Source organism: Rhipicephalus microplus, chromosome 4 (genome assembly GCF_043290135.1).
Source record: "Rhipicephalus microplus isolate Deutch F79 chromosome 4, USDA_Rmic, whole genome shotgun sequence".
NCBI lineage: Eukaryota > Metazoa > Arthropoda > Arachnida > Ixodida > Ixodidae > Rhipicephalus > Rhipicephalus microplus.
The window spans coordinates 160,821,148-160,893,236 of NC_134703.1; the positions used below are offsets into that span (position 1 = coordinate 160,821,148).

Consider the following 72,089-nt stretch of genomic DNA (forward strand, 5'->3'; position numbering starts at 1 on the left):
TCTACCTGACTAGGCCTGGAGCAACAAGCCAGAGAGCATATTCTTGGCTGGATAGATGGATGGATGTGGCCGTACCCTTTAGATCGGGCGGCGGCTAACGTCACCTAGCCGTAATGCTTAGTGAGCTAACCACTAGATTTTTTTTTCCCCTTTAAATAGTAAAGTTGGACGGGTACTTTGAAGTTAAGGGTTTAATTTTCAATCGTGCCTTGACTTTAGCCACCAATCAGATAACCTCCTTCTAGTTAAGTCTACCCGCTTAAAGTCTATTTTGCCCTCCCTGTCCCTAAACACCAGTGCTTTGAAAAACTCTGCGCCATCATCTTAAACTATAAGGTGAAGCCCTTTACAGAGCATTGTCAAGTGTTCGGCAGTTTTTTCTTTCTCTTCGCACGCACTGCATATTGTTTCTACCTCTTCATATTTGGCCCGATATGTCTTGTTTCGCAATACTCCCGTCCTGGCCTCAAACAGTAGAGAACTACCCTGAGTATTATCATAGATTCTTTCTTTGGCAATTTCCTGCTTAAAAGTTCGATAGATCTCTAGTGCACACTTCTTAATCATGCCAATTCTCCACATGTCAGTCTCCGTTTCCTGCAGTTCCTTTTTAACCGATAGTTCTTTCTGGTTTGGCCACCTGCTGTTTTCTAAGTATTTACCAGTCAATTTCCTGGTTCGCTTCCTCCATTTTGTATTGACATTCTTCATGTACAAGTAGCTGAAAACCTTCATAGCCCAACGCTCCTCCCCCATTTCTCTCAATCGCTTCTCAAATTTTATCTTGCTGCTAGCTTCCCTGCCATCAAATGATGTCCATCCCATATCACCTTGTACTCCCTGGTTTGGTGAATTCCCGTGAGCTCCTAAAGCAAGCCTACATATTTCACGTTGCCTAATTTCTAATCTTGCTTGAACTTCTGACCTCATGCACAAGACCGCGTTGCCGAACGTCAGCCCAGGAACCATGACCCCTTTCCATATTCCTCTCACAACATTATACCTATTGTAATTCCACAGTGCCCTATTTTTCATCACTGCTGCATTCCTGTTATCTTTAGTCATCACGCATATTTCGTGTTCCCTCAGGTACTCGGTCCCATTGCTTATCCATACGCCCAGTTATTTGTATTTATCTGTTATCTCTAGCGTGACTTCCTGTATTCTAAGCTCACTACCTTTGTTATCATTAAAAATCATGACTACTGATTTTTCCTAACTGAATCTAAAATCTAACCTATCTCCCTCATTACCGCAGATGTCCATCAACCTCTGCAAATCTTCCTTGTTGTCGGCCATTAGCACTATATTGCTACCTGTAGGCTGCCACAAACCATAGTGCGAATGCGCGTGTGCGCCCGACGAAGAAGCCAGACTGGCCAGTGCTGCAACCGCTCTTGCAAATATATTTTTCGAATATATTCGCAATACTTTGTCTCGTTACTCACGTAACAATATCATCTGCGTACATTAATGCTGGTAGTGCCTGATCAATGAGTTTTCCTCGTTTGACTAAAGAGAGGTTGAAGCCAAGTCCCCTTGCCTCTAATTTGGCCTCTAATCCTTGTAGGTACATCATGAATAAGAAGGGTGACAGCGGGCACGCCTGCCTAAGTCCACGTTTCACCACTGTGGGCTTGGATACCTGTTTTTCCCACTTTTTAAGTACCTTGTTAGTTTTATAGATTTCCTTTAAATGATTAGTGACTTCATCTTTTACACCCAGTGTGTCTAGTATTCCCCACAAGTCCTCTTGAACCACGCTATTGTACGCTCCCTTGAATTTCTGCAGGCCGGTAGGAAGCTTCACAGCGCAGCGCCTGATCTTGTGAAACGGGGCAGCCATGCAGGCAGGGCATTCAATTCCCTCCCTATTTTTTGTATACTACTGTCCTTGTGTACATCGTAGAACACATAACAGTAATGATAGCAAACAGATCATTGATTCGGGTAGGCTTGGTGTTTTTATTTAAAGTGGAACAACGAGGAAGCTGCTGAAGCTCGTGCCTGTATACAGCTGCTTTATATGGAGATGAAACTTTAACGAAAAAAAAAATGTAATGATAAACAGTAGGCTCATCACAAACAACATTTCTCTGAGGGTGCATGGAATATATGTCCCATGCAAGGCTATGCATTGCAGTCCTTACTGCATTAATTATGTACACGTACTGCAGGGCATGCAAGTGTATGCAGACACACGCTGACGAAATGACATTTTTTGCTACATACAAACGTGCACCGCACCAAATAAGACGCACGTGTTTGTATAGTCAGGGAACACTCGTGAATATTGATGAAATCACACAGCTCGCTTACAGTATAAAACAAACACAATTGCGAACAATAAAATGCGACGCTGTTTGAAGAGGCGGACCCAGGTTACGAGGAAAGTATCAGTATGGCATACACACCACGTGTCAAGCTTTTGCAACATCTAAAGAGACTAAATATGGAAAGTTGCCTTTGTAAGTGAACATGACAGTACCAAATGGAGAAGCCACACGAGAGAACAATTCATCGTGGGCTAAAGAATGTGTTTTAAATAATATACACAGCTTTGCAAGATAATATCGACGAGTTTTACTCGTCTAGGTGTGGGAGGTGTAGGCCTGATAAAATGCGATGTTGCTTCAGAGCCTTTCTTTCGCAATATTGCAATTTTATTCAACTCTTTCAAACGCGGCACCGTAAATTTCTACTGGGTGCTCGAACACGGCAAGCAGGTCGCGGGGCAAAATCTTTGTAATATTTTATTAGCGAAACAGCGATACTAGCAATGCTTGAGCTGCACTTGCTGTTTTCTAAATTGTAACCTCCTCAATCTCATCACTGTGATCAGGAAACAGAGAGGAAAAGTACAGCAGTAGTACGTAGAGAAATATTCAATTTCAAGCCCTTTAGCAATATCATCTAAACAAATTGCCAGTTCACTGTTGAATTCTCGATGGAAACAAACAGCTGATCAGGGACGCAAGCTTGGCTTGGCACTGGCTTGGCCGTTCATACAGAGCCAAAAGCCGCTGCAGGAAACTGGATTGCAGATCGTATTGAGACAAAATATTTTATACATTTTTGTTTTCTTTGTTTCATTTCTCTAATTGCTCTTGTGATGGCGTGGACCGCGCTTCGTGGTCTCATGTACCGGCGCACTGTTTTTAAGTTTAGTATGGCGCACGATAATACATGATTGCGTGCTTTAATTTAAAAAGGTTCGCGAGTATGGCAGCAACACTGCAATGTCGGGAAGAGGCACGGGGAAGAGGATAGTAGTAGAACCAGTAGCAGCTGCATGCCCGGGTGGAGCGACTGATGCCCAGATGGAGGAATGTCAACCCGATGCCTTTTGTGTTGGCCGTTCAGGCAGTTCCGCCGACTTTATAGAAAGAGACGACCCCGTCGCTTGTCCTCTTCTCTTTTCCTTCGGACATCAGCGACAACATTGACGGACGACGTGTTCGACTTCACCGTGCACGTGAGTATAGGTTGGTTTTTCATTCGAGTGAATTCTTGTTCAGATTTGCAACTTGTCGACTTCATCCTGATCACCTGTCACCGGCAATAAGTCACATACGTGTGATATTTAGGTGAAATAAATGATAATGCACATTTTCTGCTCCATTTGCGTTACTTAGCTACACCAGGACATGAGGTAAAGCCTTTGTCGCCTAGCCACTAGCAGGCAAGATCGATCACTCGCATCGTTCAGTTCACGAATCAACGCGCTTGCCTTAAAATTAGTAAGCTGCTCGCAAAGAAATCTTACCGAGGCAATTTTGTTTTCTGTGAACAATGCACCGTAGATTTGTCTTGAATAACAAAAAAAAAACTTGAAAAATAAATGTCGCGACCTTTTAGAAAACGCCGTGTCTAAGAGCTAGACGTGGCATTTTGTAAAAGGCTCATTAAATTCAGTATGTTTTCGTAGTTTCTGCTTGAAATTATTATTGTCTGTGAATTTCATGGCCCAATCTTTTGCTTTGGCTGAAAATCTCGGCGGCAAAAACTTTGTTCAGTGTTCCTTTAAGGGCAGGTGTAGATGCCATCATTTCAGTCGCAAATCTTTTTGCTAGTCGGTCGGCTGGATAACAATAAGGGTACTAACTAGAGTTCCAGATTTCATCAGCCATACATCGTCATGGCTTCATCAGATGCTGCATTATATACATTCTATCCTCGTTTTTAAATAGGTGTACCGTATGGTCCACTGTTACAGGAAACAAGCGAGCTCATGGACAGTGAGCCATGTGGTGCTACCTGGCAGCGAGGCTTGTGAATGGGACGCATGCGCATAGAATCGGGGTGCGCCCAGTTTTGTCTGCCATTTCTCCGCCTGTACGCATGACAGCATTGGAAAGCGCATCCGTATTTTAGCTGCGCAATTTATCTAGCCCAGTGCCTCCTGCTTCAGGGATTTCCTGTGAGCACAAAAAATGCATGATTTTAATCGTTGCTGCAGTGTTTTGCAAGTTGTCACCGTAAAGCACATCATATTTTTCGCATAATGCTCGCTGCAACTAGCAAGTTTCGATGACTCAAAATGCTGTTCAGGTCTGATGTAGCAAACATTTTAAGCTCGTCCTCGTGACCATGAAATATTGGTTTATTAAATAATGGAAGGCAGAGTTGGTATCAGTTGATTTACAGTGTGAAAATGAAAAGTGCGAAGGACCGTGCCTCGCAAGTAAGCCCCAAGAGCATGAGCAGAGAAGTAGCAGATGAGGATGCTCATGCGCTGCATTTCCAAATCTCACCAGCACTAATGCTTGACGGACTGCTGGCCACGCACTAGCGTGTTCTTTCTGAAACAGGACTTTGGCCCTGTAAGCAAGTTCTTGAAGGGCATAAGTAAAACGTAGAATGGGCCCCCTAAATGCACCCATCCTTGAATCATTGGGCTTATGAATTAGTGCCCTTTTCAAAATACAACTATTCTGAGCTATAAATTGTGACAGAACAGTGCACGAAGTTTATAAATGGGAAAAAAGTCTTTAAATGTCCCCTTTATACATAGTGTTCTGTGATGTCACTTCTGCCGTTGTCACCCTCTCCCGCCATGCCCGGGTAACTCCCTGGGTACCTACGGCAGTTCACGTGCTGCAGTGCGGTTGGATGGGGGCTCGTCATCTGTTGCTGTGAACGATGTGGAAGCATTGTGGTTTTTTGTTGTCTTACTTTAACGAGCTCATTGGATTAGGAAGGCCTCGCTCGTTCACTCGATACAAGACCAGATAATCAAGATGTGCGACACATATACCAGCCACGGCCTACACCGGCTGCCCGCCACAACCTATGAGGGCCTATTATCTTGCTTTCACTACAAATTGCCTGGCCCAAAAACAAGTGAAAGCTCAAAATCTCTCGAGCCGCAATTTTAAGAGTGGATGTGCGAAGCGCAGCTGCTCCCATCGAAAACTAGTCGTGCAGAGCTAGGCAAGTTTACAAGAGATATAATATTATGAATATATTGTCACGGCCTACGCCACCAAAGTAGCAATGCCCCCCCCCCCCAAGTGTTTTAAACAGTGCTGATGTTGAGCTTGAGCCTCTTTGATTGCAATTTGTGGAAATAGTTGAGGAAAATATTATACAAGGCAGATAGCGACTTTGCGTGGTGTGTGCCGCGGTAATGCCAGTCATCACTTTATTTTTCGCGTATGCTTTAACACACTTTTCACTTTGTATTTTGCTTTTGTTGTACGCTAATGTACAGTGGAGTCACTGAACATGATAGAGACCGTGTATAGAATTAATTGACTTATTAAAAAAAATCCTGACGCCCAACTTGAACCGATCGGCTATACTTCAAAGTGAACTAATATTGTTTCCCATTCTTTATAGTTTGTTTCAATGCAATACCAAATCTCCGCGATCTCCATCACGATTTTAACCGCCTTCCTCGCCATCATGATTTTAACTGCGGACAAGTTTGTATGTACAGTATCTTGGTAAGCTATATCTGTTTGCAGGTAAATACTTGGCTATGGCACTTACCCGTAATGAAGTTGCACCTGAAGATGCAAATATTGCAAAGTTTCTTCAAGTAGCTTTTGTTAATTTGCACCAGCCAAATACGCTGGTACTTTTAGGAAAATTGGAATGTGCGTTCTCAATTTCAGGTTATAACTTTCAGCGAAGAAACACCCTAAGCTCTGCTCCCTCTGCGTGGACTACTAAATCAACTTGCCTTACTAGCAGCTCATAATTTCTCAAACTTGCATCGTGAGGCAAAACTAAACGAATGCAAGCACGAGGAGACAACATGGCAGTTGTAGGCGATAGATTCGGTTGGTGCCCGGGCATGTTGGTGGCGCATTTCGGAAGTGACGAAAAGGTGCTGCGAGATGCACGTGCACACTTTGTATAGTTGCTGTATTGGACAGCAAACTTTTTTTCTTATCTGAGCAGTTTTACCAAAGGAAGCTTCATCATATGGCGTGATAAATGAAGCGAATCCACAGATTTAACCACATCATAGCCTCGCTGTGCTTTTGTACTTTTTTTAGCTCGCAAAATTTATTTGTACATATAAGTGACAACTTGCCAGTAATAAGGCAGCACTTGTTTCTTTACCATATGATCATCTCCGGTGTGCTGCTGCCTTAATATTTCAAATTCTAAGCATTTACACCATTGTATGCTAACTTTTCCTTCAAAGTGAGACAAGCCACACGTGTATCGTAGATCAAGAAGCATGCCAGTTTTACGTACTTGCAAGGTAAACATCAGAAATGCACAGTTGATCAAAAATACTAGTTTAATGGTGCATCTATATAGCAAAGCACCTGTGGCACCTCGGGAACAAGTTAATGCCACATATGTTACAAGAGATAATTAAAAAAGACAGGGGACGTTCCGTGAACAAATAGAAACAAAAATAAAATGGCACGTGGCAGCGAGCCAAAGCGGCAAGGGGGGGGGGGGGGAGCCCGTGGGACTTCAGCGGATGAACGTAAGGTGTGTGTTTAATATGTGGAAGAAAAAAAATTCAAAATTTTGGCGACTGAAATGAGGGTGACTTAGTGAGTGCGCTCATGACGAGAGTAAACACGGTTATTTTTTTTTTTCAAATCTCTTTTGAGAACCTCAAAAAATCTGTATGTGGTGCAGCCTAACAGAAGGTCCGTAAAGGCAAATTATGAATTCTTCGTTGTACAAAGGCCTATTTTTTTTTTTCATGCGCACCATCCCTGCCGCGGTGGTCTAGTGGCTAAGGTACTCGGCTGCTGACCCGCAAGGCACGAGTTCGAATCCCGGCTGCGGCGGCTGCATTTCCGATGGAAGCGGGAATGTTGTAGGCCCGTGTGCTCAGATTTAGGTGCACGTTAAAGAACCCCAGGTGTTCTAAATTTCCGGAGCCCTCCACTACGGCGTCTATCATAATCATATAGTGGTTTTGGGACGTTAAACCCAACATATCAATCAATCAATCATGCGCACCATAAATAGTGCTAAAAATTTAATTGCATATGTTGTTTTCATCCTCGCTGTATTCCGTGCTGTTTATGATGTAAAAAAAAAGTAGCACCCTGAAGTGGTGCTGCTTTTGGGCAACAGTTGAAAATGGCGGGGTGCATGAATGCGGAATACTGCCGCTTACACTCAAATCACTCTTGTGGTCACCTCCCACTGTTTGCAGCATGTGTTGTGTATACACAGCTGCATATTTCCTAGCTAGAAAAATTTGATTTTAGGTGTTTCACGCCATTTTCCATGTAACTATTCCACAATTGCACGCACTGATCAGCAGGCTTTCAATTGCGCTGAAGGACACAGGTGCCATAAAATTCATAGTCTATTCTTTCAAGAAACCGTATGTAAAGGCTGAAGCTTCATGCGTACATACACACACACATACCATATTGTTTTTTGTACTTTATGAAAGCTGCGAAGGTCTCATGTGCCTCCAAGCGTAACCTGTCTTATTTATTCTCCATCACTGCAAAAGTTTTGTGAGTTTCAAATAAAAGTACTTTGCGCATGGCCACTTTTGGGTAATTTTTTTGTGTAGGTGTTACTTGAGCAGCCTACAGTGCTTACTTTATAAGCCTGTATGTATATGTTGCATTATAAGGATGCAGAATGTGTGTAGCTGTACAATATAGATGAAGTGTAAAAATTAAGTGTGTCTATGGTAGTGTTCTTGCAACCAATCTTACCCCCGTATTCTAGAACGTCCCTCCACTCAACGCTTCACCTTCACTTGAGATGGCTGATGGGAGCGCCGTCTCTAAGCAGAGAAAATTGCTGCATGTCAGCAATAATCTGCTGTGATTCTCGAGTAGCGCAGCGTCGCTTTCAAACGAGCAGCGGCACAGTGCTCAACTCTGTCAAGTGAAGGGTGAAAGTCGAGTCAGGGAGCGTTTATGAATATGGGGGTTAGTTTTGTTGTCTTGTTAACCTGCCATTAACACTGGATTGATGCTACTTTGCTCTAGCTGTACAGTGCTCTCCAAGGCTCAAGGAGGCACCTCACGTGGAAGGCTCGGAGCAAACCATGCGTGAGTTTCCTTTCATTGTTACACTATGCACGTATTAAGTGATAGACTTTAATGTATGCTATTTGTATTGTGCAAGTTTTTGGGGACATACAACTTCCAACACTTATATGTTCTGACGAAAATCATGCAAGAATGAGAGAAGCTTGTGCAAAAATTATGCAAGAGTGTAAGAAGCTTTTGCAGAAGTCTGTGAAATGAAGTTTTGAAATTTTGTGGCAATGGGTCATTGTACAGTGGTCAACAGTCTTGCTCAGCATGCTTGACTGCAGGGCTCCCGGCTGCACAGGCGCATCTACGGAGTGCCTGATGCATGATGGGCCAAATGTCAGCCTGCACACTGGTGCCTCTTATCCCCGTTTGTCTGTTACATCAGTGTCTCTTGTAAAGGGGATCAACTGTGCTACCTTTTTTTTTTCGAATGTAATGAGTTCTTTTTCCAGATTATTGTTGTTTTAAGGTAGAGCCTCACATTTCTATCAAATACTGAAGATTCTATTTTTCCTTCTAGATGCAATGAAGTCACTCCTTGTCTTACAATAGAGTGAACACTGTTATGAGAAAAGCTACTTTATGGAGTTAACTCACTCCATATTGACTTAACACACAGAATTGGTGAAAACTACACTCCATTCCAGCTGCATTAGGAATAATATTCATTTGCATACTTCTGTTTCTTTTGTTTGTTTGTTGGCTGGAGGTTTGGAGTATAGGGTGGCCAGAGGGCACTGTGTAGTCTTTCTTCATCTTCCCAATTTTGTGAACATCAATTGATAGCCGTATGGGAAGCAGCCAGCATGCTGAAACAGCGGTGCAAGCATGCAAGATGTTCACCATTGCATGCAGTCAGTTGCTGTGAGCAACCTACTGCATACAATTAACTGCGAGTGGTGAACTAACGCTGCACTATGTGTGCCTCCTGGAAAGCTGCAATGGTAAAGTGCCACAATCGTATAGTAACATCGATAACATCGCAATTTGTTTGTTGAATAATTTTGCAACAGAATCAATGGAGTTTTGTATAAATTTGTGTATCTGGCTGGTTCATCAAAGCTACAGAGTCAAATGCGGTATATACTCGCGTATTATGTGTACTTTTTTTGTCAATCCGTTCATGTGCGAAGCTAGTAGGAATCGCTGGCCTAAAAGCTCAACTGGGAATATATGTTGCAGGCGCTGTCACAGCTGTCTCAAAGCGGATTGTCATTTGTTTGCTTAGCCTGTTCAAATGCCCCCATTTTCTTGAAGTTCTTCCGAACAGTGCTCACAAAAACCAGTTCCCACGACAGGGTTATACCAGAGAACATAAGTACTCTCCAATAATTGTCGGGAACCCAACGTAAAGTAAGATGCAGACAAGGAAGCGCGATGCCAACACAGTGTTGTGTGTGTCGCCCTTCATGTCTGTGTGTGTCCATTCCTTGTCCCAGTCTTCTATTGCGTTGTGTTCCCTCCGATATCTAAACAACACACCCAAGCTTCTATGCTAAGTCTTATTCAACGCACTGTTCTGCTGGCTCCCATACTGAATATTGCATGTCGAAGAACTCCACGCTGATGTGCTTAGCGGTAGCACGATTTCAGTTTTCTTCGGTAAGCTTTATAACAGCAATTTGCCTCGTATATAATTATTGTAGCCTATCACAAGGAACGGTAAAAACGCAATGGCCAGATGGCGAAACCGAAAAAAAAATGAGTGCAAAAACCTGCCTCATCTAGTTGATGTGACAGGTCCTTGCACGCGTTCAACATCTGTGCTGTGTCTCGGGAATACATTCTTGCCGTGGGAGAGGTGGGAAGATAGGAGGCAAACCTTTAGGCATTTCGGACTACACATAAACAGGTTTCAGTTTTCAAGTTCGATATTCTAGGGAAAGCATGAAAGTTCATGGAAGAAGGGACCTTGCACTCAGTCCATTTTGTGTAAGACTGCACTCGCCTGCTCGACAAGAGATGTGCCTGTCCAGAGCATCATGAAGTCAAATGTGTCTGTGTGAGTGCTGGCAAGGTGGCTCGGGCTGGTTGGGGAGGGCAAAGTATGCGAGCAAAAAGTTTCTTGTAGTAAAGCAGGCTGGCTAATTATACTGGTGAGCAAATTATGTGAGGATGCAAATTGTGCGAGTAAATATGGTATGTACTCTTGTATGTTCCAGCTCTATTGCTACGGATCCTGCGGATCCAACTTGGCATCCGGCAGCAACAAAGACAGGTTCTGCAGGAGGTGCGACAGCTGAAGCACAAGGTACGGCTCTTGTCCGTGCCTCAGCACGCCCAGCCAGCACAGCGCCCCTCTGGCCTTCCCCGGCTGCCTGCTGGTACAATTGGAGAAGTGGAGGCAGCAGAGGCAGCTGTGCAGAGTAAAGCTGTGGCTGCGGCTTTGGTGTATATTTCTTGATTTTTAATATGCCTATGTAACATGCAGAAATTTAGTACTGCTTCAAGATACTGTGTTTCGGGAAACAAACTAGTCAGGTTATCTCATGAGCCACTGTACTACAGTCGAATATAAATAATTCGTACTCAAAGAGGCCAGAAAATTAAAAGAAGTTCAGAATAATGAAAGTTACCGTAATTACTTGAATCTAACACGCACCTTTTTTCCGGTTAAGAGAGTTAATAAATCGCATGTGCGTTAGAATCGAGTACAAAAAAAATGAATATGGTCATTCTATTGCCATCGCCACTTACAAAATGGCCGCCCCCTACGTGCGTCGGCATGGCGCGTCGGTCATTTCTGCCTATGTGTTTCCCATGCGCGGCACTTCATACGTGTGCTGAGGAGTTCGTCATCTTGTAGTACATTAGCATCGACGGCATGGTAGGGCCGACTCTAAAAACTCGACGAGTGCACCACAATGCTGCTCTAAAAGAAAAGTCGTCGCGTGTGCCGGAACGGACAGAAATCGGGCCGCATCGCGGTCATTCGGAGTTCCCGAAACGTGCATGCGGGACTGGAGGAAACAAAAGCAGAATATTGTCGACAGCAAAGATTCATGCAAAGGCTTCAGTGGACCACAGCAGGGTCGGTTTCCACAAATTGAAGAGCTGCTCGGCGAGTATGTGATTAAGCAGTGAGCGGCACAGCGGCCCGTGACGACAGAACTGCTCCAAGTGCAGGCTATGCAGTTAGCCTTAGAAAAAGGGCTAATGCAGAGCCATTTTAAAGCGAGCAGGTGCTGGCTAACGAACTTTATGAAGAGAAAAAGCTTTTCCCTCCGAAGGTGAACGGGCATATGCCGGAAGTTGCCGGAGGAGTACGAAGAAAAGCTTCAGTCTTCAGAGGTTCCTCCTAAACTTGCGGCATAACAACGGCTACCTGCTTAGGCAAATCGGGAATGCCGATCACACGCCTCTTTACTTCGACATGCCTGGCACCACAACCGTCTAGGAGAAGGGGGCGAAGCAAGTTTGTGTACTGACATCGGGCTACGGTAAAACTAGTGACAGCAATGCTCTGTTGCACGTCAGATAGGCATAAGCTTCCCCCGTACTTCATATTTAAACGAAAGACGCTCTCAAAAAGAGTCGTTTTCGCGAGTGGTGTGATCAAGCGGGCCAACGAGAAAAAAGGGTGCGCGTTGCAACCGATGTCTTAGTTTTTTTTTTTTTTTTTGTCGTGGAAACCGGGCGCGCGTTACAATCGAGGGCGCGGTAGAATAGAGTAAGCACGGTAAACGAGCGGAGGGCTCACCATGCAGTGATGCATGTGCATGGAGAAGTTTTATTCCCAAATTACAGGACATCCGTCAATAATTAAAGTAGTCAATACATGTCTGTATACGTTGGCCTTGCAGCGAGTCAACAAGTTTTGCGTGCAGTTTGCAAAGCATTTGTACTTCGGCTTCAGTATTCTCCTGGCAAAAGAAGTTGCGCGCGACAATGTCCAGTGCTGACACTCTTCGAAGACAACTGTGTTTCCACTGTTATCATGTGTGCTGCAGCCGGAGCGTGGCCAGCACATGATGAGAATGGAGGAGCGTGTCCACCTGGGGAAAAGCAGATCGGCATTCGAGAGAGAAACACTCCGCGGCAGCTTTTTTTTTTTTCTCTCTTCATGCGGGGTGTTGAAAGGAGAAGAGTCTCTACATAGCAGGAACGAAAAACAGGGAAGCGTGACATCGGCGCGTTGCAGATCGGCATGAGAGAGCCAACTCTCTGGGACAGCTTTTTTTTCCCCTCTTTCTCTTCATGCGCAGTGTTAAGAGGAGAAGGGTCTCTACGTGGCAGGGATGGAAAAAGCCGAAGCGGGGCACAGGAATGTCGCAGATTGGCATTTGGCAAACATTCCACTGCAGTCTTTTCTTTCCTTTTCTTCATTTTCTTCTTCAAGCACAGCGATGAGGTGTCTGAAGTGCCACCGCAGGATTGGGCGGGGTGCTGAGAGCATTTTCGGAGCACGGTATAGCTTTGATAGGACCACAGCGTCAGTTCGAATGAAGTGTGTTGGAATTAATGAGATTCGACTGTATTTATAAACTATAGTCTGTGAAGTCCGAATGAACTGTCCTAAGCTAGCAGACGATGTAGGCGGCATCGTGTGTTTGATGGGCAGTGACTAGCAATAGCCTGCTTAAAACAGACATTCCGTAATTTTGTTCATTTATCACCCTATTTCGTGTCCGCTGCGGCTCTCTCTACTTTGAGCTACATTTCACTCTGCCTTGTGTTAGCCGATTTCTTAATTTTTTAAAAATCTAACATGCACCCAATTTCGCAGTGTGAAGAAAAATGCACCTTTGTTTATTGTGATGAGATTTCTATAGCGACATGCCTCTTTGTTGGCTATCACAGAAAAATATAAACAGCAAATGGTGCGACCATCTAGTGCGACCTTCATTTTTCTATCAGTTTCATCTATGACCAAGATTTGGTCGCTCTAAGGTTGCCTCTTAGTACGCCTTGATCATGTTCATTTATCTTGTTGTGCTCAGCTTACATTGCATTGATTAAAAACATGTCCAAGCTTCTTTTTGAATTCCACATATTTTATCGTTTTTCACCTGTAGAAGCTACTCCTGGTCAACATTCAGGCAAAGACATTGTAACCTCGAAGAAACGTGTATTGGAATTTGAGCACTGTACAAAGTAATTATACTATTTCATAGCTAGAATCAATATTTATTACGGGTTATAACAGTGTTGTATTTGATTTCATAACAGCGAAACTGCATTCAGAGAAGGACTCTGAAAGGTTCTCACACTGAGTGTGAGAGGGCTGATGTGGAAACCATTTTAGGTCAAGTGAGTTGCAGTTAGCGTAAAAAAACAATGAAATGTTGCGATGCCCAAAAATTCAAGTTGTTGTTTTCAGTGTCCTCTTCTTGCAGATTTTTATCATGAAAACATTTCAATGTGCTGTTGCGTTCACCCCATCTATGCTTCTTGCATTTTTTTACAGTGCAAGCACCTCCTGCAGATTGGGGGACGTGGCCTCCGAGAAATTGGTGTGAATGCCATGAAGGCTGTATTGGCACATGACGTGCAAGTGCTGTACAGCCTTCATGGCAGAAAAGGGAAAAGGGCCTTTGTGAACCTGAGGCTCTGTAGATTAGTGACAGGTTAGACTTGTTCATTGTTTTATGTGTGTGTACCCTTGTGTATTCTCTGTACTACAGTGCTTCATGTGTACTATGGTATTTCTGTTCTTGTATGCAGATGTCATCTGCCAAAAAGCAGGGTGCGACCAGGCCGAGGCCCTCAACTTTATTAGGAGGTGGCTGCCAGGGTCTGGTGATCGCTGCGGGGGCAGGAAGCGGCGCTTCAGAGAAGCATTTGTTGTGAAGCAGCCCGATGATCCCCACTCTCGGAGTGCAGATTATCGGCTGCTCGCGGCAGCTGGCTTCCTGCCCAGCCACAGCAGCCAGGGCCTTGACAGCACCACTGTCACTGTGCCCCCAACGCAACCTGACCTGCAGTAGAGCGGGCCTTTTTTAGTTGTGTATATATATTTTTCAATGTATACATTTTTTGTTGTACCAAATAAAAAAAAAAACAAAGAATAAATAGTCTGCAGACTGTCGGTGGTGCACTGTTCGGCTAGCTTATGCTAATTCGGAAGCACCATCACCATGTTTTAGTTACAAAAAAATGCTCTAAACTATGAATATTCTCGATTACCATGTGGGGGACATATGTGGGGATTGCAAGTGGGGGACATAGGCTTTCAACATTTACTTCCTAACGACTTTTTTCGATCTGCTGTACCAAATACCAGTACCAAATAAAGCACTCGCTATTGCAAAAGATAAATTGGTAAAAAAATAAACTACGCTTCTAGTGTTAGCAAAGGGAATGAAGTATAAAAGATGAAATAGATCGAGTAACTACTTTCAGTTCTCAGCATTCAATTTTCTGTTGCCCCAAGTATACAGGGCTGCAAAGCTACAAGAGCGGGTCATCGAGGCATATTGTTTAAATCTTCCGGTAAGAAAAATTCCCTACTAATAATGGTTACATAATGGCAAGCCAATCAGTAGCCAATATTCGTCGTGCAGGAAACATCGGTGTAATAACGGCATTTGATTGGCTGCAATGTGGCCCTGGATTGGTCCAATGTCGGTCGTACATCCGTAGCCAATATTCGTCGTGCAGCAAACATCGGCGTAAAAACGGCATGTGATTGGCTGAAATATGGCCCAATGTTGGCCGAACATTGGCAGCTTTGTCGGCAATACGATGGGCCTTCGTCGGCCCAATGTTGGTTGCATACTGGCTAAAACATCGGCAAAACGTCGGCCCATCATTGGCTTGAACGTCGGCCCGACATTGGAAGAAGTTGCACTTCCGACGTCGGCCCGACGTCGGTGCCGATGTTAGCCGATGTTGGTCCAAGATTGGTCCAACGGCGGCGTGCTGCCTGGGGAGCCTTTCTTTCGAGTTGGTCTCGACCTGTTGGGCCCTTTTCCACTCTCCACAGCCAGAAATAAATGGATTGCTGTTGCCACGGACTACGCCATTGCCCGCGCCGACCACGCGCGCCAAGTCGCTCGTAACCGTCTACAGGCTTCACAGGCGCGCCAACAACAGCTCTACAATTCTCACCATAGGGACGTGCACTTTTCTCCGGGTTCTCCCGTGTTCCTCTGGTCACCTACTCGGCGTGTGGGTTTGTCTGAAAAACTGTTGTCGCCCTACACTGGATCATTCCGTATCGTTCGCCAAGTGACAGACGTCACGTACGAGATTGTTCCAACTGATCCAACAAAGTCATCGTCAGCTCCGAGCGACATTGTTCACGTGGCTCGGCTCAAGCCCTATTACCCCCCTTCGACATCATCTGCGTAAATTTATCACCGGGACGATGCTTCTACCACCGGGGGTTATGATACAAAACAGCAGCTAAACACGGCTGCATGAAAGAGGAGGACGAAGTCAGTTTTCGTTGGATGCAGGTCTGGCGCCATCTTACTCGTCGAGTTCTGTGCGCTCTAAATAGATCATTAAACAAGTTACTCGTAACATTATCTTCTGTCCAGCGACAATCCATCATTGTGTGAGAGATGTGGAGATCCACTTACGGTGCTCTGAGTTCCCGTACAGTGCAAGGAGTTGGATGCTCTAGGAAGACATTAGCTGATCCCACATACAGTAGGAATCGATGACATGCGAAGCACTAATGAGAAAGGTTGACTTGTCACTTTAAAATCAGCACTACGCAACAAGGTGGAGGTAAATGATGCCGTGCAAGACTTCCGTGTCATGATTATCATGTTTGGATGTGTCATCTATCTTAGTTATCTATTCACGTCACGTGATACTAGATTTAACAAATGTGAAGCTAGTGAAACGGTTGCGAGACGCTATGAACGTTGTATGTTGCCATGTTCTTACATAGTGCGCGTATCAGGATTATCTTGTTTCACCAGTCATATATTTTGTCATACATTGACGTCAGGTAACATCAAATTTGGTATAGGCGAAGCTAGCAAAACGGCTGTCAGTTCATCACGAGCGTTGCATGTAGCCATGCTGTTACATGACACGCATTTCATGATTATCATGTTTGACCAGTCACATACCTTCGTTATCCATTCACGTACCAAAACACCAAGTTTGGTATATGTAACGCTAGCGAAACGACCGTGAGCGCATCTTGAGCGTGGCATGTCGTCATGTTGTTGCATAACACGCATGTTATGATTTTCGTGCTAGGGTTTGTCGCTTGTGTTCGCCATGGAACCATGTCATACCATACGAGCTTTGCAACATGCCATGTGAATGAAACTACCACAAGAGCTGCAGGAGCATTAAATTTGAATCATGACATTTATGACATACATTTCATGAGTTTTATGTTATGACTAGTCAGATATGTTCTTCATTCAGTCATGTTAAGTCATAATGGGTTTGGTATCGATACCATTATCGGAGCGGCGAGGAAAGCTAAAAGTCGTAGACGGAAAGATAGATAGATAGATAGATAGATAGATAGATAGATAGATAGATAGATAGATAGATACCCTCAAAGTCACCGAAGTTCGATAAGAAATGCTTCGCATTTAAAAGCCTCGTATGATGACGTTTATTCGAGCAGAGAAGTCGCAACGAGGTCGCGAAGGAAAGTGGGCGTACGGCAAGTCTGGCAAAGGTGGCACAAACTCTCGCGCAAGCAGAGCACGGGCTTTTTGTGGTCTTGTGAAGGCGCATACTCGTTGGTGCGTATGCTCCACTACAATACCCCCGGGGTGGAGGGTAGTCATCCTGGCGACTCAGGGAGTAGGCACACTGAGGGGGTCGTAGTAGGGCTTGAGACGGTCGACATGTACGGTCTCGCGTCCTCGACGGCGCAAATCTGGTGATTGTGTTAATGGCTCGATGATGTAATTCACCGGGGAGGTCGCGTCAATGACACGGTACGGACCATGGTACCAGGCCAGAAGTTTAGAAGACAGGCCAAGAACGTGCGGGGGCACCCAAAGCCACACAAGGGAGCGAGCACGAAACGCAGGAGCTATGTGGTGAGCGTCGTCATGTCGAGTCTTTTGTAGACCTTGAGCCTCACTTGTCAGAGACCGAGCCAACTGACCGCAGTCTTCTGCGTATCTGGCGACTTCCGAAAGCGGGGAGCTCTCAGATGCATCAGGGCGGTACGGGAGTATAGTGTCGAGTAGGTAGGAAGTTTCGTGGCCGTAAAAATAGAAAGAACGGGGAAAAACCGGTAGTCGCTTGCGTCGCGGCGTCATAAGCGAAAGTAACAAAGGGCAATACAGCGTCCCAGTTAGTGGGGTCGGAGGAAGTGTACATCCTCACCATGTCGCCAAGTGTGCGATTGAACCGCTCAGTAAGACCATTTGTCTGTGAATGGTATGCGGTAGATTTCCGGTGGATAATGTTGCATTACGCGAGGATAGCTTGAATCACCTCCGACAGGAATACTCGACCCCTATCACTGAGTAATTCCCGCGGAGCACCATGGCGTAGAATGAAGCTGCGGAGAATGAAGAGTGCCACTTCGTGGGCGGTCGCTGCCGGTAGAGCTGCAGTCTCAGCGTAGCGTGTCAGATGATCAACTCCGACAATAATCCACCTGTTTCCAGAGCTACTATATGAGAGGGGGCCATAGAGGTCTATACCGACGCAGTCGAATGGGTGAGCCGGGCATGGGAGCGGCTGTAACATGCCAGTAAGGTGCCTCGGAGGTGTCTTGTTCTGTTGGCAAGTGGTGCAATACTGAACGTATTTCTGCACAAAGCGATACATTCCTCGCCAGTAATATCGTTGGCGCAGCCTTTCGTAGGTTTTTAGGACACCTGCGTGAGCACTTTGGGGATCTGCATGGAAATTCATGCAGATGTCAGAGCGCATATGAGTTGGGACGGCAAGGAGCCACTTCCGACCACCAGGCATGTAGTTACAGCGGTACAGAATGTTGTCTCGTAAGGAAAAGTAGGCTGCTTGCCGGCGTAGCGCTCTCGTGGAACGGACAGCAGACGGATCGGTAAGGTAGTCGACTAACAAGGCAAGGTATGGGTCTTTACGCTGCTCCGAAAGCATGTCAGTGGTGTCGAGTGGTGACAAGGTGGTAAAAGGGGATGACAGAGAAGCCACATCTGGTGTGAATGGCGATCGGGAAAGTGCGTCGGCGTCCGCATGCTTGCGACCGGAACGATATACGTCACGGATGTCGTATTCCTGAAATCGAAGTGCCCAACGCCCCAGACGTCCGGACGGATATTTCAAGGTGGACAGCCAACATAGAGCGTGGTGGTCTGTGACCCCGTCGAAAGGACGGCCGTAAAGGTACGGGCGAAACTTCGTAAGCGCCAAGATTATGGCCAAACACTCCTTCTCTGTCACGGAGTAATTCAATTCAGCCTTCTTAAGAGCGCGACTTGCATAAGCGACTACGTATTCGGCTTGGGTGCCTTTCCGTTGTGCCGAAACTGCGCCAAGACGAACGCCACTTGCATCAGTGTGAATTTCTGTGGCAGCAGTGGGGTCGTAGTGGCGAAGAATAGGTGGCGAGGTCAGCAGGCGGCGCAGCTGGTGAAATGCGTCGTCACATGCAGGTGACCATGCAGATATACCTTTGCTGTTGGAAAGCGGACTAGTCAGAGGTGCGATGATGGACGCGAAGTTGCGCACGAAACGGCGAAAGTAAGAGCAAAGACCAACGAAAGTTCTTAGGGCTTTCAGTGATGTGGGCATTGGGAAGTCAGCGACAGCTCGAAGCTTATCGGGATCCGGAAGAACAACATCTCTTGTGATGACGTGTCTCAAAATGGTTAGTTTTCGGGCTGCGAAGCGGCACTTCTTGGTATTAAGTTGTAGGCCTGCAGAAGCTAGACACGTCAGAATCTCGTGGAGACGACGAAGATGTGTCGGGAAATAAGCTGAAAAGACTACGATGTCACCTAGGTAACACAAGCAAGTTTTCTACTTGTGGGTCCGCAACATGGTATCTATCATGCGCTCAAACGTCGCAGGCGCGTTGCAGAGCCCAAATGGCATGACTTTGAACTCGTATAGGCCGTCCGGCGTTACAAAGGCTGTTTTAGGGCGATCACATTCAGCCAATAGCACCTGCCAATACCGGAACGCAGATCCAAAGATGTGAAGTACTCGGCGCCTTGTAAACAGTCAAGAGCATCGTCTATTCGTGGTAGCGGGTAGACATCTTTCTTTGTAATCTTGTTTAGGCGGTGATAGTCCTTGCAAAATCGAATGGTGCCATCTTTTTTCTTTACCAGAACCATGGGTGACGACCAAGCGCTTTGAGAAGGCTGTATGACTCCACGTTTAAGCATGTCATCTACTTGCTCCGTTATGACGCGGCGCTCTTCGGCAGAAACGCGGTAAGGACGCTGTCGCAGAGGCGAATGTGAGCCGGTGTCAATAGTATGAGTGACAGTCGTGGTGCGGCCCAAAGGAGGTTTCTTAAAGTCGAAAGAAGAGCGAAACTTGTCAAGGAGAGCAGTAAGTTGGCTGCGATGCGAGGGTGGAAGGTCTGCGTCAATAGCATTGTCGAAGGCTGGCGAGCTTGATGGCTCAGACGCCTGAGTGATTGCGGCAATGTGACATGGGGATTCGTCGGGAAGAATAATATCATCGATAAGGTCGGCAGGTTGTACATATCCTAAGGTTTCACCACGGAGTAAGGCAATGGGGTAGTTGCAGTGGTTGGTAACCAGCATTACGGTTAAACCAGACGCAATTGTAGGAAAGGCAAATGGGAGCACAATGCCCTTGCGTTCAGCAAAAACAGGGGATGGCGTAAACACCACCGTGGCGTCAGGTTGCGCCACACATGAAAGGCTAATAGGGACTGAAGCTTCCGGAGGCAAGGTGATGTCGTCGTCAGCGATGAGTTTGCAGAGCAGTGGTGAATGGTCGGGTGATGGAAATTCACAATTTGGCACTAGGGACACTTCCGCAAGGCAACAATCGATGATAGCTTCATGACCTGATAAGAAATCCCAACCCAGGATGAGGTCATGAGAGCAAGATGGTAGTACAAAAAATTGGACGATGTACAAAACGTCTTGGATGACGACGCGCGCCGTACACACAGCCCAGGGATGAAGGCGTTGCGCGCTAGCCGTGGACAGCACGATGCCACAGAGAGATGTGGTCACTTTCTTCAGTTTGCGACAAAATTTTGCGTTCATCACAGAAACGGCCTCTCAGTATCAATTAACGCTTGTGTGACGACTTCCTCAACATTGACATCAACAACATTTCGCGGCGAAAATGGAAGCCTTGATAATTGCACAGAAGTTGCAGTTCTTGCCTCTGGAACTGCACTGATTAGATTCCCTCCTCAGGAGGTGGTCTACGACGCATAGGAGACGGCGATCGGCGACGAGGAGATAAGAAACGAGAAGTTGATGAGCGACGATCCGAGTCAGAGTGCTTCTGTTCGTATGCAGACGTGTTGGCCTGCTGCGACGCATATGTAGGAGTTCCAAAGGAGGCGTACGCAGGTGTGAGACGGCGGCGGCAATAGCGTGCAATGTGGCCAGCGATGCCACACGCGAAGCAGATAGGATGGTTGTCATGGATGCGCCACTCATTAGATGGACGGAAAGGCGAGGTGAGGGCCTGTAAACCGGATGCGCTGCCGAAGGAGGTGGAGCCGATAAGGATACTGGATGCGGTGGGGGCCGCGCAACCACAGCTGCGTAGCTGAGAGGTGAAGATGGTACAGGTGGTGCGTAGCTGACAGCTGAGAGATTGGATGCTACTGAAGTGCATGCGTAAGGGGCCTGCACTGTAGGTAGGACATCGCAAATTTCAGTGCGTATGGCCTGCTGCAGTGTCGAAGACAGACTTGCGGTGGGCGCGTCACAATGCGGCAGCAGGGAGAGCTGTGGGGCGACTTCCTCCCAGATGAAGTCTTTGATCTGGTTGGAAGACTTTCTTGGCGAACGTTGGCATTTGCGAGTGCGACAGTCGAGATCGAATCCGGTGGTGAGACACTCTGTCGGGCGATGGAACGCTGACGGCGTAATTCATCGAAGCTCTGGCAGAGGCTTACGGGGATTGCCACCGAGGTCGGGCTTTTTGCTAGCAACATCTGGAATGCGCCATCCTCAATGCCCTTGAGAATCTGCCGAATTTTCTCTTCTTCGGGCATAGATGGGTTAACACGCCTGCAGAGGTCGAGCACATCCTAAATGTAGCTCGTAAACGTTTCGCCAGGCTGCTGGGCTCTGTGGCGCACACGCTGGTCAGCGCGGAGCTTGCGGACCTCTAGTCGGCCGAACGCTTCAGTCACGAGGGTCTTAAAGGAGGACCAGTCGGCGATGGCGGTTTCGCAGTTGGTAAACCAAAGCATAACTACCTCTGCCAAGTAAAAGATAACGTAGGCGAGCTTAGAGTCGTCGTCCCACTTGTTGCTGGCGCTTACGCGTTCGTACAAGGAGAGCCAGTCTTCGACGTCTTGCTCACCACTTCCGCTGAGGATTGGTGGGTCCCGCTGGCGAGTAGTGCCGGGGCAGGTAGACGGGAAAGCCGATAGTGCTGGCTGGGCTGCGACGGGCTGGTTGGCGACTGCCTCAGTCATGTTTCGCGGTAGTCTTTCAGGCAACTTGCGAGAGCGGAGCTCCAGGTCAGCTTGGGGATCTCAGCAGCCTCCACCAAATGTGATGACGTTTATTCGAGCAGAGAAGTCGCAACAAGGTCGCGACGAAAAGTGGGCGTACGGCAAGTCTGGCAAAGGTGGCACAAACTCTCGCGCAAGCAGATCACGGGCTTTTCGTTGTCTTCCGAAGACGCATACGCGTTGGTGCGTATGCTCCACTACACTCGTATTAAAAACAATGGAATGCATGACATGCATGGCAGGACTTACATGTCTCACTCACGGTGCGCTCGCAGTTTCTTCATCAGCTTGACATGTACGAAAATTGGTCTAGCGTGATGTACCTGCATGAAAACAAAAACATGAAAATCATGGCATGCACGTCTTGTACAACATGACTAACAGACCGTGGTCATGCTGCTAAATCTGTCTAGTGTTTCCACTCGACGTGCGGTCGAGCGTTGCGGGCGGTGGTGAGGGTGAAGTGAGAAAGTAGTGTTTTGCGAGCGGGCGGATGAGCCGGCAGCTGCTGCAGGTGAGGAAGAGAGTGACGTCAACGCGCATATGCGACCTCACCTACTTAGCTCCACTCCAGCACTCCAGCAACTCTTCAATAACTACTGAAAAATTCTTTGTGGTGTGTGGGCAAAGGCAAAATAACTGGGAAAAAAAGGAGCGCTAAAGTCATACACTGAAAACGGGTTTGAGCCTTTTAGTGAATTTTGGGCTCGTAGAAAAAAAGAAAAAAGCCATCAACTTACAATCTTTCTAGCGACCAGCTCAATTTAAAATTTATAATTGACAAATACCATGGTCGTATTTCCTTTAGATTTGCGTAATCAGACTTCGCTAGCTGCGTATTGCTGATAATGGCTCTTTTCGTGAAATAAACAACCAATTTGTGATGAAGAAGGCTTGTTCGTGGTTTATCTAGCTGCGCAGAGGTGGGGACACTGTATTGAAATATCTTTTCTAAAATAAGGCAATGAAAAAGCTTGTTTTTTGCCTCCTCCCTTTCCCCAAACGCAACATTTGAAGCAAATGTGGCACCGCAACGCAACAGGTCAATCTGGTGCCGACATTGAGATTTTTACAATCTGCGATGCAGTATGTGTTTCATATCTAAGTTGTGCCGTCGGTTCTTGCGATAGGCGCGCATGGTTTGCGAAAGAAAATGTGACACGACAGCAGCGTTCGAAATAACTGTTTTGCCGCTATTTATTATGAAGACATAAAGAACAACACATATAATACACAAACAATACACTTGAACGCTATTACGCACAACACAGCAAGAGAACTCGCAACCACATGCACTAAAAGCAAACACCATTACACCACACACCAATTACTAGCCCGATTGGTTTGCCGACAAGCCCCACCGCGATGGTCTAATGGCAAAGGTACTCGGCTACTGACCCGCAATTTGCGAGATTGAATCCTGGCTGCAGCGGCTGCATTTTTAATGGAAGCGAAAATGCTGTAGGCCCGTGTGCTCAGAATTGGGTGCATGTTAAAGAACCCTAGGTGCTGGAAATTCCTCGAGCCCTCCACTAGGGTGTCTCTCATAAACATATGGTGATTTTTGGATGTTAAACCCCATATACCAATCAATGGTTTTCCCGTGGCATAAGCGTAAATCATCTGCTAACCCGTCGACAACACTTCGAACGTGTTCTCGTATATCATTAGTCTGTGTTCACTCTTCTGTAAGGCCAGTACATATATTGCGATCATCATGCAGGCCAATGTAAACACCTTGGGCTCCGAATGATTCGATTCATCGTGTTGTGTCGCGTGAAAAATGGTCAACGTGGGCACTCTTGAGTGCTTCTCCTCGTGTCTTTAATGTATTGCTCGCCCAAATTTCTGAATAACAGTGCTTCAAATCTATTTTCAAATGGCCGTAGTCGATCCAGGGGCGTATGATGGGGAGGAATTTTCTTTGTTTTTGCCTCGACCTGCCAGCGTGTCATAGCAGTGACATGTTTTGAGCTGTTTGAACAACTCTTGTCTTTCCGTTCTAGGTGTCGAGAACGAAGACGAGGACGATACACTGAGAGAAATATCTTATACATTCTAAGACTCGGACACCGATGACTGTCAGGGGCCTCTAAGAGCGAGTGTGCCTGTGCTTACCGTTCTCGTCTAGCGTCGGTGCGCTAACCACCACCGCTCCCGCAGCGCACAAAAATAATGGTTGCACATGCAGATCTCCGTGAGCGTGCGCAAGAATTGTGTTCAGCGGGATGGGCAGGGCAGGGGGCGGAGAGCTGACGTTTTGTCGCAGCACCAACCTTATTAGGTGAATGCACGGGGACCTCCCTTCTACTTAAACGATTAGGCAGAAATGTCAGTGTAAGCATATGTATATTTCCTTTATTAGGCACATAACCCACACCCAATACAAATCGCTAGGAACATTGAAAGTACAGCCCAAGCAATATACTTATTTCGCAGCACTAAACTGACATGAACATTGTGTAGAAAATCTCATCAAAACGCGCACGGACATGTGCACTTCGCAATTTCATGTGTAAGCACAACCCAAGGATTTAGAACGTACCAGAAAGTTAGCGTTAGCGTACAAATTAATGAAACTAAATTAGTCTAATCAGGCTAGCACAACCTTTAAAAAATATGCAACCATGCAGGTAGGCATGGTATGGTTTTTTTCAATGAATTTGTGTAAACTATGGCATCAAAACTTGTGTGGAATGAACAAAAGTTCAGTTTTCTGCGTGAAAGTTCCAAAGAGACTGGTTGAGTTTGCTTTAGATCCACTTAACACAGTTTCTGAAAGTGTTCAGCCATGCCAACAAACAACAATGCATTCATATATGGCTTCACTTGGTTACTCACACATATCTGAAAATAGCGTAAATTTGTAGAGCTATATAGGCTTAGGAACTTTTCGGCATTATCACACAACTGCATTACACCAATACTTCCATTGTACATAATTTTTGCAGATAAAATATACAATACTTCTATGCTAGCCAATGCCATCTGCAGCCAAAAAAGTTCTTAATCTTGAATTCCAAATTTCGTGGCCTATACTTAATTAACAAGTTAAAAATAAATCGCAGTATCTTTGCTGCAAAGTGAAATTTATTTAGGGAATCAGGGGCATATATTTTAAAACTTCGTATAGATAGTGACTGGCTGGTGGCTGGGCACATTGAATAATAGAGATTTGTATGCTATGAGGATCAACGTAATTTGACCACAAATATATACAGTCTGTGGAATAGTCAGGACTTGAGTACTTAGTTAAAAAAGTCCGCAACCAAATGCACATTGAAATATAAATGAAGGGCACAGGGCTCCGCAGTACCAGAATCTGCTGTTTACCACATGTATGGTTACTATAGCCAAGTTCATACTCAAAATGTGACTGCATGATATTTTGTCTAGTTTTTTGTACTATGAGTGCGTATCTTTCTGTGGTTGGCATCGCACTTTCCTTCCTAGCAGTGCACCGTACTCTGTGTTTCATTCCCATTTCACTTGAATATGGGCCTCTTTTTCGTACTTTATTTAACTCTTATTACACATCAACTCACTCAACTGTTGATTTTACGGTTAAATATATTGAATATAAACGCTTCCACTTAGCATTATTTTTGACAATGCGAAATTTTTGAATTGACATGCTCTTGAACAGGTTAAATGCTGTACCATGAATAACACTGTGCGAGTATAATATAACACAGTGTGAGTATTTGCCTAATTGATCTAAGATGGACGAAATGTTCGAGTTAATGTACAGAGAGGTACAGGGGAGTGTCTGCAATAAACTCTCTTGTACAGAAACTGGTGGGTGAGCAACACCTGCTGTTTTGCCATAAATGTTTTTCTGAAAATGATACAAAAATTGCATTCAGGTTATCCTATCCACGCAATTGAATATCTTACAACAGACTCATATTAGACCCTGCCCACTTTATAACAAAACATGATACAAGGGCAAAGCTGAGATGCTGTTAAATAGTTCTTTGTAAACTTTTTACCTAAATTAGACATGGTGAGAAATACACGACGGTGAAGAAATGCGAAACAACTTCAGAAGTGAGCTCTTGTCCTGTGTGCCACCAATACGACAGTTTTGGTCTAGTTGAAGTTAGCCTTGAATTGTAAAGGGGTGCAATCGATACAAACACTCAATGTGTAAATAAACAAACCTTCGATAAAAAAAGAAGCTTGAGGCCTGTGTTTTTAAATTCATGTGCACATGATGGAGCTTCAGGTGCTGAAAATTTCTGGAGGCCTGCACTAGAGTGTCTGTGATAACAATGTTATGGTTTTTGGATGTTAAGCAGCAACAACAATTTCCCCTTTGTATATAAACACGTGGATCACTATCTTATTGATCAAACCCAACTGCTCCGTTAAGGACTCTGAATGAGTCCTAAACAAAATTGCAAAAATAAACAGCCCATTGGTAGTGATGACAAAATGAGAGCTGGAAATATTACCAGCATCTTTCCTAGCCAGGAATTGTGTAAACAGTCAGAATACTGTGCAAAGATCAAAAGAACTATGACCACATCATGGAAAACAAATGTCTAGAAGGAAGGAACAACGCGACTCAATAACAATGCTCAGCAGAGTCACCAGAATGACAGCAATGCGATAAATTAGCCTTGTATAAGTGACGTCTCTTAATGCTATAATAATTTGCATGTAACCATTGATTTAAGCGCTGATATTTGAGTAATCATGTGACAATACCATAAATTACATGCGCTTCATCAAAACACAGTGTCACTAAACACATGTCTGTCGCATTATATGGATAATATTATGTCTCTTTAACATAATTTATCTTTCTAGCTAAAGCTTTCGCTATATTTGTGCTTTTGTGTGAGAACACACTAATTCTTTCTGCACAGCAGATTACATGCCCGCCAGCACTGAAGGCATTGCAGAGAGACGTGTGACAGCTTGGGCTAGTTCGTATGGCATGACGACAGTTATAGCGCGAGAGCAAAACGACAACACAGAGACTTTAGTGTCTTTCTTGTCTCTGTGTTGTCGTTTTGTTCTCGCGCTATAACTATCGTCATTGCAGAGAGCTCCGGATATAACTAAAAGGAAAACTTGTGAGGGGAGGTGAAATCTGTTGGTCTCGATCGTGATGAATGACGTGAGATTGCGAGTTTCCCTCCTTACTCCCACCTTTTATCCGCGTTCTTTCTCAAGGAAGTAAAAATTGAAGAAGGAGAATAAATTTACACCTATTTTTTTATTCGCTAAGGGTGTATGTGTCCGCATAAAGGTAGTATTACGCCCTCAGAAGGCCCAATTCAGCTAGCTTGTGTTTACAGTGTATGGTGTCGTATATGCATACGATATTTTTATAGCTTCCTGGAAGACAATTTTTAAAATCACTGCTGACGTTCTTCAAGGGAGGTGTGTGTGTGTGCGCGTGTGTGTGCGTGTGTGTGTGTGTGTGTGTGTGCGTGCGTGCGTGTGTGTGCGTATGTGTGTGCGTGCGTGAGTGTGTGTGTGCGTGTGTGTGTGCGCACGTGTGTGCGTGTGTGTTTGCGTGTGCGTGTGTGTGTGTGTGTGTGTGTGTGCGTGCGCGTGTGTGTGCGTGTTGTGTGTGTGTGCGCACTCGTGGGGTATACGTGTTTGTGTGGAGGTTGGTTGTCTGCGTGTTTTAATTAGCACGCAGACACTGTACCCATTATTTTATTCAGTCTAAGCACGTCTACTGCAATCATCTACATAACAACGAGCATTACGCTCGCCGCTCGATGCATTGTTGCTGTGTTTCGTGCCTTGTGTTTCGGGCGAAACTGGGAATTGTTTTTTATCCCCTTTACGTCTTATCGTATTTCATTCTGCACGACGCAGCAAAACATGAGCGTGTCGAGTTAGTATTCTTGTCGTATGTTCCTTTCTTTCTCTACGTTTTTTCGCTATCTCAAGAGCAAGCTAGTCAGTCAGGTTGACGTGTTGATATGATATTGTTACTGAAGACATTTGTCAGTAGTAGCGTCAACGAAAAAAAGTTGGGAATGTCGCAGTACAATACACTTCTATCACTTCCAGTTGTTGGGCATGCGTGTGTGTGTACTGGTACTTAAAATACTTTCGCAACGTAAGTCTCGCGATTTCGAGAAGTGATATTGATATTTTTTTTCAAGCAGACTTGACGCATCTTTGTTTTGGAGCGCGTCAGAGAGATGCACTCGAAAAAGGCATTTGCCCCGTGGCAACCGTAACAAGCTTACGCTCACTTTGGCAGTTTTCCAATTTACTTTTCAACGAAGCGCTTATAGGGATGGCTCAAAAAGGTGCGCTAAAACCGAAGTCAGAAATTTTGGTTTTGTTATGCCCGCATTTGAACGAGCGAAGTTTTCAGAAGGGCACTTCACAATACCGGCGTTCCTGTACTCGAAGTACTCAGAATTGTCAAATATTTTGTCCCTGAAGCCTTTATTGAAATATATATATGCTTTGGTGAAAAGAACTGCAGAATAACATACGCCATGGAGGTTTACTACATTTACCTACAAACACACCCTAATGACAGGACGTGGTTGCAGAGTATAATGAAGTCAACCAAATAAATCTCCTAAAATGAGTAAAAGAAAAACGGAAGTCATGCACCAACGATGGAAAATGACGTGACTAAGGATAAAAGCTTCTGTAGGCGAGCTCTTAGGGAGACTAGGCTTGATGCAAACTCCAGTGTCATCAAGACATCTTCTTTTCTATTTTGTAGTGCAATACAGAGAGGAAGAGGAGAAGATAGGAATCTGTGTGAAGGACCATTGCAAAAGAAAACAAAAAAGAAAGAGTAAGTGAGAAGTATGGGAGTGATATGTCGTGTGGTGACCATGCAGCGGTTTCAAAGCTCAGCCACCAAAGTTGGAAAACGGACGCCTGGCTTTCCGTGTGATACGCTCAGGTTAATACCCCGCACCTCCTCCTCACTTCTCTTTTCTCCACCACTCTCTTACATCGCTTTCCTTTTGAATTCTCCCCGTCTTTTCTCGTCTGTGCTTGTCCCTGCCTGCCAATCGTGCTGCTTGAATGAGGTTCTGAAATAATTTCTCATATCACGCGGGGCCTCGCTGCAATCAAATCACGTGTTGTTCTTTCATGTACACGCACCGGGTTTCGTTTGGGAGGTTCCGGCCTCAGTGTGGAAGCGTCAGTCAGAGGGACGACGTTTTGCCAAACAGTGGTAAAGAGAGAGTGCAGGGAGAAAAAGAAACGTGCCACGAGGTAGAAGCCCTAAGTGCAACAGTTAGAACTGGACACAAAAGGATAAAGGGTATAGCTGCAAGGAATAGAAAAGACGAATAGTTGTTCCCGTTTTGTTTTTTTTTTCACAGATAAGATGGAACGAAGAGAGATGCAACGGGAAGCAGTTTGAACTGGGGTGTTTTCGTTTCTTACGACCTCCTCGCGGTTGGCCTCCTTAGTGTTACGACTTTGTATTTGTCGCCTTTCTCTTTTTCGAGGCGGAAGTAAGCAGGTTCAAATCTTGTAGGAGACAAAGATAAAACAAACATAAAAAGACCTCGCAAGAGAGCCGATAGAGTGGCATAAAATTTTGGAACAGGACATGAGCCACATGTGTATATCAGAGGCGAAACAACGAGAAGGAACAGGTGGTTAAAGCAAAGGTGTGGAACAAAATAGAGAAGAATAAAGTGAGAAAAAATTGGCTGATCCCACGTAGAGTGGGAATCGATGATATGCGAAGCACGAATGATGAAGGTTGATATGTCACTTTATAAGCAGCACAATGTTACGAGGCGGACGTAAATTATTCCGTATACATCACTTCCATTTCATGATTATCATGTTTGGACGTGTCTTTTACTTTTGTCATATATTCACGTTACATTACACCAATTTTTCTTTACGTAGAGCTTGTTAAACGACCGCAAACACGCTGTTAGCGTAGACCGTAATGATGTTTTGCATGAAACGCATATCAATATAAACATGTTTGGTCATGTTATTTACCTTCGCAGTCTACTTACGTCACGTGATGATTCAATATTGCAGTAGCTAGTCAAACGGCCGCGGGCATGCTTTTACCGTAAATGTAGTGATGTTCTACATGACGCGCATATCATGATTAAAATGTTTAGACATGTATTTTGCCGTCCTCGTCTTTTAAGGCCACGTGATGCCTAATTTGATATGTTCAGAGGTAGTGAAACAGCCACGAGAACGTTATGAGCCTAGCATGTACTGATGTTTTATACGACATGCATATCACGAAAAACATGTTTGGACTTGGCATTTACCTTCGACGTCTATTCACGTCAAATGATACCAAGTTTGGTACATATGAAGCCAGCGAAACGGCCGCGAGCACACCATGAGCGTAGATTGTAGTCATGTTTGACATGACACAGATATCAAGATTTGCATGTTTAGACGTGTCACTCACCTTCGTCGTCCATTCATGTCACGTAATACCGAATTCGGTATAGGTGAAGCTAGCGAAATGGCCGCGAGCACATTATGAGCATGGTATGTTGTCATGTCCTCACATGACACGCATATAATAATTATCATGTTTGGACGTGTCATTTACCTTCGTCGTCCATTCGTATCCAATAGACTGACAGCATAGAGAAACATACTTACGTAAAGAGCGGACACTCCCGTAGGACCCTGGGGCCCCGCTACTGCACTGCTTTCAGCGACATAAGTGCTTGTTCATACCCGATAATGTCTTCAGCATAAATATAATACCATTTTTTTTCTTTCAGACGCTGGCATTAGAGCCCGTACCCTCGTGCGCCGAGAGAGAGTGTCTTTACCACAATACTACTCAGCCATGCTTCCGCGAAGGGATTGCATGTTCAGAACTTCTAAACCACATGTATGTGCCTCAATGTTCAAAACAAATGCAGAAAGACAACACTTTACTGTCATACTTCCGCGTTTTATGTTGTTATGCATTGAATATCCTCCGGGGGACATGATGAAGAGAGGATTTAAAAAATTGCACAAGGTAATAAAATTTCTTCTTTGTAAAATACTGATGCCAAAGTTGGGCAATAATTGTCCGCCCAGAAAAGGTATTACTTTTCTTAGAAAGGGAGTAAAAGCGAGGAGGGGTGCGCCATCTATCGGGTGGTGAGACCCTTTCTTGCCGGGCCGCGAAAAGGCTCTAGTGACCACTCTTACCCCCTTATTCACAAACGCTCCTCGACTCGACTTTCACCCTTTACTTGACAGAGTTGAGCACTGCGCCACTACTCGGCAGAAAGTGACGCTTGGCTACTCAAGAGTCGCGGCAGATTATCGCTGATATGCAGTGACTTTCTCTGCCTAGATATGACGCTCCCATTGGCCTTCTGGAGTGACGATGAAACGCTGAGTGGAGGGACGTTCTAGAATACGGGGGTTGGTATAGTATATTTTTATGCTGACACCCCCAAGTGTGTTTGTGTTTTGTTTTGACCAGTTTTTTACCACGTGGCAAACGTGGTGCGATGGGGTGTAGTGTTAGAGTACCTGCCTCGTAATACGTAGGTGGCTAGTATGAACCACGCTATTTCGCTTTTAGAGACCGGGCATTTCGAACCGCACCAGCGGATATCTCAAACGGCCGGGCCCGTCCTCAGCGCCCACCAATTTCGCTCAAGGTTCAGCGTTCTAACTTGTGCAATTGTCAAATAAAAAGCAACTATCGCACGTATCTGAGGCACCTTAACAACAAGTATATAGTCTGTATGTGCGTCTTTTACTAGAAAAGGCATACATATGTTATTATGAAGACCGTACCGTTTATCACACGGTGCTGACCCTGCAACTCTTCCACAAAAAAGGAAGTGTTTCAAATGCTTTGCTAAGACGACCCCGTTGTGGCACCTACCCGTCGCGTTGTGTTCTACACCTTAGCACCCCTGAGGCGGGCACGCACGCCCGTCTCAGAGCTGCGTGTTTCGTTTTCCAAGATAACTGCCAGATAGCGCTCATGTTTCACGTGTGACATGACTTGGTGCGCTCGTTCACCTCCGCTGCGCGTTCGAGGCACTCAAACGCAGCGCCTCCAGACTACCTTTCACTGTTTTCTTGCACAGAACATCAAACAAACGTCTTGTTCAATCTCTCCAGGCACAAGACTATCGTCTTTCGACGACAATTGCAGATTGACATGCAGATACGGGGCCATTTTTTTAAATGCGAAGCATTTTTTAGCGAACTTCGGCGACTAAGAACGTATACCTATCTATCTAGCCGCCTACGATATTAAGCTCTCCTAGCTGTTTTGATAATGGTATCAATACGAAACTTAGTATGGCATAACATGACTTTATGAAGAACGTATTTGTGTAGTCATAAAGTGAAAATGATGAATTGTAGGTCATGAATATCACGATTTACGTTTCATGGTCCTGTAGTGCTTGCAGTAGTTTCGTTCACATGGCATGCACACTAAACCAATTTTGACCCTTAAGGGTGTAGATGAGCTTGTCGCCAGACGAACACCCTTTGCTCCCTATTGGGTGTTCAAAAAAGGGTGCTGAGAAAGGGTGCAGAGCTCAGCACCCTTAAGGAAAGGGTGCAGAGCAAAAATTTTGAAGGGTGTAATGAGTGCACCCTTTAAAAAAGGTGCTGTGATGTCATAACACCCTTTCAAATGGGTGCTGGAAGGGTGCTCCACATCGACGTACCAGTGGGCCAAATCTAGGGTTGACGCTGGAGATGGCTAAAAACGCAGATTGCTGTATACTCTGTAGACCATGCTGAGTGACAGCCCACATACAGTTTATTAGTACTTGAACACATGTACGAAGTCGTCCATTCCACCCTGAACACGTGCACCATGCACGCGGCCGGCCCTCCACAGAGTGCCTTCCGCAGGCGCTTATGAAACTAGCACTGAAACACAGTGACAGCTCTAGGTGGGGCTTTTGCATCATCGTCTTTTAAAACACAGTGTCTCTGCAGTGAAGCTACTGGTAAGTTGGCTCCAGTGTTTTGCTTTCTCTATGTGTAGGCAAATAGAGAATCCGGCACTGTTATCGAGAAGTGCTGCAATTGTGCCTTACCCTGTCCAGGTGCTGTTCATGTTTTCGTTTTTGGCTGCTCTGGATAGAACAAGCTGCACTTCTAAAGAACAGTGTCAAATTTTAGATAAGCTGGTACTGTTGCAAGAGCAAAGTTAGCTTCACCACAAAGGAAGTGTGATTAGGCAAAACCAAGTTCTCCAGCAGTCAACAAAGTGGACGCCCACTTACAGCTGTCTGTACGTTTGTGTACTAGTTACCAAAGTGCCCTCGAGAAGCGCTCGGCAGAGTGCCGGATGCATGGTGCAATGTTAAAGGTGGAAGTAGACAATATGTAAATATATACCTTAAAGCAAGCTATATTGAATAAATATGTGTGTTTTAATAATCATGAAATTGATCCCAGAGTGCGTATATGGCCTGTGCTACGCATTTTTGGTCCAGAATGAATGTAATCTATTCAAGGCCCCTTGCTGCACACATGCATGCACAATTTATGGTTGCTTGGTCATCATACAAACATGCATGCCTGCAAATTAAAAATTCACAAGTTTCGAATACTGGTGATTATTTCAAATGCCATATACTCACTTTGAAAGACACACAAATAATATGCACTAAATACAGAACCTTACCACGTTACCAAATTATGTGTAGCAGACGTGAGCTTTTATGCATGTGAGAATGCAAGATATTAGGCCCCAACAAAAATTTATGACAAATAAATTAACATGATGCCAATAGTCACTATTTTATTGTACATAGCATACAACCGAAAAAGATTTACAATAGTAAACATGAGCTATGACCTTCTGCATCGATTGTAATGGTGAGATCTTTGTGAGTGAGGATCAATCTTCTGTTTTTTCAAATCTTTTTTCTTACGAGTAGACATCTTTTTTGTGACAAGACTTCTTTTTTAACTTTTAGCATTCTGACTTCCCTCCTTGCATAGTATGTAACAAATAAATTATTTAGAACAACAAAATATAAGTTACAGGCACCAGCAGTCCAAAGGCGCTTATTGAGGGTGTTGCCGGTGCCCACAAAATTGAAAAAGAAAATAGATAGGAGAGTAAGTGTGTGGTAAAACATGTGGGCTTATATAACATGCTTTGGTCATCATGCTAAAAGCCTTGACTACAAACTTGCTCAAGGCCTATTTACAGCTCTCCTTTTATATATGTGTGTGTGTTTCTAAACTTGTGTGTTACAAAATCACAAATATTGGCAAAGTAATGCAAGTGGTGTTGGATTAATATAATGTGATCATTCAAACACTTGCACAATCCATCTTCAGCTGCCCAGGCGACTTTGGTTCCTTTTACAAAAGTGTGGTCAGGGTGCTCCTTCTCTACAGCACATCCGCACCCGGAAGCCTAAAATAAAGACAGAAGTAATCACTAAGAGTTTCACAAGACAGACTGTCCAAGATACAATATGTGTTGTCATGCTGGAGTGTTCTTAGTTCGATGTGAGTAGAAGTCAGCATCAAAATTCGCTTTGTTTTCAACGGAAAACATGCTTGTTGGAGGTTCCCCAGGCAAAAAACTGTGTAAACAACTTGACAGTACCTATGGGCCTACAGAGGGTAGCACGTACAACAGATTTCACATAAAAAACAAACAGCATAGTAGAAAGGAAATTTATACACAAGAAACATCTGAGCAATGATTCAGCATGATGCACACGTGAAACATGAGTTAGGTTTGAGTAAAAAAGCTATTCATCAAGTGATTGCGCACATCCGATTTGCACAAATCGAAGAAGGCACTGAAGTTAATTAGGGTTTTTAAAGAATTGTAAAGTGCCAATAAGCAATATTCTAGTCTAGCTCTACAATAGTGTGTCATGTATGTAGTACTAGTATTTGCCTGTTAGGTATGCTGTAGTCATGAACATATTCAGTTTTCCTAATACCTAAAACTTATTATGTTGCAGTCCAGCTGTTCATGTTCAATAAATAATTGTTTATGATAGCATTTAGGTTACAAAATTGATGCTAAAAATTTGGCAGACCCCACATACTTTGGTAATCGATGTTATGCGAAACATGCATAACATGTATTTTAATTTTTTTATTGAGCGATCTTATGAAGTGGAGCTCAATATAAGTACAAAGTCTCGCACACACATACGTTAAACAGCGGCATATGTTTCATTCGTTATGGGGAGATGTCACACCTTTGACAACATTAGCAGTTATTTGCTGTTTCGTAACGATGCCAACAGAAACATGGGTATTAGCCACACTAGAAGTGGTAGGCTGGTATGAAGCACTGGTGTTTGCGCTGGCACTCGCCCCGATGGTAGCCCTCAACACTGCTACACAAATACTTCACAGGATGGTGCCCGACTACAATTGACTTTGACTCGACCTCACGGCTGCATCATAGGAGTGCACATGTAATAGTTATAAAATTTGATAGCCAGTACTGCAACGGCAGTTGATGTTACACAAACATTTGAGACTATTTGGAAAGTATAACCGAGGCCGGGCATGGCTCTGTGGTAGAATACTTAATTACCAAGCAGAATACTAGGTTTGGATTCCTGCTAGGACACTTGACTTTATTCTTTGCATTCATTTGGTCAATGCTGCCTATGTCAGCTTTTTAACATGATAGCGTTGAAGAGCTCGTGTCGCAGAAAACCCGCCGCCGGCGTCTGCCCCGTTGGTTGTGAGCGAAAAATCCACTGTGCATCTGTGACCGAAAAATCAAGTTACCTAGTTTCCAGAAACTCAAAATTCCTACTTATGACCTAATGTAGGCGCGCTAATTGCTGCAAAACAAAACCCCCAAGTTGACTACTAGACACTCAACACAGGGCTTAACACATGGAAGTCTATTGACATCGGCCAAAAATTAACGTTAGATGTACAGCGCTATTACATTTCCCCATTTCATGAACTACACAATCCTATGATTATTGTACCCTGGTATTTTTGGTGGGCTATATCGCACAAAAAATACAAGGATTATGTCAAAAGAATGGCATCAAATTTTACCGGCATGTCATCGAAATAGAGACACAGGCTACTAGTCTTATTTATAATGCTAAGAGCATTTAAGGTAAAGGCATTGAAGATAGCTGGTGGCCTTTTTCACTATCTAGGTATCAATTTTTCACTATCTAGGTATCAAAATTCTGCCATGTCAGTCATAGTTTACTGACATTGCAAGCTCAAGAAAAGTGTGGCTCTGAAGGCATCAACACAGCATTTTGCCAGATCTTTTAAAAAGGCAGTCTTTAAAATTGCTAATGTTTCCAATTTTTTTTGCTATAAATTTCGTGCTTTGCATTCAAATGCACCTCCATCCAACTTGTTTTTTTGCATTCGTGCTCTCACTAACTGCTTACCTTGTCTTGTCAAGTGTTCGTTGACATAAATAGGACTACTTGATCTAAAAGGAAAGGCCACTGTAGACAGACGTAAGTTTTTTGCCTTATCCAGAACATTTCATTTGTAACATCGTTCATAATGCACTATTATTTTTTTTCAAACTAGGCTTGTTTGTTCCTACTCTGTCTGCAGTGTCAATATCATCACGAGTAATGGTTTTTTCATCATCGCCCAAAAATTTCGGACAGCATCAAAAGAAAACCCTCATCTGGGACGCCTTTGATGTCGGATAGTTCAACCTTGAATACAGGGTAAATTTTTCAATTTTCATCTGAAGTTGCTTATTTTCACCTGGAAGTTTTTTGTGCCTGTTTCAAGGTGCGACAGGCTTTTCATGCAAAGCCTTTATTTCTAAAGAGAGCGCGTTGACACTGTCACCACCTTCATTCCCCACTTCTTGAAGGACCAAAGTTCAGTATGAATTTTGTGCTTGAAATTCTCTGTTTACCATGACAAACAATTCACAGGAAACATTGGTACTCTTGCTTGGCAGGAGTGCATGCAGTAATACTAACACAACTAAAGCAGGAAATAAGTGTCTCACCTGTGCAAAAATTATTTTGGCAAGCACTGTGAAGACCACACACGCTGCTGCCAAACTGAGGAGAATATGAAGAGCACTTCATATAAGTAGGCAGCGTCCAGTAGCTTGGTGAGGCACAGCGCATAAGCAGGTTGAACAGAGCTGATGCTTGAAACAATGGTTCAGAGTTCGCTGGTGCTTGGGCTTCTTGACCTTGTCAGGAAATTTCCTTGAGCAGCCTCACTCAAATGAAATGACAGACCGTGCCGAAGAATTTCTGCACCAGTGCAAAAAAATTATTTTAGTGAGGTTTGTCTAGACTGCATGCGCTGCTTGCCGAATTGCAGTGAATGGCTAGAAACGCATGGCCAACATATATTTAGTGGCACGCAACTGAGAAATACAAAAAGGGCATGCTGCAGTATAAATACAACGAAAAACATGCTGCTGCAGAGCTTTTCATGTCGATGTCATACATGTGAATTTTCATTCACCTTTATAGCTCACTCATGCACGAAGATGAAGTTAGAACTTTTAGATGAAGACCCCTTTAAGCTGTATTGACTGCACGTAATTAAGAGATAAGCATGCGTGAGTAATGCTGTTGCCTGCAATCGATAAATTCTTCTCTTGAAGCTGGCCAAATATATGCACGAGTGCATCCATAGAGGCACATTTGCATTTCTGTAGTTATGATACCCATGTGATGTGTTTCTTAAGTAAATGCCATGCAATATGCACCATATGAATATTTTATTCCGTAAAATTGCTATACCACTACATATACATGTACATATGCGCATATGCATCCACTGCAGATAAAGCATAAAATTAAAGCAATACTGACACATGAATTTTTTACTAAGGTAGTGGAGGGCTCCAGAAATTTCAACCACCTGGGGTTCTTTAACGTGCACACAAATCCGAGAACACAGGCCTACAGCATTTTCACCTTTATCGAAAAAGCAGCCAGCAAGGCCGGAATATCATCCTGCGACGTTCGGGTTAGAAACCGAGTACCTTAGCGACCAGACCACTCCGACAGGACTTCAATCTCCCTGTTCCCCCGTGTAGGATAATAGACCGTCTTTGCTGGTCTGGCTAACCTCCCTGCCTTTCCTCCTCTACCATTTATTCTCATGAGTTCAACGAATAAAGCTTCCTTCAAACGGCTAACATTCGGACGTTTATAATTTGCCTGAAATTGAGCTCACTAAATGAATATTGTGTGCTGCTTCATAGTGATCATTGATCTAAATTGTTCTGGTTGGCTAAAAAGGCACTACTCCTCACTTCTAATCAAACAGCACAAGCTGTCTAATGACCATAGGGGAGGAAAAGTGGAAACGCTAAGACAAAACATCAATCTTGAACCCCATGCCATCACAATGAAGCAGGCAATCTTCTGCAATATTGACCGGCAACCAGGATCTCAGACACTGTAGATAGCTACATAACGTAATGGTTTCCCAACATGACGTAAAGGCAGCAGAATCACATATTGCCTAACCTGCTTCATTATGATAACAATGAGACAATAACGTTATTGGCCTCTGTATGCTAATAACAATTTACCTTGCATATCATGTGACATTAACATTCAATATGACGTCATGAATCTTGCATCCTACTATGTGGTCTAAGTACCAACAAGGCGGTTTTAGTGACGTTGGTGCAAGGCAGTAAACAACAATCACTTGGTGAACATTATTTTTGATATTATTCAATTGGTCTGACGCGTACATCTTCAAAAAACGGCAGTTTAGATTTGTTCATTCTTAGATAAATACAATGTCTAAGTTTGCATGTCAGCAGCAACATATGCACGCATACTGTGGTGTATAATCTTATTGTGTTTTGAGCAATAAATTAGGCATTCATACACTGCACATATCACAGGTCACTTGTAAATCTGCAGCGAGGTCATAAAGAATTTATGATATCAGATAAAGCATTACACTTGTATTCGAAAGTGTCATCGGAAGTTTTGGTATAACTTAGTTTTAGAATGTTTGTAGACATATAGGTATTCGGCAAAGTTTTAACTCTAAAGCGGGCTGCAGGGCCCACAATCCTTTTACAAACCAGAAGAATGCAATGATATGTGAGCAAGGGGGAACAAGCAGTACCACCAAAATTGCACTCGAACGAGTGAACTACTGCTCAACCTAGCGCTTGCACAGCTAAGGTACGTATATTCGGCCACTCATAGAGAAAATGTATTGACCCAGGCGTATTTGCACGCTTTGAGAACCGCACCTACAGCACGCTGTGTCAAGTTTACGCACACTTAATTAACCTGAATATCATGGTAATTTAATGTTATACGTGCCCGGTGGATGCAAACACATTTGGTCACAAGGGAAAACACATCTACCTTATAGTAGTCACACACATTTAATGATCATGTTGAAAAGAGGACGAGTAACATATAAAACTTTCTTCATATACTTCTTTGGCACAGAAAACGAACAAGGCCGCGTAAATACCAACGCGGACACCACGTTATTCTTCTCCATTCTTCTAAATTAAATACGGAAAGATCTAATTCAACGCGATTAACCGGAATACTCCAACGCACGCGACACACAGACGACGCTTACGGCTTCCATGCGCCGTCCCCGAACGGCGTCCGACGGCATTGCAAAAATAAGCGTGAAGAGCATCGCCCGCCGACTTACAGCATCACAGCGCACATTGCTTTAACCTCCTTCCTCACAGAAAAAATTCATCCGCGCGTAACGTCCCTGAGCTTAGACTTGAGCCTAATGTAATCAGACACGCCAGCAGGCTCGCTACGTTAATAAAAACTCACTTATCGTCTACCAGCTAGAAAAACCTTAGTTCACAACGTTATTATACTATAGCGCTTTCGGTTTTAACCGCGGGAGGAGCATAACAGCCTGGATCGGGCACGCCGCGGCCTGGCCGGAGAAGCAAAAAACAAAGCGTCGACAGCAGAAACATCCACCTACCTTTTTAGTTTGGCGAGCGCTCGACGGTACAAAGCAGCCGGTCCTCTCTTGAGTATAGTGCATCTTCGTAACAAGCAGCACCGACAGAACACGAAAGACAGCGCAAGCACACTTTGAACAACTTAAAAAATCGACTTTAAACGCTCGGCACACGGCCGTTGCGGCCTCCAGGAAGATACCGCCATTTTTGTCCTGCTGACGCCACCGATCCGCATTTGCGCACATAACTTTTTATATGATGAGTGAATAGATTATTTCTGCTTAAATTTTAAGTAAAAAATAGTGAAGGTAGAAGATACGCTAGTGCGTATTGCATAGAATATTTTTTTACCTTTGAAAATGACAAAATCACATTACGCGTAATTGCGCGAAATTTGAAATGTGAAACAGCGCGCGAAATTTGAAACGTTTACTTGCTTGTGTATTTCTTATACCGATACCTTGTTAACATCTGTACATTGGTTGAGTGCTTAAGCTGGCTGTTAAAAACAGTGTCAAAGCGGTTGTATATTAGTACAAAGTACAGGCAGCAAGCAAAATTTGTCACATCAAAATAAGCGTATTAGTTGGCAAACAATATTTTAGCTGTCTTTAGTGAATTTTCTTTAGGAAAATGTTTTAGTCAAGGCTCATTTTAACTTGCTTTGAAGAATATTTCTATGAACAAAATCAAGAAAACGTTTCTTTAATGTTATATTATTAGAACGTCAAAGTCCATAGCCCGCCATAAAAATTGGTAACATGTGTCAACTGATACATTGTAAGGTTGACAAATATTTGTACAACACAAAAACTGTTTTATCTACCACGGTCTTGTTGGTTTGTATTTCTTTGCATCAACAAATGTATGATTTATATATACTGTCATGGACGAAGCTTTGTTTTCAGTGTTAGGCGCAAACGAGGCTATGTGTAAGTCACAATCCTGTTGTAGCTCTACAAGCTGCGTACTCCGCCATTGGCTAAGGAGCTTGTAGCGCATGGCTTGGTCAACGCCGGCCGTGAGGCGACGAGAAAGAGGCAGCAAGAATGCAAGAACCAGTGCAGAACTTACGTTCAGCCGGGCACTACCGCTATTCAGATATCAGTTACTGCGGTGGGGCTATTAATGAGACCATGGTGTCTAACCACTAGACATCTAAAAGCTGTTGGTTATGCTCTATGACCACGTTACTCACAAAGCTTTGTCGGCGACTGTGCACCCTAATGGGTGCTCATCAGCACCCATTAGTTGTTGCACCCTTTTTGCACCCTAGTTTCCACCCTTTTGATGTGTTCACCCTTTAGGTTCCACTTGTAGGGTGCTGAGACGCGAATAGGGTGCTCAAAGGGTGTGCTTAGGGTGTCGACACCCTTTTTGCACCCTTAAGGGTCAGAATCGGTTTACTGTGTGTTGCGAAACAGGTATGGTATGACATGATTGCATGCCGAACACAAGTGACCGACCTTAACATGAATGTCATGACATGCGTACCATGTAACAATATGACTACATGCCAAGCTCATGATGCGCTGGCGGCCGTTTCGCTATCTTCAGTTATACCGAATTTGGTTTTACGGAACGTGAATGAATGACGAAGGTGTGATACTGGCACAAACATGCTAAACATAATATGCGCATCATGTAACAACATGACTACATGCTACGCTCATAATTCGCTTGCGGCCGTTTCACTAGCTTCACATCTACAAAACTCAGTATTACGTCACGCGAACGGATGATATAGGTAAACGACACATCCAAACATGATAATCACGACATGTATGTCATGTAATTGCATGACTACATACCACACTGATAATGCGCTCGCGGCCGTTTTGCTAGCTTCGCATATGCCAAATTTTGTATTACGTGACGCCGATGGATCACGGAGGTAAGAGACTGGTGCAAACATGATAATCATGAGATATGTGTCATGTGAGAGCATGACTACGTGCCACAGTCAAGGTTCTAATACGTTCCGACGTGACGCGGTGCACATGCTCGCCGGCGTTCATTTCGTCGCGTCATGCCGGCGTTGCCACGCCAGGCGCCGGTCCTGCCATATGCTCGCCACCGCACGCCACGCTGCGTTGCTCTGACGCATGCGCATTTCTGCGCGTATGCGTTCTCTCCGTCACGAAAAGGGGGAAAGGAGGAGACGCAGTGTTGTCTGGGTAACTCATCGGCGCGAAATGCAGCATGTCACATTTCACGCCGGTTGCCGTCGGGACGCGCTAACGGATGCGGGTCGCACCGGTCGCACCGGGCGTCAGACTATAGCGTGCTCGCGTTTTCCTAACGTAGCGTCGCTGTGCCCAGCGTGCGCGCGCGTCAACGCTCCATCGGAGTATATTGGGCCCTTCATGAAGTGCTCGCGGCCATTTTTCTAGCTCCACATATACCAATTTTGGTGTCACTTGACGTCGATAAATGATTAAATTTATTACTGGTGCGAATATGATAATCCGGACACGCGTGTCGTGTAAGAACATGACGACATACCACGCTCGTAGCGTGCTCCTGGCCGTTTCGCTAGCTCCACGTGTACTAAATTTGCTATCACGTGACGTGAATAGATGACGAAGATAAACGACACATCCAAACATGATATTCATGACACCAAAGTCATCTACTGCATCATTTAGCTTCATCTCTTAATTTTGTGCCGATTTTAAAGTGACATGTCAACACTTCTCCTTCGTACTTCGCATATCATCGATTTCCACTGTACGTTGTATCTGCATTTTTTTTGTAAGTCATCTGTTTTTTTTATTACTCTGTCCTTATCCCCATATTCACAAACGCTCCTCGACTCAAACCTTCACTGAAAACACTCCTCAAGTGGTGTTTTCCAATGCACAAACCCCCTTCACTTGAAACGCTTCTTTCACTTGAAAAAATCTTGAGCGTTTGCTCAATATTGTCAATGAAGTGATCGAGCTACCTTGAATCGTTCCTCGAGTGAAGTTTCTGCGCCAACATCGCGTCCATTGCGGACCCCGTCTCGCTTTGACAGCATCTCTCCATGGCTGCTACCGCCACGTTTTTTCGACGATGACGGTACGCGTTTACTACATAGTTTATTTTATTTATTGTACCCTCAGGGCCAGAGGCATTGAAGAAGTTGTCTTCGAACGGTTCGGCAATAGCTACTGTGGCACCGGGACAGCCGGGCGTGGTGTCAAGAGGAGTGCTCACGAGTGCCGTGATGTGCTGTGTTGAGGGCATGTGCTAGTGAATTACCGGCCTTCGAGTGTGCGTATACTCGTCGTGCGACTGCTCCATGATTTACTGCGGACGCCAATGCTTAAGTGTTTCGATGAAGCTCGCACACCACATCAGTTCAAGCGTAGCACGAAAACATGAAAAACAAGCTGAGAGGAAACGTAATAGCAATTGTTCGATGCGCTGCATTCACCGTACTCCTGAGCGGCTTCCTCTCCCGTGAATCTTTGCCACCCTAGCTGAAATCTACGGTGAAGCATACTTTCGTTGGGTGAACTTTTGTATCTATGAGAAGATAAGTTGTCATCTTTTCTTTTTTTTGTTCATTTTCTCTCCTGTTTAGGTCAGATCAATATTAGAAACGGTTTAGGAAGAACAAAACACAAGGCCATTGGGCCCAATGAGTGGGCTGTTGTTGCTACTACGCGTGAAACATGGCTTGGATACACAGTTTCTATGCAACTCACAATACGAATTAACAGCCACACCCAGCTTGAGGGAATAAAGCAGTGGTTCGTGCTCCGCGAAATGTGCATGTGCGCAAGAATGCATCGAGAATCGTATAAAAACGCAAACATATGAAATATAACTACAGCAGATACTTTTTAAGGTTGTTTTTGTTAAGTTTGACCCTCTTCTCAAGATATATTGCTGGCTACGTCATTGATTCGTGCAATTAGATAATCGAATTACATGAGCATATGCCTATTATGCTGTTCAAGTGCCCGAGCCAAACGTGTCAAATTAGGCAAAGCTCAATAACTCCACCATGTCTGTTCTTTAACGAAAGAAATATTAATCAGTGTGTGCACTGCAAGAAGTAAAGAAAAATGCGACTTTGGTGTTCTAGCAATTACGTTTTTCTGATATCATTTCTTGCCTGTTTCGTGCAGAGGCCAGTCTGATGACAGAGGAACACATGTAAAGGTCTCCTAAAACGTGCCGTATTCGCAATTCATTGCAGATTTTGCACGACTGTATGCAAAAGGACAAATCTGCAGGGAACGCGTGCAGCTCCACTGCATAAGAAACGCAATGATGCCTACTACCTCGATCTTATTTATGATGTCCTACGATCTCAAGCTTTCTTTCGACAGTGTGTCAGCTGCTTGTGCTTGATTGAAGCCCGCATTGTAGTTGCAATCTTGTGTTTGCCACGCGGCTCTTGCAATAAAGCAATAAAGGTTCATTTTGCCATTCACAATTTCTACTTTGTTATTTTTTTGATACACATTTATCGTCATCTTTGCCTTTTCAGGATGAGACACAATCACAAAAACCGCTTTTTCGATTCAACAGGAAAGCAGTTCTACAAAAATGAAGCTTGTTTATATACACCAGCACGACTCCCCTTCCACGAAACTGAGATAGTGGTGCCAACATGCAGACATGCTAATGTATCTACAATAGCGGATATTTTATTTACAGGAGTATGACCAGATATATCCGCAATATCTGCAATACTCTTGAGCAGTTTTTACCACTTTTGTTTCACTGGTCTTCGTTAAAATCAGCAGAGTAAAATAATTTGCTTCTTGACGACACTTTCTCCAAAGTTCAGAGAACCCACACGATCGTTTTTAAGCCAGAACAAAAAGTCAGAAGCGGCCTTAATTATACGACCTCCAAAAGAATAAAACATCTCCTATAAAGTATGTACCGTCTAGACTTTAGAATGAAGCGCAAAAACTACGATTATTTTCAAGAGGTATTCCCTGCAGTCATATTCTACAAATGAGAGCCAAAACACAAGTGCAAAGGTCATTCGTTCATTAACAAATGTGCTTCTGAGCTTTCAGATAAAGGAGATATGACAAAACGTTTAAGACGAGGTCACTATGTGAACTTGGAGACGGAAGCTACAGAGATTTAAAGGTTACGTCTATTCGAATCTGTCATATTAGAGCATCCACAAATGCAGGGTGAAAGGAAAGAAAAAAATAATTGCTTACTCAGTAATCCTCGGAAGTTTGAAATTTTAAAATTGAAACACACACACATAAATACGCACTCTTAACTGACAATATATGCTGGTAATTGAAGGAAATAGCAACATTACAATGCTGTTTTCGCCATTAGTTGAAGAAAAGAACACGATCGCTTTTCTTAACTTGCGTAGCAGTCCAATTCAAACACTCAGCCAGGAGTAGCCTATGCCTACTTTTAAACGCTATCCCGGTATAACCTTGAATAGCAGTTATAAGCATTGTCGCCCAAGTTTTCTATTACATGCAGAGAAACAACCAAGATAGTAGAACGTTTGAAATCGCAGTAAATGAGAGAAAATAAAATAGCACAGCCCCGGAAATTAAGATCTGTGCACGTACTTCCGCAGCGAAAATGAATTTACGTACAAGTAATCGTTGTACACAATGCGGTGGTGAATTCTAAAAGCACAACAATTTAATGTGATATAAAGTAAAAATTACTCACTTCACCACGTTACCCTTTTGGTGGCTACACTAGTGATCAGAAGGCTCTAGGAAATCGAAAGTGAAAAAAAACAAACAAACCATCTCTTAAGCTTTCTGTCACCACTCGCGTAGTTCGTTAGTAACCCCAGCGAAAGTAAAATCTCAAACAACACACACGCAGACACTACCGTAAATATAAACTGCAATTGATAGACGCATACGAGACGAAATAAGTTAAGCTAGTAGAAACGTTCAGCAGCAGACAAAACGCCATCAGCTGTTCATTCAGCAGCCTGGATGCGACTGTTGCCAGACTTGAAGCAGGATTTTCGCTAACTCTACTGGCTCGTGCAAGCTTACGGAAAGCACTTTACCAACCTAAATGCATGTATTTTGCTGAAATGTCAGTTTATAAAAAATAACTCAGAAAAACGTTCATTTTTTACACAGAGATAGGCATTTTCTAATCACAATTACGAATACTCTCGTTTTCAGGCGCTTTTCTCGGCTTATGCACTTCACTCAAATGGAGGAAGCATTTCCAAGGCCTCACTTGGCGAAGAAAGCGTGGAGGAGCGTTCATGAAATGCGGCGGCTTCTTGAGGGAATCAGCACGCTCCGCCTTCACTTCGTCAAGTCTAGGGGAGCTCTTGAGTGAAGGAGCATTTATGAATATGGGCCTTACCGCCGTATTCATAAAGGCTCCTCGACTCGTCACCCTTCACTTGACAGTGTTGAGCACTGCGCCACAGCTCGGCGGAAGAATGGCACTGCGCTACTCAAGAAGAGCAGCAGATTATCGCTGATATGCAGTGACTTGTCGTGCCTAGAGACGGCGCTCCCATCGGCTATATCAAGTGAAGCTGAAGCGTTGAGCGAAGGGACATTCTAGAATACTTGGGTTAGTCTAGTAGCAATCCATTTGTTCCGTAAACTAGTTTTTGGGGACGGGTTAGATGTTGCCGCTGTTTCTTGCTTCGAAGGCGTTGCTGTTGGTGCTTCAGGAACGAAACGTTCGGATCAAACAACCATTCTTTTATTGTCACTTCATGTGATCCAATTAACTTGACGCAGTAAACTTACCTCTGGAGTGTCTACACTCAGAGGCGTATGATACGAGACAATTTTATTGCTTTGCGGTGTTAATAGGAACATGCAAGCGCTAGATTGTACAGCATCAGCAAAAATGGTGTGCCAGACCCCATTCACGCCTCATCGGCACGAGAAATGCATTGATTGGGAACTCAACCCGCATAGCAGAGCGTTCGCTGTCTCTTTTACTCAGCGTTCAAGGAAATAGTAAGTTTCTCGGACAACTCTGCCCTACTCCCTCATGGAGTTGAAAAATTTTGGGGAGAGTAACACTGTTCCTCAGCTTTTTCAGTACTCCCTGAAATTTTGTGAGTGCTACCATACCAATTTTGCAAAATGCCATATAAACGAAACCACCATAAGAACAGCAAAAGCATGAAATATACATCATGACAACCATTACATACATGTCAAGATGACCATGTTATGACTACTCAGTTATGATCGACATGCAGTCATGTTATGCACACCAATTGTGGTCTAGATAGCATTATCGAAACAGTCAGGATAACTAAAAGTCCTAGGCAGCTAGATAGATAGATAGATAGATAGATAGATAGATAGATAGATAGATAGATAGATAGATAGATAGATAGATAGATAGATAGATAGATAGATGCGGTCAATGTCGTCAAAGTTCGTTAGGTAATGCTTTGCATTTAAAACAACATAGTATGAGCAGATTGGACACTCTCGAAGCAACGGTACCACTCACATGAATACATAATGAAAGTACAGTGAACGACGCGCATGCACGCAACAGGAAGAGGTTTGTTGCGCATGTGTCATGTTTTTCTCTATCTTGAGCGCTTCACCCATGGCTTCTTTGATAGCATGGTTCATTCTTTTTTTTCGCTTTTGTTTCTTTTGTTTCGCATTTTATGCGGACTCAGGAAATGGTTTCTAAGCTGCCACATGATTGTGCGCACCTGTGCTGCAACGTGGATGTGTCTTCTTTCGAATGTGAAGAGTTTGAATTCTCGCTCGAGGCAGCAGGTATTTTTGCAAACGAACTGTTCTTGAAGGATTTCAAAAGTAAAAGGAATAACTTTTTTGCAATTTCTTAAAACAGCTGACGCAATTTCGTGCCAGTGATAGAAACGCGGTCTGGGAATGGAGATTTTTATCATACCGTTAACTTTGCTGGGAAGCGGTAGCAGATGAATATATTGTTTTTCTTAAAAGCTGTAGAGAAGCCGCCGACCACTGAGATGGGTCGAACTCTCAAGTGCTTTCTAGTGGGTCTGCCCAAAAAGAACGCCGCTCGCGCGGAGAGTCCGTGCTTGGCCGTTACTGTCGCCATTGTGTAGACTCGCTGTGTGCCGGCTAATAAACGCCATAACAAATTGGTGGAGTGTGCTGCGATCCCCTTCGATGCCCTTGGAACTACGCTCACGTACCCTGCAATCTACCATGTCCCACGACACCTCTAAGCAAACGCCTCCTCCCATGCCACTTCCTTGTCCCGGTGTCCCCAGGATCCGCGATCCACCCTTCTTCACGGGCGCCGATGGCACTGACGTGGAGGACTGGCTCACCATTTACGAGCGCGTGAGCGTCCCCAACAAATGGGACGAGGACGGCAAGTTGACAAACTTGGTGTTCTACCTTGCAGGCGTTGCAAGTTTGTGGTACACCAACCACGCGTCCGAGTTCGCAACCTGGTCAGATTTCAAGACTGCTATCACCAACGTTTTTGACCGCCCTGCCGTTCGGAAGCTGCAAGCCGAGCAGCACTTACGCGAACGCGCTCAGCAGGCCGGTGAATCATTCACTAGTTACATAGAAGATGTCCTGGACCTGTGTAAGAAATTCAACGACAGCATGTCTGATTCAGACAAGATCCGGAACGTCATGAAGGTCATTGACGATGATGCCTTCACGATGCTGCTAGCCAAAAACTCAGGCACAGTAGCTGAGGTCATCACGCTGTGCCAGAGCTACGAGGAGCTCCGCCGGCAGCGTTCGATGACCCGTCGCTCTACACCACGAGAAACAGGGCTTGCTGTCTTGGAGGCGAGATGTGATCAGGTGGCGCTGCTCGCAGACCTAAAGTCCTTCATCCGTGAGGAAATCGCGCGCCAGTTCTCTCTCCTTCCCTTTGCCCACCCACCGGCTGTTCAACAATCGGCAACTACTATTCTTCCACCCATCCGCCGAGCGATTGAGCAGGCAATAGTGGAGGTCATGCCTGCGTACCACCCACAACTACTTCCGGCCCCTGCGCCCCTAAGTTTCGCTCAAGTGGTCGCAAGGCCGCCTCCAGTCGTTGAAGCGCCTGCACCAATGACTTACGCCGAAGCTGCCGCACGACTTCCGTTCTTTGCAGCGGGTATGCCGGTTGCGTATGTTGGCGCGATCCCTCATCCTCATTTTCAGCCCACCATGCAGCCTTTCCAGTCACCGTTCCGGGCGAGACCCACCCCGGCAAACCGATGGCGCACACCCGACAACCGGCCTATCTGCTTTGCCTGCGGTTACGCCAGTCACGTAGCCCGTTATTGCTCTCGACTACAGCCGGCTCCCATTTCTTCCGTTGCTGGCCACCTTAGCCATTCGTATAACGACGAACTGCCGTCTGTGACACTGTCGTCTCACCCAGGTCCGTCTGCTCGAAGTTCGCCGTCTTCACGACGTCGGTCTATGTCCCCCATGCGGCGAAGTTCTTCTGCTCATGAGCGGGAAAACTAGTCGTTGCAGTCCCAGAGGCAAGGACTGTGACGCTATCGCATTGTTAAAGCCCTCAGAGCCGCCCATGTAATGTCATTGACGTACTTGTGGACGGTGTTCATGCATCTGCTCTTATTGACACTGAAGCTGCGGTATCAGTTATGAGCGAAACCCTTTGCCACTTGCTTCCAAAAGGAATGACGCCGATTTCTGGGCTGTCCCTTCGTACCACTAGCTCACATCGTATTCATCCTACAGCAGGCTGCGCAGCTCGCGTTGTCGTTCACGACGTTCTGTATGTCGCCCAATTCATCATCATTCCTGCATGCTCTCATGACGTCATCCTAGGATGGGATTTTCTCTCCCGCTACGACGCCGTCATTCATTGTGCCGCCACCGAAAATGAACTCTCGCCCTTCTCGCATTTGACTCCAGAAGACGGTCCCTCGGCACTGAGCAAGATTCTCGTGAAAGACGATACTATAGTACCTCCAAGCTCGATTATTGGTGTATCGGTCTACTGCACCGGTCTCTCCGACACAATTGCACTCGTTTTGTCATTCGACCGTGCTTCCAGAAGGAAAGGGTTGCTAGTACCTTTCACGACCGTGCAAATCACCCAGAGCAATGCGGCTATTTTTGTGACAAACGCATGTCCGTACACTGTTACCTTGGTTCGAGGGGAATGTCTCGGCAGAGTAGAACCAGTCGATGACGCACAAGTCCTGGACATACCCGATGACTCGCGTTGTCCCGATTCGCGTACCATCAGTGCTGTTTCTACTTCTGACCCATCATCTCTTGATGTATTTGGCCCATACATTGATGACAACCTTACGTAAGTACAGCGTTCCCAGCTTCTAGACCTGTTGAAAGAATACCGTTCTTCTTTCGATGTCGGGCGAAGTTCTCTCGGTCGCGCGTCCACTGTTACGCATCGTATCGACACTGGTGCCCATCCACCATTACGGAAACGTCCATACCGCGTGTCGCCTGCTGAACGCCGGGAAATTAACGAGGAGGTTGACAATATGCTCCGACGCGACGTCATTTGGCCCTCGGACAGTCCATGGGCGTCTCCTGTTCTTGTTGCGAAGAAAGATGGTTCTGTGCGGTTCTGTGTGGACTACAGACGGCTCAATAAGATCACTCGCAAGGATGTCTACCCACTGCCGCGCATCGACGACGCAATTGATAGCCTTCACGGAGCCCAATTTTTTTCTCCTCCCGATCTGCGCTCAGGGTACTAGAAAGTACCCCTGGATGATGACGCTCGACCGAAGACTGCCTTCATCACACCCGACGGCTTGTACGAATTCTACGTCATGCCGTTTGGTCTGTGTAATGCACCTGCCATATTTGAGCGCATAATGGACACTTTTCTGCGCAACTTGAAATGACACACGTGCTTGTGTTACCTCGATGACGTTGTTGTCATCGCTCAAGATTTCTCCACGCATCTCCAACGTCTAAGAGAAGTTTTCGCACGTGTTATCAATGCTGGCTTGCAACTAAATCTGAAGAAGTGCCGCTTTGCAGCACACCAACTCACCATCCTAGGGTACATTGTGTCCAAGGATGGCATTCTTCCTGACCCAGCCAAGCTTCTGGCCGTGGCCGGATTCCCAAAACCTGCGTCCGTCAAAGAACTGCGTAGTTTCCTGGGCCTGTGCTCATACTTCCGACGCTTCATACGAAACTTTGCCACAATTATATCACCGCTGACGAAGCTCCTTGGAAGTAACTGGCCCCTAAATTCGTGGTCATCAGAGTGCGACAACGCGTTGTTGAAGCTCCGCCTTTGTCTACGTCTCCTCCCATTCTCCGCCACTACAACCCTACGGCCCCAACAGAGGTGCACACGGACGCCAGTGGTGTAGGCCTCGGCGCTGTCCTGGCGCAGCGCAAACCCGGGTTCCCTGATTATGTCGTGGCATATGCAGGCCGTACGCTCACGAGAGCCGAGACAAACTACACCGTCACGGAAAAAGAGTGTCTGGCGATTGTCTGGGCTATTACAAAGTTTCGACCTTATTTGTATGGTCGCCCAATTGATGTCGTCACCGACCATCATTCACTATTTTGGCTGTCATCATTGAAGGATCCCTCAGGCCGCCTCGCCCGTTGGGCTCTTCGCTTACAAGACTACGACATCCGCGTGCTCTACCGCAACGGACGCCAGCATGCTGACGCCGACACCCTATCGCGCTCCCCTCTGCCTGAAGCTGACGTACTCTGATCAGTATCCTCGGTTGCTGTTTCTGCCATTGATGTTCACATCATCGCTACCGACCAGCGAAAGGATAATTGGATCGCCCAACTGATTGATTTGCTCTCTGATGCGTCCGCAACGCCATCCATGCGTGCCTTGCGTCGTCGAGCTCACCATTTCGCCATTCGGGACGGCCTCCTACACCGGCGCAATTACGACGCCGATGGCCAGCAGTGGCTACTCGTGATACCCCGCAGTCTGCAGTCGGAGATATGTGAATCCTTCTATTCTGATCCACAGTGCGCGCACTCTGGGGTACTCAAATCCTACCTTCGCATTAGACAACGCTACTTCTGGTGCGGGATGTACCGCTACGTCCAGCAGTTCATTCGCTCCTGTCTCGCTTGCCAATGCCGCAAACCGTCCGCACACATGTCACCAGCCGGTCTGCAACCATTACCTTGCCCTGACCGTTCGTTTGGGCGCATAGGTATCGATTTGTATGGACCACTCCCTTTGACGTCCACTGGCAACCGCTGGGCCATCGTCGCCGTAGATCATTTAACGTGATACGCTGAAACCGCCGCTCTCCCTAGGGCTACTGCGCGTGATGTTGCGTCCTTCCTACTGCATCAATTCATACTGCACCACGGTCCACCCCAGGAGCTTCTCAGAAATCGAGGCCGTGTCTTCTTGTCAGAAGTCGTCGACGCCATTCTCACTGAGTGCCATTCTGTCCACTGCAAAACTACTGCTTACCACCCGCAGACGAATGGTCTGACCTAACGCTTTACCCACACCCTCGGCGACATGCTGTCGATGAACGTCGCCGCCAACCACACGAATTGGGATACCATACTGCCCTTCGTCACCTACGCCTACAACACCGCTTTTCTGAGCATGACCGGTTTTTCACCTTTCTTCTTGCTGTACGGAAGGCACCCGTCACACACCATCGACACGATACTCCCGTACATGCCGAATCCATCTGAGTGTACACCTATTTTCGAGACCGCCAGGCTTTCTGAAGAGTGTCACGAGCTTGCCAAGACTTTTACGACACATGAGCAAGAGCGGCAGAAGAGTATTCGTGATGGCTCCGCCACTTCTGAGCCCACGTGCCTTCCTGGTTCTCTTGTATGGCTCTCAATCCCGACCTCTGTAGCTGGCCTTTCTTCCAAACTACTCCCGAAATACGAAGGTCCCTACCGTGTGATCGAGTGCACATCTCCGGTCAACTATATTATCGAGCCAATTGAACAATCTTCGGACATGCGCCGCCGCGGGCGCGACATAGTCAACGTGGAGCGCCTGAAGGCTTACTATGACCCGCTCGTAGTGACAAGCTGTTAGGTCGCCAGGCGGCTCCCTCTTCGACTCCGGGGTAATTGTAGACAAGCCGCCGAACACTAAAACGAGTCGAACTCTTAAGTGCTTCCTAATGGGTCTGCCCAAAAAGAATGCCGCTTGCGCGGAGAGTCCGTGCTTAGCCGTTACTGTCGCCATTGTGTAGACTCGCTGTGTGCCGGCTAATAAACGCCATAACAAAGCAAGCAATTTTTTTTCAAGTTCCTGTTGTACCTTTGCAGATGTCAGATTTCTTCCTAATGCAGACCATTTATCGCACGATGATCAGTATTGTTACAAGAATGCAGTGAAACGGGATTTGTTGGTGTAAACAGCACTTGCACAGCAGGTCTATTAATAGTGAAAGCGGGCGGCAATGATCGACACAGGAATCACAGCGTTAGAATCAAAAGCTCCCGCTCGAGGATTCTGGCTAAAGAGATGGCCCACTGTGGCGTATTGTTCTTCTTCCTTTTTACAACATCCCCGCGACCAAGGAATACCATCCTGGTGAGTCAAGGTGATGACAGAAGGAAAGGCTCTTGATATGGTTTAAGGCAACTGACGTGAACTGTCTCGCGACCAATGCGGCGCCTGCCTGTAGATAGATTGACTGGCTCATTCTCATATGTTATATGAGAGCGACGTTCCACGACGCAGTAGGGACCATGGTACTTTGGGCGAAACTTGGAGGACAGGCCAGGAGAGTGTAACGGCAGCCGGAGCCAGACGAGCGCACCTACGGTTACACTCTGGACTTGCTGGTCGCGGTAAAGGCGTAAAGACTACAGGCCGCGCCAGTAGTAGCGCTGGTGGAGGCGTTTATAAATCTTCAGCGCTCCTGCGTGATCGTGCTGTGGACCAGCATAAAAATTCGCACATATGTAAGATCGCATGTGGCTTGGTATCATGAAAAGCCATTTACGACCATTCACTTTGTGGTTTTTTCGGTATGGGAGCACATCTCGTATCGCAAAGAGTGTGGCTTGACGAAGAAGAGTACGAGGGTATGCTGATGTGGAAGTGTCGGAAAGGACGTTAAGGAGAGATGCAATCCGTAAATATTTAGGCTGCTCAGAAAACATGCTCATGGTAGAAATGGCAGTGATGGAAATGTCATTTTTCGACTGCAGGTCTTCCCTGTATCACACTGGTGATCGAGAAAGCGTGTCCGCGTCAGAATGTTTTCGCTCAGATTGGTAGATGACACGAATGTCAAATTCTTGGAGGCTCAGCGCCCAACTTCCAAGACGGCCAGAAGGGTCCTTCAGAGAAGCTAATCAAAAGATTGCGTGATGATCGGTGAATACGTCGAAAGTCTTTCGTCCGTACAAGTAAGGACGAAACTTGCTTAACGTCAACACAATTAGAACGCGCTCTTTCTCGGTGACAGAGTAGTTAGTTTCCGCTTTTTTGAGTGCACGGCTAGCATATGTGACGACGTATTCTGTCATACCAGGCTAGTTCGCGCGAGTACTGTGCCAATGCTGATGCCACTAGCGTCAGTGTGCACTTCGGTCAGGGCTGTGGGGTCATAACGGTGTAAAATAGGTGACAATGTGTACAGGCGGCGCAATGTGTTGAAAGCGCCATTGCATGCTTGGGTTCCATTAGAAAGGTTGGCAGGTGGAGGAAGTAGTTTCATGAACGGTGCTATGACCGATGCAAAGTTACCTACGAAAGGACGAAAATAGGAGCACAAGCCGACGAAGCTCCGCAGTCATTAGAGGGTTGTCGGTTTTGGAAACTCGGCGGCTGCACGAAGTTTTTTCGGGTGTAGAAGTGTTTAATCCTTTGAGACCACATGGCCAAATATAACGAGTTGACGCGCTTTGAAGCAGCACTTCTTCATATTAAGCTGAAAGTTTACCTCGGTGAGGTACTGACGAATCGTGCGCAAACGGGTGACATGGGTTGGAAAATCTGGTGAGAACACGATATTGTCATTCCGGTAGCATAAACATATTTGCCACTTCAGGCCGCGTAGAATGCTCTCTATCATTCGCTCAATTGTAGCAGGCGCATTGTACAGACCGAATGGCATTACTGTCAATTCATATAGGTCATCTGACGTGACGAACGTTATTTTAGGACAGTCACATTCTGCCATCGACACCTACACTCTAAGGCAAAAGGATGTCAAAAGGGTGTGTGGTTCGTCTTTTTGGGGAATAATGGGGCTGCCACAAGCAATGATCCCTTTAAAGACTAACGACACCGGGTCAAGTAGTTAGTCCCCACAGACGAGCTCTGGGGACTAACATTTAGTTCTCACATTTACACTTTAGTGAATAATCGTTAGTCCCAGAATTCCCCTCAAAGAACTAACATTTAGTCGTCACACTTGCAGCTTATAGCGCAACTGTTAATACCCACATTTACACCTTACCGGGCAACCGTTAGTCCTCGCGGTCGCACCTTGTGGGACGAACGGTTGATCCACTAAAACACTTCAGTTGGAAGAACTTTTAGTCTCCAGTTCAAACTTTGTTTTTTGTTTATTTTCCGCCAGGCCTAATACATTTTTCGCTTGTTTTTCTGTGCGGTGAGCCACAAATTGTTCAAAAAAGAACACGCGGAAAAGTAGTTAGCTACCTATGTGTAACTGCTTTCGCAGTCGCGGCAACAACGAAAGACAAAAGTGAGACATGAAAATCTTAAATTTTTTTACATACGCATGAAGCTTCTTCATTCTTTCAACTGAATTCATGGTGAAATGTACAAGTCCAGTCACGTTTTAAAATCCCGTTAACTTCTTGGGGAGCTCCTCCGACGGAAGCGATAGATGACAGGCATTGCAGACACCAGCGCACGGAGCCTTCTGCCTGTTGTGTTCCCACGGCTGCAATACAATAATATAGTAAAAATTGTCAGACACAGGTGACAGAAGATGAAGAAGCACGCATATGACAACTACGTGCAAGTTAATGTAAAAACAAGCGTTAAATGACACACAAATAACTCTACCTTCACATCTCGCACAGTCCTTCTGAAGAAACTCAGACGAAAGAGATGGATGACAGGCATCGCAGACGCCAGCGCACACAGTCTTCAGCATGGTGTGTGACCACGGCTGCACAATAAGTAAAATAGTGAGTCACACGTGACGGAGGATAAATACAAGTGCGTATGAGAAATACTTGCAAGGTGAAATGAAAACATACGTGAGATATGACATGCTAATAATTTCATCGTGATGTCACACATCGCTAAAGACTCATTTCGATCCCCGTAGCGCAACAGCTTAGGAGCCGGGCCGCTGCCACAACTTCGCGAACCACCGTACCGCCAACAAGTCGGCAATTCCTAAGCGAGTGACGCTGTTCAGCTCGAGCTAGTGAACGCGAGACCAAACACGGTGCTGCACGCGGAGTCCCTGCCGCCAGCGAACTTCGAACAGGTGAGCGAGCGTACGCTTGGCCGCCGCCACGAACAGCGCCGAGCTGGTTTGGAGCTAGCGCCGAAGAAATCGACGGTAATGCGGCCCTTTTTCACCAACTCGAGTGACTGCAGCATGCAAACGCGAGTCCGCCGCCGCGGCCAACAGACGGAGCTGAGCTGCTTGCTACCAATAGACGGGAAAACCAACTGTGCTGGTGATCAGTTTTCAATGAGTTCCGACGCTATCGAAAGCCCCGCCAGCTCATGCTGGTGCACTTACAGTGTGCGACCTACTACAACCATGCTCTTTACGAGAACCCGCAACGTGTTTTCGATGACTCCTAACACAGCGACGAGGTCTCAGCCCAATATCGTGAACCTAGAGCTCATCGCGGCGGCGTAGACAGGTGCGCGCTCGATGAGCGAGCGTACGGGAGGCTGACGGCAATGGCGGCCAAGTTCCAGGCAGTCGCAAAGCACAGGCGAACTGCATACGCCAAAGCTGACCATTGCGATGCATTTCGTGCGTACTATATAAAACACAACCAAGCCCGCTGCCGGCAAGCGCAATGCGTATTACACACGCGACAAGTAGAGTAGAATAAAGATTGATAACCTTCTTGCCTTTGAATCCACCGCTGTTTTCTGTCCCGAGCCGGACTGAAGTATATATCCGATAGGCCTGTTGTCTTCTCGGCCGCCATATTGGCCTTCCCAACTGTTAACTGTTGCTGTGGTGTGTTGGTCGTGACTATGTTGAAGCTAGAGATATACAGCGCCGCGTGGTGGCGTGTCGAGACATGCTGCGGACTTCATGGGTGCAGCGAAATGCAAAAGCAGCAGCCAACGCTATGCAAGCGTACACACCAGCACCACGTCGTAATTCTTAGATAGTCGAATGCAGGTGCCCGTGGTCGAGCACTCAAAGCGCGACGCAACGCGAACCGTCACCGGCAAAATATGGGGAAAGGCTGAGCCAACAGAGGAAGAGACGAGGGCTGGTCACCTTGGCAACGCTTCTCGCACTGCCTGCAATCCCCGGGCGGTTCATCCCCTTGGAGCGTGTTTGGAGACTAAGTGGTTTCGCGTGGCACACTTCCCTCTGTGGTTGCTCCTCAACGGTCTATTCGTTTATGGCGCGTGCCTATTGGGCTCCGTTACTCCTTTTTCGAGCAATTTTGCCCTAAAGTGTGCCAATATACTGAATGCAAGTCTAATAACGAAAAATATTCGGCCACTTGCAAGCAATCGATGTCGTCATCGATGCGGGGAAGAGCGTCGATATCGTTCTGTGTAATATTGTTGAGGCGTCTGTAATCCACACAAAATCTAACTGAACCATCTTTTTTTCTGACGAGCACTACAGGCAAAAACCAGGAAGCTGAGGATGGCGTGACAACACCACGGCGAAGCATGTCATTCACATGCTCCGCAATTATATTGCGTTCTGTTGTTGATACACGGTAGGAGAGTTGTCGCAAAGGAGTATGCGTACCCGTATCGAATTGTGAGTGACAGTGTCGGTTTGACTCAGTGGCTTTAGTGGAAAGTCGAATGAATGTCCAAACTCCTGAATAAGCGTTATTAGCTGTGCTCGTGGGAGCTCGCCGTCGATGGAGTGGTTAAGTACATCCGGAGAGATGTAATCCAGATGGAAACTAGGTGTTACAGCATCCAACTGAAGTTTTGTGTCAGTGTCATGAGATTCAATAAGAACGATAGAGCATACGTTTACTGGGTGAACGAGGCCATAGAATTACTTAATATACACTAGAGGGAACTCTGGCGCTAGTGTCTATGGGAGATGCAACACACGGCACTTCAGCGAGCATCAGAATGATGGGTAGTACACACATTTGTCTAATTTTCATACTTCTGGCCTGCTTCTGGCTCCGTGTGTTGGTGTGGCTTGAATCAGTTTTTTCACAAAAACATAAGTTAGCAAATGTTCACCGTTTGCACTTCACAACCTTATTGTTTAGGGCTTACCATTTCGAATCAACTCACTAAGTTCAAAAGGGTTCATTTTTTCTTTTAAAACAAAACTGAAACACAGTTAAAAAAGAAGCCGCAAGTACGATTCGCCGCCCCTAAGTACGTAGACTAGGCAAATGTGTGTAATACCCATCATTGATTCCCATGGTCGCTGAACGATCGCAGCGCCAGAGTGCCGTCTAGTTAATATTGGGAAGCTGTATGAACGAGACTGTCTCTTGATGATGTAAGGGGAGAGGACATAATCTAGACTTGTAAACAACTATTTCTGTCGCATCTTCTTTAGATTGCAGAATGGTGTATAGCAAAGACGTGCCGTGGTGACGAAAAAAAATGACAGACAGCGTAAGCCCAACAGTAGTGCCAGAAACGTCAGTGCGGTCCACAGGGACAATGACGCCACTAAGAGGAGGAACGTCAGTGTCAGTGGCCACACGAAGCTTGCCAACGCTAAGTTGGTCGGTGTCGACTGACGGGGCACGAGCGCAGTCATTTACGGCGTGGTGGCGCGAAAAGAAGGCCTATCTAAGTATTACGTTATGCGGACACTTGGCCAACACTAGAAACTTGATGCGGTACAAAATGTTCTGAACGGTGACTAACCGTACATGCTCCGGCTGGTCGAGTTTGTTGCATGCCTGCTGTACTAAACAAAAAACCGTATGGTAGCGTCGTGATAAAATGGCAAAGATTGTGGCCTTATGACAGAAATGGCAGCACTGGTATGAACAAGAGCGAGAGTTCATAAACCTTCAACAAACACTTCCAGAACGTTGGCAACGGACAGGCGAGGACTTGCACATCTTGATGACAACGCAGATCGTGCCTGCGCGGCTGTGGTAGTCAGTTTTTCGGTCCTGGTCAGCGATGCAGAGGTGACAGAGAACGGTAGCGTTGGGAGGGCGAGCGATGGGGTGGAAACGGTCGGTATTCGGGAGCAGGTAGGTGATCTCGTTCATCTGGAAGTAATTCACGTTCACCTGGTAGTCGCTCATGTTGTGCCGGTGGGTCTCGTCGCGCGTCGTACGGGGCCCGGAAGCAGTATATATATATAGTCGGAGTATCTTAGCACCGGCGGAGTCGCTGCGAAGCACCGTGGACAGAAGCGCGCGACATGGCCTGAGTATCCGCACGCCTAGCAGATGGGACGGTCATCAGCTGTACGCCAGGGGTTGCCTTAAGGTTGCGGTGTACTAGGCGTCGCTGGTACTCGCACTGGTTTAGAAGTCGACAAGGGTAGAGGTCGCGATGAATGGGCATCAACAGCAGCGTAAGTGAATCGCGCGGTGACGGGTGTTTGAAAGGCGGATGGCAGTGCCTCGGAGACCTGTGCCTGCAGTGTATTACCTGCCTGATGGAGAGCGCAAGACACCCAGAAGAGGAATCCCTTCTCGGTAGATACGACAGGAACGAAAGTGGTCGGGCCACATCCTCGCGCAAATATCGTTTTATTTCCACCACTATCGTGTTGTGGTCTCCAGCGAGGGACAACACCGCGAGTGTTTCGTTAGTAGTCACTGGCCGCCGTGTCATTGCGTGGTGGCGCCCGTTGTTTACGCAACTCCTGAAAGCTCTGGAAAAAAGTGGCGAGTTCGAACACGGTCTGAGGGCCTTTGGCCAGCAGCATCTGGAAGACTTCGTCGTCTATCCCCTTCAAGATGTGTTTGATATTGTCTGCTTCTATCATTGAAGGATCAAGGCGCTTGCACAAGTCAAGCACGTCTTTGGTGTAGCTTGTGAAGCCTTCCCCCTGAAGTTGCGCTCGCACGCCTAGGCGCTGTTCGGCACGGAGCTTGCGTACCTCGGGCCAACCAAACACATCTACAATACGTAGCTTAAAAGCACCCCAAGTGGCGAATTCCGAGTGATGCTGGTTAAATCAGAGACTCGCTACCTCTTTTATGTAGAAACGCACATGTTGCAGCTTCGGAGGGTATTGCTGCTCTTGTTGGTCGTGCCTACCTTTTCAAATGTTGACAGCCTATCTTCAACGCTTGTTCATTGGTACCACTGAAAAAACGTGAATTGCGCACGCGTAGCGCAGTGGGCACGATGATCATCAGAGGCTGGGTCGTACCTTGCTGGGTGTTTTCGTCATTCATTTCTGGGGGAGGGGGGAGCAGGTAGTTTCCTGTTCGGGAGTTCCGAGTACAGTTACCCGCACCTCCGCCCCTCTGAAACGGGGTTTATTGATGTAAACAGCACTTGCACAGCAGGTCTGTTGGTACTGAAAGCGGGTGGCAACGACCGACACAGGAATCACAGCGTTAGGGTAACAGCTAGTGCTCTAGGATTCTGGCTAAAGAGATAGCCCACTACGGCGTATTGTTCTTCTTCCTCCTTACTGCAGGATAAAGGTTCCTATCCCTTTGGGCGTCAACATTTCTTTACATTGTTTTTTTTTCATTGAGAAAGCTTAAAACACTCGAGATAGTTGTTTATGTCCATTTCTTTGTTTTTACATCGGAATTTGGTTCATCGATGCTGTTCACCATATCGAGGATATTGGTTCCCCACAGTGCCATTTGTATCAAGTTACCCGTAGAAGAAGAGCAATCTATCTCTTTTATTTCCAGCTTTTCTCTCATATATATCATTCTGCAGATGACATATTGATTGACCTTAAGAAACGTACTAGTAAATAAATTTGACCATCAATTACAATACGAAGTCATCGGTGAATTGAATAAAGTTGTCTTGTTGAGCAGTTACATTGCGTGACAGAAGAAATAAACATTCTGCTAAGTCCATGCACTGAAATCCGTCTACTCCTCAGACAGATAACCAGTAGCGTCACCTAAGTGAAATGGCTCGATGTAAGGTCTACAAGTTCAGACTTATATTTATGAGACTCCTGCATATAACTAAGGATTTCATCAGAGTCAAGAGAAAATCAGAAAATTGAAACATCCCACCGCCTACGCCCTGGTACAGAATTTACGCAACACTTCTTACACAGGATAAAACGTCCGCCTGGTAGACTGTTCCTAGGGCCACTCTGACGAAGATTTACACATTCACTTCTCGAGTTCTCAAAATATGAGACACCAAGCAAAGAATTATGAGGAAGTCTTCAACTTTTACATAGGAGGCCTTTCACAGTAACGAAAATACAAGGTCCATGGCCAACTGCAGGTCTTCAGAAAGGAGCACTTGTCACATCTAAGAAGTTTCGAATCAAATATTTTGTGGGAATATCGACCTACCGTAAGCGATGGTGCCTAAATACTAGAGAAAATCTGTAGTATTTAGGCAGCTTGTTTCATATGTGTAAACACTTGTCTCAGTGTACACTGACCATGTGTGCGGAACTTGTGTATATAATAACCTATTAGCGGTATCTGAACTGTCACGTGATGTGAACTGACCTTGTGTGTGGAAGTTGTGTGCATATGAACCTATAAGATTATCTGAAATGTCACGTTATGTAAACGATCTTATGTGTTGAACTTGTGTACATATGAACCCATTAGGCGTATCTGGACCGTCATGTGGTTCAGATAAGTGGTTCTGACCTTGTTTGTGGAACTTGTTTGCATATGAATCTATTAGGCCTATGTGAACTGCCATGCGATGTTAACTGACCTTCTGTGTGGATCTTGAGTAATGATATTATCATGCGATGACGTCATGTGTCACAAGAAAATTAACATCACTAGGGCCTCATGACGACGCCACAGTTTACGATGTTCTACGACTTCATGATAACGTCGCCATGTGGATAAAAGAGTGTGATACCTTCTGGTATCGCCCAAGTTCACGCAGCCGGCTCTGACAGTGAACGTGCACGTTGCATGAGGTATTCAGCCTGTGGCTTAAAGAATAAGCCCCAATATGTATATTCATCATTTGCGCATTGTATAAACATAGTTCAGGTAGCATCAATGTGTTAAAAAAAAATAAAACCTGCATCGGAGTGTAACTGGTGAAATTTCACGCTAGCTGGTTCATTAGACGCTATTCTTTACCTCGTTTAGTCATGATTAGGAAACTGCTCGGCGTGTGTTGCTACACGCGCGTTGGCAAAACGTGACTCCGTGCAGTGGATAGTAAAGGAAATTGGGTTTGAGTAACTCATTTTATGTACGAAGTCTTGTAGACTGCGTAAATGTGTCAAAAAGGAATAAGTTTTCTAAAAAGGTGGCATATTAAACATTTTTCGTGTTTGTGGCTCAGTTATCTCAAAGTATTTATGCTCTCCTGCAATGTCTTCATGTTCTTTCTTTTCGCATATGTCATCATATTCACGGATTATCACATAAGTCTTGAAAAGAATATCAGCTCTATGTGGTATGTTTCATATTGCTTTTCAATGCACCACTGAGTCATCGTTACGCAACTGCTGGCTGAATGCTTAGCTTCAATATCCATGGCAGATATTTCCTTTAGCAGCATCGGTGAATCTACGCCTGAGTTATACCGATTAGGTGCTATAAGCGGCAGTCACCTTAAACTTAAGTGGACGGACGAACTAATGGAATCGAGGTTTGAGCTCTCAAGAAAGGCCAGAGACGCAAACAACGTAAACTACATAAGGAGTAAAGAATAGAACTTGATTCTAAAAAAATCGGTGAATATTATTATCGAGGCGCTGGGTTAGAATGCCTTGAGAGTACAGAGGAGGTGAACGAGCGCATCTAGTCCCGTCACAAGTGATACATGAGTGCTATCTGGCAGGTACCCTGGAAAACGAAGCCTGCGGCGTGTGCACTCGTCTCTGGGATGATAAGATGTAGAACGCAAGGCGAAGGGTAGGTGCCAACACCGTGTCATCTTAACAAACCGTTGGAAACACTTGCCTTTTTCGTTCATACGCTGCATGGTCAGCTGAGCGTGATAGGCGGTACGTCTTTAGAATTATTTATGAATGCCTTTTTAGTAAAAAGACACACATGCAGAGTAATGAAATATTGTTATAGTGCCTCAGATATGGGCAATAATGGCTTTTATTGACAATCGCACAAGTATGAACGCTGAGTTTTCAGGAATATTGGTGGGTGCTGCGGATAGGGTAGGTCGTTTGGTGTATCGTTTTTTCACTTTGATGCCATTTAAAGTACCGTTAAAGGTAGACAAAAAGACAAATGTACAGCCAGACAGATACACAGACAGACACCAAACATTTTGCGCTGGAGGTGCCCAAGAAAGACTATTGTTTAAAAAAACAGTTGTTTTACTCTTTCTTTCAGAGGCCTGGCTTGCCACGTGTATGGCGCTCTCTAAAGAGACACGCAAAATTCGGCAAAAAAGGGGGGTGCCGCCCATACTCAATCATCAACTATATTTCACGCTTTGGGCTCAGCAAAATATTTCTGAACTGGACTCACTTGGACGCATACGCACGAAATTTTTTTCAACTGCACTCACTCGGATTCGAACTAGCAAAAGTTTTATTTACTCAGACTAAGCCTCACGGCTCAATAGTCCAATTGAGTCGATTCATTACTCCAGTAGTCTATAATTACCTTTTTAGATGATGGTGTCAATGCAATTCAACACGAATATCTCTCGTAGTCAGCGCTCTTTTCGGTGCAATTTGATTAGTACTTTCTAATGTGAGTTATGAGCGTTTGACCACCCTCAAAAATATCTTGCTTAAAATAGATGACAACACAAGACATATTTTTCAAGAACTTCTCCGGAAGATCTGGCGCTAGATGGGAAAGGGTGGCGAGTACGATGTAGCGCCCTATGTAATTCACGTCTCCAATCAATAAAAATTCAAAATAGTCTGTGAACGATTCTGCTTTGAAATAATTTTCGGTAGACGTGAGCACAAACATGAATCTAGGTAATACCCATGGTATTGCTGGAGATGAGAACATTCTAGTACGACACATCAACTGTCTTTTGGGGTCAGTATACAATCTCAGTATATGCGGCGTTGGCGTAGTGGTTAGAGAATCAGCCTCGCATGCAAGAGGTTTGTGGTTCGAATCCCGAGCCGCACAGTTCCCAAAGGGATTAAAAAATTAAATCCATGTGGTGATGAAAATGCATTAAAAGGCCTAGGGTGCTGCCTCACTGGTGAACACCGCCGGTAACGCACTCCCTCACCAAAAAAGCGACCCTGGTGCAGTATCTGGCCATCATTTTCCACATGCACACGCCAATTAACTCACAGCCCCCTGTCCCCAGCGGCTTCGAAGCAACGGACCACGGCGGTGGTCAGATCTGCAACGCAGCAGAGGGTGCTAGCAATCTCTGGATCCAGAGAGACCACCACTGGAACATGAACTTGCCAACATTTAGCGCTAGAAATTTATCTAGTCAGGCAAGTCTAGCTGTACTATTCGAAGAGCTAGAGGGTGTTAAATGGGAAGTAATAAGGTTAATTGAGGTTAGGAAGACAGATGAGGCATATACGGTGGTACACAGTGGGCATGTCCTGTGCTATTAAGGCTTGGCTGACAGAAGATAACTGGGAGTGGGATTACTTATCACAGAAAAAAAGCTCGCAACATAAAGGTGTACTAAAGCATTATTGAAAGGGTGGTATGTATAGTAAATAATCTTAATAAAAGATATAAGATGCAGGTGGTACAAGCTTATGCGCCTACGTCCAGCCATGATGACACGTCAGTTGAAAGCTTCTATGAAAATGTGGAATCGGCAGTCAGTAGGGTTAAAACACAGTATACTATACCGATTGGAGACTTCAATGGAAAAGTAGAGAAGAAACAGGCTGGAGACCAGGCAGCAGGAGATTATGGCATTGGTACTGGAAATTCCAGAGGGGAGCAACTAGCAGAATTTGCAAAATAAATAATTTATGGACTTCAAATACCTTCTACAGAAAACGAAAGGACCATAAGTGGACATGGAGGAGCCCTAACGGCAAAAATAAAAAGAAAAGAGATTTTATACTGAGTGCTCGCTTTTGCATTGTTCAGGATGTGGAAATGCTTGGCAATGTATGGTGCAGGGACCATAAAATGGCACGGTCTCGAATTCACCTAGACTTGAAAAAGGAACGACAGCAACCGATGCGCAAGAAGTCAGCCAATAAGCTAGCACTGAGGGGGGAAGCACGAAAATTCCGAGTCTCGCTTCAGGACAGGTACAAGACTTTTATTGAGGAAACCTACTTTAGCATTGACGCAAAGAATGATCATCAGACGATTATCATTACGGAGGGTGCAGTGGAAGATGGAAGTACGGTAGTTAGGCAGGACACTGGCAAGCTGTTCCAGAAAACGAAGAATCTCAATAGGAAGCGTCAAAGCGTAAAAGCCTCAAGTACAACAGACAAAATAGAGCTGGTAGAGCTTTCTAAGTCAAATATCAAGCGCAAGGTATCCGATGTAAGGAGGTATAGGATGGAGAGAATTGAACACGCTCTGAAGAACGAAGAAAGCGTCAAAGCAGTGAAGAAAAAACTTGGGATAGGTAAAAACCAGATGTATGCACCAAGAGACAAGAAAGGCAAAGTAACTACCAATACGGATACGACCGTAAAACCAGCGGAGGAGCTTAACAGAGATCTGTACAGTAGCCCGCACAACCACTACCCAGATGACACCCCACCAGTAATAATGGAAGAAGTCAGAAAAGCCTTGCAGAGCATGCAAAGAGGCAAAGATGCTGGTGAGGATCAGGCAACATGAGACCTGCCGAAAGATGAAGGACATATTGTGTTAGAAAAACTAGTGGCCCTGTTTTTGAGGTGTCTCCCGACGGAAAGAGTACCAGAATCTTGGAAAAATGCTAACATCATCCCAATACATTGCAAGGGAGATGACAAGGACTTGAAGGATCATAGGCCGATCAACTTGCTCGCCGTAGTATACATGCTATTTAAAAAAGTAATTGCTAATAGAATTGCGAACAGAAAAGACAGCATTGGAATTCAATCAACCAAAGGAACAAGCAGGATTTCGAATAGGCTACTCAACAATCGACACCATTCATACTATCAATCAGGTAATAGAGAAATGCTCAGAACATAGCCAAGATTACAAGAAGGCCTTTAATCCAGCAGAAATATCAGCAGTCATGCGAACACTATCGAATCGGGGCGTCAATGAAGCATATATAAACAACCCGGAAGAAATCTACAGGGGATCAATTGCTACCTTAGTGCTTCATAAAGAAACCAACAGAATATAAATCAAGAAGGGTGTAAGACAGGGCGATACAATTTTGTCAATGCTATTTACCGCGTGCTTACTGGACGTTTTGACAGGCCTAGAATGGTAACAGTTAGGAATAAGAGGTATTGGAAAACACCTTAGTAACCTGCGCTTCGCCGATGACATTGCATTGCTGAGTAACTCCGAGGACGAATTGCATTTCATGATTACGGAGTTAGACAAGGAGAGACAAAAAGGTAGGTCCTAAAATTATTCTAGAGAAAACAAAATTAGTGTACAGCAACCTCGGAAGAAAGAAGCGCTTCAGTATAGGTAATAGTGCAGTTGAAGTTATAATAGACTATGTCTACTTAGGACAGGTAATAACCACGAAGCTGAAACGCTAGAATGAAGTAACTATAAGAATAGGACTGGGGTGGAGCACATTTTGCAAACATTCTCAAATCGTTACAGGTAGATTGCCACTATCCTTCAAGAGGAAGGTATATAACAGCTGCATCTTGCCGGTACTTAGCTTGAGGACGACGCAGCGAGAAATGGAAAGAAAAATAGTAGGTGTAACGTTAAGAGACGAGAAAAGGGCAATGTGGATTAGGGAACTAACGGTGGTTAAAGATATCATATTTGAAATCAAGAAGAGGAAACGTACAAATACGGGCATGTAGGGCGTAGACAGGATAGCCACTTGTCATTAAGGGTAACTGACTGGATTCCCAGAGAGGGCAAGCGAGTAAGAGGGAGACCGAAGGTTAGGTGGGCAGTTGAGGTGGTAATGTTTGCGGGTATAAATTGGCGGCAGAAAGCACAGGACTGAGTTGACTGGCGGAACACGGGAGAGGCCTTTGTCCTGCGATGGACGTAGTCAGGTGGACGATGATGAAGATAATGATGATGATGATGATGATACACTTTTTGCGATGACTATTCTAATACAAAGGAGGGTTAACGTGCCTATTTAAAGATAGTCATAGACGTGTTGACAGGGCTCACTGAAAGGAGTCACACCTACGCGCTCATTTCTCCCCCCCCCTTTTTTCCCTTTTTAGTTTGTTGACCCCTATCACAGTAGGTGTTATTTGCCAGCACGAAGTCGAAATAAGGTAGCCGTGCGGCTGCCTTGTAAATATACGCCTTCAGATAACTACAACAAAAAAATGATGAGGCGTCTCAAAACTGCCCCTTTTCACTGCTTTTTCCGCGCGAATAAGATATTCGGCAGAGTAACATAGACTGCCCGGGAGAAGAAAAAGGTCACGACCCAGCGTAATTTGGAATGCGGAGAGGGATCGCAAATAGTCGGGCCACTCTTGAATTGAGCTGTAGCGTCTTGGAGGGAGCAAGTTTCTGAAGATTGTGCAGGTGGTGGCTCCGCGAGCACCCCGCTGCCGTCAAAGAGGGAGAGTAATTGTAGTGGTGGAGAAGAAGAGTCGAGAATATCGCGACATTTCTCACAAATACTTAGGGCAGTTGGGGAAAGAAAAACAAGTAGCAGGCATATATGGACGGATTTTATGCACTTTTCTCGCAGTTGTTTTTGTTCAATTGTGAGCGCAACGATGAACCGAGGGCTATTCGAGATGTGAGACACTTTATATACGCTCTTCAGAAGGATCAAGTAAATCCGCGCGAGACATGAAGTAGCTTCTTTTTATAGATGATACATAAATGCAGACTGATGGGACCCAAAAAGAAATATAAAAGCCCACGCCTCGCCCACTCAAAAAAGAGGGGGGAGAGGTGGTCCTAGAGCAGTCGTTCTCATTTTCGTTGGTTTTAATGCTGCGTGCATTGAGGCCGTAACAAAAACAATTCTAACCAGTGCAGTGCGCCACGCGTAGTGGTTTGAATGTCATGTTAAATGACTGGGCACGGAAACGCCGTCAGATGACTGAAGTCAAGATTACACAAATGCCTTTTGTGTTGTTTTTACGTTTATGTTCTGTTGTTGTTCTTACATACAATTCAGCGGGGATATATGGCAAGTATTGCTCTATCTTTTTTGTGGAAAATATCAGCCGTAATTGCGCTAACGCTGCTAAGTATTCATACTTCGTGAAATGAAAGCGTCTAACAAAAGCACGTCTCGATACCTCGCGATCCAATGTGCAATGGTTTTTGCCACTTGGGGATTGTGTTGTTTGGCCGCAAGAACGTGCTAATGCAGAAAGTCATCTCGTTGATGGATACCATATGTTGGCTGTGTGTTTGAAGCCGTCAACAGCATGTGCCTATGAATGCGGCGTAGTGCCCATACTAGAAAAGTAGAGTGTCAGGATCAATGCCTTCAAAAGGTGTACGCGAGAATATCGGCACATATTTTATGACTCATACAAATGGGGGAAATGATTAGGATGCGCCAAAGTAAAGAAATCACTATGTTGGTTTTTATAATGAGAGTGCATATTGGTAATGACGAAATGTAGCCTTCGTTTCCTGGGAATCGAAGAGATACAAAAGTTGGCAGCTCGAACATGGATCACTACACCACGAATGTACATGCGACTTCACTAGACCCTGTCGTGGTAAGCACAGCTCAGTTTAGGTATTTAGAGCTTCAGTAGTGAGTAAAGGAAAGGATAATATATTTATCAGTATCGGCAGTAAACACCAAGGCTGAAGCTTCACGACACTCAGCAAAGGTGTGCTAGCGAAAAAAAAATTGCCAGGCCAGCGCAGAACACGTAGCACAGCCACAACAAAAGCTTGAAGGGCGGTCCTTCATAGTATTTAAACCATGTTTTCGGTAACTGCTACAAGCACACTTGCAGGATACCCACCACGCTAAAGATCACGTAATTGTTGCGTAGTAGGTTGGTTGGTTGACTCCTTAACTTCTGCCCCATGCCCTCAACATTCACTATGCCATCCTTCGTCATTCTCAGGAAAAGTGTGGCACCCGCTACATACTTGCAATTATTTTGTGCATTTTTTTGTGCCCTAGATGATGACAATGAAGAATTAAGCCTGAAGTGTTCATAATGGGCTGCAGATTTGACTACCAACTCATTACGTAATTCGCATTACTTGATGCGTGGTTGTTCCTGAACTGTTAAAGTTCTTTGTAGCTCATATCGACGCGATTCTTTTTCAGACAGAAAGGCTGCGTAATGTTTGTTTGCAGCAAAGTTTCAAGCACCGGCGTGGCTTCGTACTGGAATACGGCTACAAGACTAGCACACAGGGAAACAGGGCTTGAATGCCACTGTGTACTTTGTGTTTTTCATTTACTTAATTTTTTTTTAATTTGCGCGAGTAAGAAACTATTGAGAAAAAGTTGATGCCGTATCTCTGTGTTAACCTGCAAATGTCGTCAAAAGACGATAGCATCGCGTGTGGAGAGAGTAAACAAAACATTTATTTTATGTTCTCCACAAGAAAATCGGTGAATAGTATTCAAGAGGCGCTGCGTTACAGTGCTGCGAGCATGCAGCGGAGGCCAACAACCACATCAAGTGACGTCAAACGTTAGACATGAGCGCCGTCTTGCAGTTTTTTTTTTGTTGAAAACGAAGTGCGGGGCTTTGATACGGGTGTGCGCACCTGTCTCATGGGTGGTAAGGTGTAGATCGCAAGGTGGTGGGTAAGTGCCACCGCCATCTCGTCTTAGCAAAGCGCTGGGAACACTCGCCTTTTTTGCAAGTGTTGCATGATCAGCGCAGCGTGATAAACGCTACGGTCTTTAAAATTACTTATGTATGCCTTTTCTACTAAAAGACGCACATGCAGAAACTCTGCGTGTTGTTATAGTGCTCCGCACATGCACAATAATTGCTTTTTAATTGACGATTGCACAAATACAAACGCTGAATCTTGACCAACATTGGTGGGCGATGCGGATTGGGTCGGCCCTTTCAAATATTCAGTGCCGTTAAGAGTGGACAAACAGACAAACGTACAGACAGCCAGACAAACCGACAGACGAAAATTTTTGTGTCGAAGGCCCCCAATAAAGACTATCGTCTTTAAAAACTACCAAGCCGGAAAGAGACCCGCAAAACTGTGAGACCAAAAGCGGGAAGAGCGGCCTATCAGGGTCTTTTTTCAGACACTCTCTCAGTATATGCTACAAGCACGCTTCCATCGTATCCATCACAACATTAATCATCATAATTTTGTGTAGCAGGGAGCCACTCACTGTGAAATCCTTTGTCATTCCTTGAAGAAACTTTTTGACATCTCTGCTTGACGATGATGAAACATTTTGCCTGAAGCTTTTTTAATGGGTTGTACCATTCGAAGACCCACTCGTTTATCGATGGGAGCGAAAAATGCCATAGGCGCATGTGTTCAGATTTTGTGGCTCTTAAAGAGCCCCAGGTTGTCGCAATATCCGGAGCCCTCTACTGCGGCGTCTCTTATAATCATACGGTGGTTTTGAGAAGCCAAGCCCAACATATCACATATCAACCACTCGTTATGTAATTCGCATTGCTGTAAAGCAAACATAGTGTTCGTATTTCCGATCTTCGGATTGCTAAAGATGGCCAAATAAATGCTTATATTAGGACAGCCGGCGCCAATATGACCTTAATATCGGATCCAGACCTGCATGATTTAGTCAAGTTATACTACAGTAGGATGTTTTATTTGCTTGATTGTTACTGTTTGCAGCTGTCGCACAAACAATGGCAAATGCACTACTCTAAAAAAATGTGAACAATTTTGGATTTTCGTTTCATAATCTTGTCACTCATCGCGTGCCTTTATATCCTCTCGTGCACCAAGCACTCAGCTTAACTAAGTGCAGGTAAACAGGAGCACCTTTGTCACTAATGGTTCATTGCGCTATCTTTATTGGAGTAATTGAAAGCGTACATTCCAACACAACATATTTGCAAAAAAAATCTGAAATAAATCGAACAGGTCCATTGTTCTTTCAGTGTCGGTGTAGTAGGAAACATCCGCAAAAATGAATCGAACACGAGAGCCAATATTTAAAGTGTGTTTCGCTATGAGCGTGTAATGCGAGTTGCTTTCGATAAAAACTCGTAGCCATGTAGGCGATTCTCAACAATTGCACATTTGCTTACAACGAGAATACACTACCGCGGAATACTCGAAAGTGGCTTATTTGCTTTTCGATCGCAGAGACACACAAAGTGCCCAAAACGTCATCTTCATCGCCCATTGTTTCTATAACTACACGGATTATCTGTAATATGAAGGAAATCGGTTCAATATCATTTTGAACTTGGTCATAGCGATTCGCCTAATACCTGCGTGCGCCACTTCTTCAAACTGTTTCTCGCTTTTGCGCAGTTAGCTCTGTGACGATTCAGAAAATTTTATTTTTTAGCAGGGCCGTAAATTTTAGAGGCGAAGCTCCTTTTACTCTAACCTTGTTCTACGTGTGGCGTAATGGAGAGAATAAGAGAGTAGAAGAAAAAAAAGAAGGCAGTATCTCTCGAACAGTATAACAGACGATGATAGAGAGAGAGAGAGAGAGAGAGAAAAAATTATTTTTTAATGGGGAGCTGGAGAGGTTTGTCTGGTTTTTCACCTTACAGGCTACTCTAGGTGCCGGGTGATGACAGTGATATTTACGACTATAAACACACAACACATACAGGTATATACACGCATAACTGTCAAATAACACATGCAGTCACTCACAAGCACTTCACTATTTACAACGTTTCGTTCAAGCCTGTGGCCTGTACGATTGTCAGTAGCGCTTTTGTGGAGTCTAACGCACTGGAGCTGTTCTTTCATGGGCCTAGAATACGTTTCAACTCCAAGTATGAGTCATTTTG

General features: G+C 45.1%; 1 protein-coding gene and 1 long non-coding RNA gene across 4 annotated transcripts; one reads left to right on the top strand and one right to left on the bottom strand.

Moving 5' to 3' along the window:
* Positions 1 to 3,115: 3,115 nt before the first annotated feature.
* LOC142814659 (uncharacterized) lies at positions 3,116 to 14,501 on the top strand. Of its 3 annotated transcripts, none has more exons than XM_075893817.1 (5): positions 3,116 to 3,475; positions 8,447 to 8,501; positions 10,652 to 10,878; positions 13,897 to 14,056; positions 14,154 to 14,501. In XM_075893817.1, exons 1-5 carry the CDS (start codon positions 3,329 to 3,331, stop codon positions 14,414 to 14,416), a joined length of 852 nt encoding a protein of 283 aa, XP_075749932.1. In that variant the 5' UTR covers positions 3,116 to 3,328; the 3' UTR covers positions 14,417 to 14,501. The 3 variants fall into 3 exon arrangements, with proteins under 3 accessions (XP_075749932.1, XP_075749933.1, XP_075749934.1); XM_075893818.1 differs by having other exon boundaries at positions 10,652 to 10,740; XM_075893819.1 differs by having other exon boundaries at positions 3,345 to 3,475; positions 8,439 to 8,501.
* Positions 14,502 to 33,755: 19,254 nt separating this feature from the next.
* On the bottom strand, positions 33,756 to 40,108 carry LOC142814660 (uncharacterized). Its single transcript, XR_012895014.1, has 3 exons — positions 39,925 to 40,108; positions 36,971 to 37,226; positions 33,756 to 34,399 (listed from the first exon to the last, which is right to left on the bottom strand). It is a non-coding gene; the product is annotated as an uncharacterized LOC142814660 (long non-coding RNA).
* Between the last annotated feature and the right edge of the window lie 31,981 nt (positions 40,109 to 72,089).

Excerpts from the sequence above, each read along its gene's own strand:
- LOC142814659 (XM_075893817.1), top strand. The coding sequence starts at position 3,329 with ATGTCAACCCGATGCCTTTTGTGTTGGCCGTTCAGGCAGTTCCGCCGA. Across the intron at positions 8,502-10,651 it reads AGGCTCGGAGCAAACCATGC|CTCTATTGCTACGGATCCTG; the intron begins GTGAGTTTCCTT and ends TGTATGTTCCAG. Across the intron at positions 14,057-14,153 it reads GCTCTGTAGATTAGTGACAG|ATGTCATCTGCCAAAAAGCA; the intron begins GTTAGACTTGTT and ends TCTTGTATGCAG.